The following is a 59,892-nucleotide window of genomic DNA, read 5'->3' on the forward strand; positions in this document are numbered from 1 at the left end:
ATAACATACTACTCTGTCAAAGGCCTCGTTTCTCAAATATATAGAGAACTGAGTCAAATTTATAAGAAAACAAAGCATGCCCAAATTGACAAAAAGTAAAAAGATAAGAAAAAGCAATTTTCAGATGAAGAAATTAAATCTCTCTTGTCATGAAAAAATGCTTCAGGAACAGTTAGATGGCTCAGTGGATAGAGAGCTGACCCAGAGACAGGTTTGTAGTGAGAAAACCTGATTTGGAATCCTATCACATTCACTAACTGTATGATTCAAGGCAAAGCCATTTAACCCCGCCTCAGTTTCCTCATCAGTAAAATGGGGATAATAGCCTCTATCTCCCACAGTTGTTGGCTCTAAAGGAATATTATATGTAAAAACTCACATTTATATTGCACTTAAGGTTTATTAAGCCTATTCCTCACAACACACCTGTAAGATTGGCCATATTATCACCATTTTATAGATAAGGAAACAGCCAGATAAGGAAGCAGCCAGTCGGTAAGACAACTAGCATTTATTAAGCCCAACTACCTATTATGTGACAGGATCTGAACTAAGTACTGGGTATACAAACAAAGGCAAAGAAAGTCTTTGATACCTGAGGAATCCAGTCTAAAGGAAAGAGACCCAGAAAAGTAGCCAGCAAGCATTAAAGCTTGGAGAATGGGTGCATAAAGCTAGTAAATACTGTAGCCAAGTATCTCTGTGGACATCAAAAACAGATTATCATATATCTCACATCTGCTTTTTATGCCTTTACTTGTTTTCCTACCAAACAATGTCTTGTAAAGAAGGCACAAGTTCTTCTTCAGTCCTTTGGGGCACTATAACTTAAGTCTGTGTGAGGTGAGGGAATCATGGAACAATGAATGTTTCATGTATAATTTGGAACATTTTTGTGGAGACAAAAATCAGTGGGTATATATGCACATGTAACAATATTCATAAACTTTTTGTGAAAGTAGGAGAAAAGTCCAAACACACTGCAAATAAAGATTTCCCAGAACCTTAATGAAGCTTATATCCAGATGGGACCTCATAGGCTATTCTATATCTGAATAAAACCAACCCAAACCTGAACAAAAATCTCTGTGTTGCATGTGTGTTTGAAAAAGCTCATTTCACTTTGGGATGGGTCTTGTTAGAAAATTTTTCCTGACATTGAACTCAAATTTCCTTTTTCTGGAACTTCTGTCTTTGGCTTAGTTCTTCCCTCAGGGACAAAGCAGAACAAAAGTGTTATAATCCCTCTTCTGGGGGTCAGCTAGCTCTTTTTGACAACCCAGCTCCATATTTTTAAATCACACTCACATCTCCTTTCCTTCCTGATTTTAAGAGAGTTCACAGTTTTCCTACTAATTTTCTAACTTACAAAATCTTCCATTTGCTCTGAGTAGCTTTTTGATTCCTGTTCAACATATTGTTAGGTAGGATTTAAGAATCTTATCCTATAAGGCGCAAAAAGGATCTCAGTGACCACTCAGTGTTACATGTAAGAATCCCCTCTCTGAAATAAGAGGTCTTCAGCCTTGCTTAAGATATCCAGTGAGATGGGAACCCACCCAACCATCCATTACTTCCTGAAGCAATCCAATTCACTTTTAAATACTTGTAGTTTTAAGGAAGTGTTAATTTACATAAAGGGTATATTTGCCTCTTTTCTCCTTGTACCTGGTTCTGCCCTCTAGGGTCAAACAGAACAAGTCTAGTTTTCATTAAGCATTTTTTGCCTCCCTTGATCCTTCTAGAACAATCTTATAGACTCTTCTTTTGGTTGCCTTTTTCTGAAAACTCTCCAGTTGTATCAGTGTCAGTCTAAAAATGTGACACTCAAAAAGCACACAATAGAATAGGTGGGAAGAGATTAAAGTGAGAAACTTAATTTCCCTAATCCTGGATACTGCCTCTCTTAAAGCAGTTTATGATTCTTTAAAAAATAATTTTCTTTTATTTTTTCAAATATTTTCCCATGTTTATATGATTCATTTTCTTTACCTTGCTCGTCCTAAAGCTGATAAGCAATTCCCCTGGGTTATACATGTATTATCACTTAGTTCCCATTTCTATATTATTCATTTTTGTAATACAGTAATCTTTTAAAACCAAAACCCCAAATCAGGCACCCATACAAACAAGTGATAAATTATATACTTTTCTTCTTGCATTTCTGCTCCCACAGTTCTTTCCCTCAATGTGGATAGCATTCTTTCTCATAAGCCCCTCAGGGTTGTCCTGGATCATTGCATTGCTATTAGTAGAAAAGTTGATTACATTTGATGGTTCCACAATGTTTCACTTTCTGTGTACAATGTTCTCTGGTTCTGCTCATTTATCTCTGCATCAGTTCATGAGTTCTTTCCAGTTCATTTGGAAATCCTCTATTTTATCATTTCTTACAGCACAATAGTATTCCATCACCATCACATACCACAATTTGTTCAGCCATTCCCCAGTCAAGGGACACCACAAAGAGCATGGCTATGAACATTTTTGTACAACTCTTTTTTTTATTATTTCTTTGGGGTACAAACCTAGCAGTGGTATATCTGGATCAAAGGGCAGGTATTCTTTTTTATTTTTTTTTAATCCTTACCTTCTGTCTTGTGTATTGGTTCCAAGGCAAAAGAGCAGTAAGGGCTAGGCAATGGGGGTTAAGTGACTTGCTCAGGGTCACACAGCTGGGAAGTGTCTGAGGCCAAATTTGAAGCTAGGGATCTCCTGTCTCTAGGCCTGACTCTCAATCTACTGAGCTACTCAGCTGCTCCCACAGGTATTCTTTTAAAGCCCTTTGGTCATAGTTCCAAATTGCCTTCCAGAATGGTTGGATCAATTCACAATTCCAACAGCAATGTAGTAGTGTCCCAATTTGGCCATACCCCCTCCAACATTTATTATTTGCCTTTACTGTTATACTGGCCAATCTGCTAGGTATGAGGAGGTACCTCAGAGTTGTTTTGATATGCATTTCTCTAATCAGGAAAGATTTAGAACACTTTTTCATGTGATTATTGATAGTTTTGATTTCTTCATCTGAAAACTGTCTATTCATGTCCCTTGACCATTTGTCAATTGGGGAATGGCTTGATTTCTTATACATTTGACTTAGTTCTTTATAAATTTTAAGAAATTAGAACTTTGTCAGAGATTTTTGTCATACAAAATTTTTTTTCCAGTTTGTTGCTTCCCTTCTAATTTTCATTGCATCGGTTTTGTTTGTACAAAAACTTTTTAATGCAATCAAAATTATTAATTTTACATTTTGGTACAGAGTGTGAGATGTTGATCTAAACCTAATTTTTCCCATATTGTTTTCTAATTTTCCCAGCAGTTCTTGTCAAAAGGGGGGTTCTTGTTCCAAAAGCTGGGATGTTTGGATTTATCAAACACTAGCTTGCTGAGGTCATTTATCCCATCTATTTCATTGATCCACCCTCCTATCTCAGCCAGTACCATATTCTTTTCATATTTTATTTTAAAAAAAAAATTTCCATGGTTACATGATTCATGTTTTCTCCCTCCCTTCTTCCCTCTCCACTCCCAGTGCTGACAAACAAATCCACAGTATTATACATGTATTATCCCTCAAAACTTATTTGCATATTCATTTTTTGTAATAGAATAATTTTTTAAATTAAAAACTCCAAACCATATACCCATATAAAAACATGACAAATCATATGTTTTTCTTCTGCATTTCTTCTCCAACCATTATTTATCTAAATGTGGATAGCATTCTTTCTCACAAATCTGTTGGGATAATATTAAATGCATATTCATTTTCATTGTATCCCTCCACAATAGGTCTAAGTTTCAGAGTAATCACAGTTGGCATTCTAACTGGAGTTGTGGCTAAGGTGGCTTTGATTGGGTCCCTCATTTGTGTCCTTTTAACATGTTTTCCCCAAGAGAGGACTGTGTCCTCCTCTCCTTGTTGGATTAGGGTTTCTGTTGTCTTTGAAGTGTGTTATAAATATTGGTTTGGAAGGATTATCAGAGAGAGATAAAGTTTTTGTTGCTTCTAAGTCACTATCTTGGCTCTATTCATTTCTCCTCCCACCAGGAAGGGAAGAAGGAAGGAAGCCATATTATTCATTTTTACCATAGAACCAAAACTCTAAATCATATATCCATATAAATGATAAATCGTAAGTCATAAGTTTTTCTTTTGCGTTTCTATTCCCACAGTTCTTTCTCTCAATGTGGATAGTGTTCTTTTTCATAAGTCCTTCAGGAATGTCTTGGATTACTGCATTACTACTAGTAATAAAGTCCATTACACTGGATAGTTCCACCATGTTTCACTTTCTGTGTACAATGTTCTCTTGACTTTGCTTGTTTCACTCTGCATCAGTTCTTGGAGATCTTTCCAATTCATACAGAAATCCTTCAATTCATCATTCCTTACAGTACAGTAGTATTCCATAGCCATCAGATACTACAATTTGTTCAGTCATTCCCCAATTGAGGGATACTCCAACATTTTCCAATTTTTTGCAGTCAGAAAGAGTGCAGCTTTGAGTAATTTTGTACAAACATTTTTCCTTATCTCTTTGGGTTACAAACCCAGTAGTGGTATGGCTGGATCAAAAGACATGCATTCTTTTAAAGCCCTTTGAGCATAATTCCAAATTGCCTTCCAGAATGGTTAGATTAATTTGCAATTCCATCAGTAATGCATTAGTGTCCCTTATAATACTTCTCTGAACATATCTCATTTCTGACTACTCATGGTGAGCTTTGCTGTCATCTGCTAGGGTCCCAGATCTTTTTCAAACTTGTGTATCTATTTTGAGAAGTACCTGATGAAATAAAAAGAGTAATGGTTTTGGGAATATGGCTTTTCCTTGCACTCCAATTCTACCTCTACATTCTGAGTGACTCTGAGTAAGTCATTTAACATTTGGCCTTGAAGTTTCCTATCTGTAAAATGGTGATCAATACCAATAGTATTTATAAGGTTGTTAGGAGGAATAACTAAGATAACATCCTTTGCAAGTCCTAAAGCACCAAGTAAATTTGTTAATATTTCTTGTGGCTTTGATTTTTTGAACCCAAATTTAATACTATATGCTCTCTTAAATTTCATCTTCTAAAAGTTCAAGCCTTTTATATTCTAATCTAATTATAACTATATCTAACAGATTTTTTTTCTTCCTATAACCTTTAGTATCATCTAATATGGTTGATTATCCCTCAGTATGTATATTTACGGAGATACTCTCCACCTTTATCCAATTTAACAATATTAAAACCAATCCTTGAACTTTTTACTATTTTTACTAGTTTTTACTAATTTAATCTAATTAATAAGCAACTACAATTGTACCATATTCTACCCTAGTGATTTACCTAAAAACTGCTCAAAAAACTTTTAAAAAGCAGGGGGTCCTTTAAAAAAATAGCCTCTTTCGTAAGAGTGGCAAGACCGGTTTCCTTCCCTCAGTGTGGGAACAGGTAACACACTAAAGGCATTTCTATCAGTGTAATGGCAAAGGCCTGGATATTTCCAAAGAAACTTGCAAGGATAATAATATTTGTAAAGTTTCGTTGTTACTGTCCTCATGTGGACATTTGTAGGCACAAAATAAATGTGTCCCCTTTCCCTTTTCCTGACCAAATTTTAACCTAGGGTAAATCACTTATTTTCAAAGGATGTGAGTTTTCTCAACTCATAAGTGAAGGACATTTGGATTCCATTGCCCCTTATTGGCTCCCGGTCCCCATTCAAATCCTAGCAGTGCCATTTATACCCATGATCTTCCAGTTCTCTTAGGTCACCTCTCTGGGTTTCAGTTTATCTTAAAATTTAGGTTAAGATCCAGGGAGGACTCTACATTTTTAATCCTTTGAAGTCTGGAATCAACAACAGGAGTCAGTTAAATCAGAAACTGGCGCACCCAAAAAGAAGTCACATAGGTGTGACTTAATACCTAGCCCTGGTTAAAAACAGTAACGAGTTAGGTCTTTATTGGTGAGCTCAGGATACTCAAGCCTTTCTTAGCGAGGGCTTTACAGGTCAGACTGCCTGGAGAAGCAGTAGGGATCTCAAGCTCATCAGCCCGTATCACGTGATGGTTTCATTTTTTTTTTCCTCCCAATCTTTCTTTTATCCTCCCTGCCCCTAAGAAGCAATAGCAGCCCTTCCTAGGTAAATGGTTCATTTCTGCCTTCTAAGGTCGCACTGAGCTTGGTTAGTAACCAGGGTAGGTTTCTCCCCTAGAAATCCTCTACCACCAAGTGGATTATACTTGACAGACACCAGGTTTTACCCAGGCCCGCCCCATTCCCCAAGCACACCAATAACACATGGGTGCCGGGAGCCCGCCCTCTCCCGGAGCGAGCCAATGAGCTTAGGCAGGGGCAGGTAGAACGGAAGAGGAGGGGCTCAGAGGGTGCCAAAGAAGCCGCTTGCGTTCGTCCTACTTTATCCGGTAACTGCGACTTTTCCGCTAGCGAACCCAAGGAACACGCTTTTTTCCGCCAGGCAACCCGCAAACCCTTCCCTGACCGTCCCCACGCCCCATTTTCCGCTCGTTTACTCCTTGATAGAGCAACGGTACAGTAAACAGTGCCCCACACCGGGCCGAGGAGCCACTTCCTCTACCGCTGACCTAACCCGCCGTCCCCTTTATATTCGCGCTACTCGACGTGCTGACGCTGGCGTCGGCGTGGTGACATCAGAAGCGCCTTAGTAGTCGGGTATCGAGATGGAAGCTCGCGAGCCACTTGCTTCTGTTTCTCCTTCCTTTTCCGCTCTCCGCGGTCCAGGAGGAAAATGCTGCAACGCTTTCATGAGGTCGCAGCCCTACCCTCGTGTTGTTTCCTTTTTTCTCCGTCTGCGTTGACCCCTAGGGTAGTCCCAAGCAGACCCATAGAGTCCCGAGGCGGTCTCATGCAGGAACCCCTGGGGCTGCGCTCGGCTCTCCTCGGTGGCACCGCGGCCGCCGCCATCTCTTCCCAGAATGTCCTGGCCTATGAAGCCATCCTCAGAATTGACTCGTGGACTAGGGTAGGGGCTCGGCGGGAGTGACCATGAGAAGCCACAGGGGCCAACTGCCCCAACTACCCCGGGAGAAACTGAGGCCCAGAGGGAGTGGCTATCAGAGCGAGGCAGCCCCTGCTTGAGGGCAAATCCAGCCTCAGATGTAGCTTTAGGCACATCACTTAGCCTCTGCTTCAGTTTACTCATCTGTGAAGTGAGCATAATTGTGCCCACCACCCCAAATCCTGACTTGTAAATGAAATAATTGTAAATTGCCCACACAGAGTTTTTAGCACTTTGTAGGAGCTTTGATAACATTGTTCTTGAACCTACTCTCCCAAGGTCAGTTTGGTATTTGGGACTGCTACAAATCTACCCATCCAGGGGAGGGGACGCATCTTAACATTACCATTATAACCCCGGAAGACACAAAGGGCCTGGATAGAGATTAATTTTGTTATCTCACTGGTATAGGAACTTCCAAGTGAGGAATCCTCACACTAATGCAAATTTCCACCTTTTCTTCATCTCAAAGTTGCATAGAACACTAGTTCATAGTCAACTAGATGGGAGTGTGGGTTCCTCCTCAGTCCAAGCCTTCCATTCCTTATGCTTCAGTAGGTTCAGTCGCAGAGATCACTGGAGTTGGATCTATTCTTTAGTATGAATAAAGGCGCCAATAAGAAAACACCCACCAAAGAGCTTTGGACTTCTAAAAAAAAATTTACTTGATTCCAATTCTTTTTCTCTAACTGGTATTTGAAGAAAAAAAGACATTTTCCTAGGTTATTCCTTCAATCAACAAAATATTTAGAGGCCAGGAACTGTGCTGAACACTTTCCAGATACTTTCGTTTGATTTAGATTTTTGATCCTTAAAGCATTGCTGTGTGCTGGGCATTGTGTTAAATAAACACTTGAAATTCAAAGAAAGGAGCATAGGCCATTCTCTCCAGGAGCCTAAGACAACATTCAAGTAATTATGAACATAGGGCATACCTACATGGTGCAATCTTGGGTTCACTACTCTAGGGATAGGAAGAAAGGTAAAATAATAGAAATAGGAGAATTCTTTGTCAGGTTTATTGGAGAGTAGACTTATGCAAAGGTAGATGAGTTGAACTAGATGATACTTAAGATTTTCCTGGCTGAGCTTGAGGTTTAGTATGACTTTGGTTTCATTGGTAGGAAATTCTTTCAGAAGAAAGTTCCTCTACTAATATAGATGGGCTGACAAGTCCTTGCCAAATTATCCACGGGTCCCCAAGTAGGGGCAAGGGAATTGAGAGAAAATAAGAACAAAGCAGGGATTGGAAGGGCCAAGAAAGCTGATGACTTTCAAGACAAGGTTTATTGATTATGGATTCTGTTTTATAGAGTCTGAAAGCTTAAATAAGCTTTCACATACACAATGAAAATGTAATGATTTACAGGGTGGTACATTCGATCTGGTTTACTTCATTGAATCTAGACAGTTTTCTATAGGCTGATATGTCAATATGTAACCATCTAACCCAAATTTCCAGAGCGCATACATCAGTGGTTCTTGGTTGGAACATCCAGTGTTAGCAAAGAAGGAGGAGAGGGAGGAGTTGAAGCCTCAGGTGAGAATGAGCTACATGTCTGACTTTAGCTGCACTATGGCTACCCCAGAGTCTGCTACTAAGGGATCTTTATAGGCTTTCCAGAGTTTTGCTTTATGGAAGCCCCTGCTGTTCTCACACTGTCCCCACAATGGGCAGCTGTTTTTCAACTTTTATTCCTTCAGAGTTGCCCAGGACACTTGTAAGTCAGATGACTTGTCCAGAGTTTCACATTGATTATCAGAAAATGACTTACTTGAACCCATGTGTTTTTGAATCCTTGGTCAGCTCCCTTATATCATGCTAGTAATAATTTAGTGGTTTTTTTTAAACCTGTTCTAGATTAGTATTTATCGCTCATAATGTACAATAAAATAATGGATTTAATCTTGATGTTTTAATTTGTATAGTCTAGAGTGCCAATGTGGTATAATGAGAGGAGCACTAATATTTTAATCAAACAATCCTGGCTTTGGACCTTTGCTTTCATGCTCAATGTCTATGGTCTGATCCATCTAACCTCTGAACATATTTCCTTATCTGTAGGATAAAGATAATGATGCACTATTTAACATCTTGGGTTGTTTTGAGGGTTGTAGGGTCATAGATTTAGGGATGGGACAGACCTTAAGAGTTCCTCTAGTCTACCCAACTCATGAACAGATAAAGAAATGTAGACCTAGACAAGTTAAATGATTTTCCAGAAGCCAAGCTAGGATTCAATCCTAGGTCTCCTCCCAGATTTCATTATGTAAACACTTCTTAACTAAAATGCCACATGAAGGAAAGATATTGTTATCAGCCAATCCCACGCAAAGTGTTTGTTGCCAATTCTGGATGTATAATACTTGCATCTTAAATCTATTGTCTTTGTGCCTTCCCTTACCACATTAATTAGAATTCTAAGAAACTAATAAGTTTTCTTGCTATTGTTGCTCACGGCTTCTAAGAGGCCTATGGTTAGGTAGAATGATGAGGAGTGGGGCACCTGATTGCTCCACGTACATTTATAGTAATAAGTAACAGCTCAGCAGATAAGCATTGGGAAAGCTTTACAAAGATGTAGTCTGGGGCCACTGAGTATATAGGCCTACAGTCTTCATTAAACCTCATGAGTCTCAATCCTCATAAAACTAAAATCTTATATTTGATTTGTTCCCCACAGTAACTCTTTCAAGCAAGTTTTCCTTATTTTATAGATAAAGAAATGGGCTCAGGAGGATAAGTAACTCGGCCATATTCTCTTGGTTGGTAATGTCTAAGCTGGAAACAAGCAGTTTTAATGCTTACTCTAGTGTTTTTTCTATTATACCACATTTGACTGAGCTATCAAGGAGAGGTTAAATTAGGGTAGGGAAAGTTATAGTATATTAAAAAAATTTCTATCCAGGAGTGTGAAATAGAGCTTTAATTTTGATGTTACCTTCTTCTGACATTCTCTGATTTCCTCATCTAGACTTTTTATGAGTGGTGCAAACAACATTAGTGAAGTTCCTTCCAAATTTTCTGCAGGAGGAAAGTATTGGAATGTCAGTACCTCTCTTTCAACCTGAGAAGAGTGATCCATCTTGTTCCAAAAATCAAAGACAGACATTTCATCCTGATTTCTTTCAGGTAAGTTTGTGAGTTGTTTATTTTTTTGAGAGGAAGAAGACTATTTAAAGTTTTATCAAGTTTAACCAGAATTTGGAAAATTTTAAAGTTGGAAAGGTTGTCAAGGCTTAATCTCTAGCTGGGCATCCTGTTGTGAAGCTGGACTGTTACATTCTAAATTGTTGATTTATCAATTCAAACAATGAATACTCACTATAGAATCAACAATGCAACAAATCATCAGAAATTTGTTAAATGTCTACTGTGTTCCAAGTACTTTGTACTATGAATAGAAGGACACAAACAAAATAATCTCTGCCCTTCAGGAACTTAGAGGTGGAGAAACAAGAATATTTAAATGGTTTAGTTGCTATAGTAATTATACAGTGTTTTGGTTATACCTTTCTCTGTTCATACTTGGAATCTGGTATCAGATGTAGTGTTCCAGATTCTAGTGAGGAAGTATCAGATGCATCAATCTCTCATTGGGTCACAGCTGTTTTTGCTTCACTATAGGAGAGGATGAAATTCCAGACAGAGAAAAAAAGTCATCAGGGTTTTTGTTTACATTTTTATTTATAACTTTTGTTTTTATGTCATCATTTCAAATATATTTCCCTAATATATCCCCCTCCCTGAACCATTTCTTAGAACAAAGACTAAAAAAGAAAGAAGGGGAAAAAAGCAGTTTAACAAAACTAACCAGTACATTAATGATGTCCAACCTTGTTCCATACTCATACAAAGAAGGGAGGGAGATACATTCTTATAAATCCTATTTGAGGCCAAACTTAGTCATAATTACAGAGTTCAGTTTTGATTTTGATATTTTAATTTACATTGTTGTAATCATAATGTATATTGTTTTCCTGCTTAAGTCCTTCTGCATCAGTCTATGTATATCTTACTCTGTTTCTATATTCTATAGTATAATAGTATTCTGATGCTTTTTTTTTAACATTTATTAATATTCATTTTTAACATGGTTACATGATTCATGCTCCACCTTTCCCCTTCAACCCCCCCTCCTGCACCCCCCCCCCCACCCATGGCCGATGCGCATTTCCACTAGTTTTGTCATGTGTCCTTGATCAAGACCAATTTCCAAATTGTTGATAGTTGCATTGGTGTGGTAGTTTCGAGTCCACACCCTCAATCATGTCCACCCCGACCCATGCTTTCAAGCAGTTGTTTTTCTTATATGTTTCCTCTCCTGCAGTCCTTCCTCTGAATGTGGGTAGCTTTCTTTACCATAAATCCCTCAGAATTGTCCTGGGTCATTGTATTGCTGCTGGTACAGAGGTCCATTACATTCAATTTTACCACAGTATATCAGTCTCTGTGTACAATGTTCTTCTGGCTCTGCTCCTTTCGCTCTGCATCAGTTTCCGGAGGTCTCTCCAGTTTGCCTGGAACTTCTCCAGTTTATTATTCCTTTTAGCACAATAGTATTCCATCACCCGCATATACCACAGTTTGTTCAGCCATTCCCCAATTGAAGGGCATCCCCTCATTTTCCAATTTGTTGCCACCACAAAAAGCGCCGCTATGAATATTTTCGTACAAGTCTGTTTATCTATGATCTCTTTGGGGTACAAACCCAGCAATAGTATGGCTGGATCAAAGGGCAGGCATTCTTTTATAGCCCTTTGAGCATGATTCCAAATTGCCAGCCAGAATGGCTGGATCAGTTCACAGCTCCACCAGCAATGCATTAATGTCCCAATTTTGCCACTATTCTGATGCTTTTAACCTCATTTTGGAAAGTATTTTTTAAAAATTCACTGTGCAGCTTTTAGCTGTATTTCAAACCTACTTAAAGTTATTGAATGTTGGACAGCAATAATGGAATACCTTAGTCACAAATCTGGAAGAGAAAGTACAAATATCTCAGTTTATAGATAAGCAAATTAAGGTATAGAAAAGATAAATGGCTTATACAAGCTTTCACAGCTAGTAAGTGTATCTGCTTCTCAATTCTCTTCTCTTTATGCTTTTCCACATTCCCATAAGGGGTTGCTTAGGATGATAATTGCTTTGATCTAATTAGGTTAGTGATAGAAGTCAAAAGTTCATCCAGAAATGCTGAGGAAAAGCTAAAATTAAAAAAAAAACAACTGTTTCCAAGTTTTCAGCTTGCCTGGAAAAGGAACTCCTAAAGCCAGATCCAGATTCTATTATTGGATTTATGGATAAGCCAGAAAAACATGAAAATCATTCTGAAGAATTGTCATCACATCATCCAAGTAAAACACAAGAAAATAATCAGCCATGGAGTGCAAGTGAAAATGAAGTGAACTGGTATGCTAATTAATAAGGAATTAATTTTAAATGTCTATAATTTAGATAAGTTATATAAATTATACATGTAAAGGTAATTTATATAACTTGTGTTTGAATAAAATTTTTACGATTTTTTCCTTCTACATTTCCAGTAAAGTATCTAATCATATTCTAGCAGTCATTGATTCATATCATCAGACTACACGTTTCATTTTTTCAAAATTGGATTAATCTTTGAGGAAACAATAATAAAAACCTTATATAAAATATTTACATAGCAAAGGCTTTTGGCCTTGGTAAATATAAGCATGAATACTTCAGATAAATGGAATTGTAGTTTATAAAGAATAATTGATTCCTTCTACTTAAGTCTTTTTCACATGGTTCATTTTTGGCAGGGAGATGACTTGTGATACTTAAAAGACGTACAAATTCTGGCTACTTCTTCCATGTTAAAGTGTCATCCGATGTGGAATGTAATCTCAGGACCAGCCTAATTAAGTTGAGAGACTTATCACCCAGGAATTGGATAGAATGGGATGAATTTTTTACATAGCAATTCAAAGGAACCTCTGAGGTTGATAGTATACATTATTTGAAGGAAAAACTATAATAATGAAATGATATATCCTGAAGGTTTGCAGTTATGTGGGATTCATTTGGATTCTTTTAGAAGGATGAATGTACATATTAATTAGGATATTGGACAAAAAATATTAAAATTGTAAGGCTTGGTTGACATTAGCTTCTTGGGTGATTTACTTTATTGTAAATCTGAGTTGAAAGGAATTGCTGAAGTGGAGGTGATGAAATCTAGCTGAAGAATTCCCTTTCCAGGACAATTAGTTGTCCAGCCCACTTGCTTGCCAAGGCAACCTGTTCCACTCTTCCAGAGCTCTAATTATCAGGCAGTGTTTATATCAAAAAGTTTTAAATCAGCTTCCTATTGTGTGAAACAAATTTGTGTGGTTTTCCCAGAGAATGCATTTGGTTTGTTTCAATGATGTTAAATTCACAAAGAACATTTGGTCATTTATCTAAAAAAAAATCTCAGAACCAGTCTAGAGGGAGGTGATTGATAACAGGACAAATAAGCCTGGGAAAAATACGGAGGCTCAATGAATGGCACAGCTCAATTTTTTAGCTTGGGCGTATGTAACTCTTGTTGGGGGGATGAAATTCTTTTGTATACTGAAACTTAGATCACATGTCCAAGATTGTATGTCATACCTCCCCTTCCCAACAAAGGGGACTAGACAGAAATGTGGGGGTGGGGTGGGGAGGAAGAGGTGTGCATGGGAATCTTGTGTCAGGATTACTATAAAAAATCTGTTCTTATACCCAGGCTTTGGCATTTCCCATTTAGGGCATTTGCCATTTATTGTACATTGTCATTGGGTAGTCTGCCACCCTTCTGAAAGGAGAATAAAAAACTGCTGCTTTATCAAGCCACCTCTTTCTCTGATTCCAGTTTGTTTAAAGTGGAACATTTTTGAACTGTTTTCATTTCATCCCACACACTATATTGTCTTCTACCAGTTGCTCCACCAGTATTGGTTCTGCAATACAAGCCTAATACTCCCAAGTGACAGATATTAATGGATTGATTATTAGGTTTCACTTTGATTAGTAGACATAAATTCATTGTAGCCAAATAGAAAAGATTCTTAGATAACATTCATTAGTTGGTATGATTGAGCAGCCAGGTGGTACAGTAGCTAGGACACCAGGCCTGGAGTTAGGAAGAATCCTCTTCATGAATTCAAATCTTTCCTAAGACTCTAGCTGTATGACCTGGAACAAGTCTCCTAATCCTGTTTGCCTCAGTCTCCTCATCTGTCAAATGAGCTAGAGAAAGAAAACTGCAAACTACTCTGGTATCTTTGCCAAGAAAACTCCAAATAGGGCCATTGAATTGCTCAACATGACTGAAATGATTAAAAGCAACAACCTAAGTTGGTGTGTTGGACAGAAATCCACCAGTCTTCTGAAGATGAGCTCTAGATAACCAGGCCAGTCCTCAGATAATGGATATAGCCATTGTTTATCTCTGGGCCCATACCCAGACTCTTTATAGCTTCTTTGTACCTTCTCTGATGGCTCATTCTTTTTCATTAGGAGGCAGTAATCCATGTTGGCCTGCAATTCTGCTATTCTTTAAAATAGCAATGGTTTGAGGACAGATGATTTCTTTACTCTGCCTGTTCCTAGTAGAGATCAAAAATGTATGGTGTAGTAATGAGGAAAAATATATTGCTTCAAGGCTTACAGAGCACTTTCCTTTTTCCAGGTTGGGGGGAGGGGAGAATTTCATTCTTATCTTCCTTTTCCATTTGAACAAATGGGTTTTGAGGAGATAAGGGATTCATCCTTGGTTACACCAGTAGTGATCAAGTGATCAAGACAGTGTTTGAATCCAGTCCTCTTCCAAGACCTGAGTTCTTGGGAATGTGCCATGCTGCCTCTGCTGAGTGCTGTGGCCAAAAATTTCACACTATGGATAACCTAGTAGATGAGCCTTTCAAGCTTATTCAGGTTGCTTCTTGGATGACAGACACACCCAGCTTATATGCAAACTTCTATTTGGAAAATGTGTTTCACTGACATAACCTTTGAAAATCCAGGATTACTCCATGTCCCAATGAGGTATTAAGGTAAGGCTTTATTTCTGTCCATTGAAAGCATGATGAGAAAAGCAGATTTAACTTCAAATCTTTTTTTTTTTTTTTTTGGTGTGTCTGTGGGGGTATAGGCTGAAACAAGATACCCTAAATGAAGAGACTGAACTTGAGAAAATACTTGAGGAAGCTGAGATTGCTGCTAATTCTGTAGTGTCACTGATACCATTATTTAAAGACTCCCTTGCTGGGTTTAATGAAAATGTGAGTAATTTGAATTGTATTTATAAAAGTTCAAATTCTTATGAATACTAACAACTTAAATAGAAATTGGCACAGATTTAGGGAATAATTTTGCAATGCATAAAGACTCTCTTTGGTCATTTAAGCTAGTTGCTGAAAAGCAAAAATGTAGTTATTTCCCATGTTACATGTGGGTAGACAGTCGGGGTTCATACATCCTCTTGATTTATACTAGCCATTAAAGTTCCTCATAGATAGAAATGAAAGAGAACTAAGGACATAGATCTTACATTTTATCTTACTCTTTTGTGTCTGGCTTGACTAACATTTGACATGTAACATTTGAAATTTTAAATTTCTTCTGGGGAAAACTTGATTTCCCAGAGGAGTGACATTTATTCATGCTTGGAATGTTTTTCATCCTTAGAATTATATATCCTCAAATTTTCTCAATATTTACTAAAGCTTGAGTTGGGGGGAAGGGGAGTTAAGATTTTAGTCTGTTATCTCTCTTTATTCTCTAACTTTAGCATTTCAACTCTTATATTGAATTATAAGGTTTATTTTTTTCCTTACGGTTGCTCCTTGATGACTTATACAGGGAAAAAGGGCTTTTCTGATAGAACTTCAACAAAGCAATGACTGTGGAAGAAACCCAACATAAATAGGCTCAGGTAGTAGTAGTAGTCGTAGTAATAGTAGTAATGTATTTGAGTAAAAGCTATCGTTAATTACACTATTTAAAATTCTATTTTGGTTTTATATTTTTTCAGCTAATAACCTTATCACATATAAACATGATGATTCCTAAACAGAAGCCTATATTGACAAATTATCCAGAACATTTTTAAAATGCAAAATGAATTTTAGACCACTTATTTAGAAAGACTCAGTATAAAAAAATAAGATAACTCCAAATATAGATGGCTAGTCCGAAGGTAAGGAATAATATAGGAGATTTTATTTTTGGTTTGTGTTTAAAGAGTAATATAAATTTTCATCATACTCATGACTGGGGGATTTCGAAGTGGAAACCAGAGATTTTTATACTTCAATTACATGGAACATGTGAAAATGATTATTAGCATGGTATCAAATATTTGAATTAGAGAGTATTGATTATTAAACTTTTAAATATCAAAGTGTATGAAAATAAAATGGGCTCTGAGAGAGTTATATTTAATAGAAATGTTGTCATTGTCATTTTCAAGTGAAAAGAGAATAAAGAACTAGTTTTTAACAACCTCAAAACCAATAGTTAGTGGCCATACTCTGAAATTATTCATTTTTTAAATTTTGGGATGATGATCACTTCCTATGAACTTCTGAGTAAAAGAACATTACAGAACTTAAAAGATAAAAATCAAAATTTCCAGTCCCAGTGAGAGTTCTTTAGAATTTTACATATTCTCTAAGTTTCTATGAAACATACTATAGTTATAAATTATATAGGAAAAGGGATCGTTACTAGACGTGTGATTTCACTTTTGCAGGTAGTTCCCAGAGGAGGAAACTTCCTCTAGCAATTGCTTATCTTGTATTTTCTCTGCAACCTAAAGTTTCCTGTGGTATAACTAGGATAATGTCTTGCCCAGAATCATTAGCCAATCTAGGCAGAATTTGAACCTCTGTCTTCTATGGATTCATACATATATGGATGTATATATCTTTGTACAGTACATTTGTGTATTTATGTTATGCTTATGCATTTACATATATACATACATGATTATGCTTAAGTGTATATAGAGATCCAGCTCTATATACTGACAGGGTTTTGAATGGCCTACAGTGGTATCAGATTGTTAAGGATGAAAAAGACTTGGAAACAGTGGCCATCCATTGCCCAGTGCTGATCCGAAGAACCATCTCTGAGCCTTCTTTATTTATATCATTTCCAAAAGAATCATTTCTCACAAAGCCTAAGTGGGTTTGCAGTTTTGCAGTCAAGCCGAAGTTACAGAATTGTGTCATGATGAGTATATGGTTTTACAAAGCACAATAAAGTTATAGTTTGTACAGTTACCTCATACAGATTAACTCAAGGTAAAAGTTACCTCATATAGATTAAGCCTGGAATAGAACAAGATTCAAGGTGGGAACCTCATTGTTATCTACCAATTATTTCTGGGAAAAGTCTCTATATTTCTAGAGATAATTTTGTGAATAGGTTTTTTTTTTTTTTAACATTATGTGTTGGAAAGCACCTGGCAAAATGTTGTAACTGTCTAACTTTGACCTTGTCTGTCTAGAAGCGGACTGGCAGCTTAAATTCTGCCTTTCTGTCTTGGAGAAAAACTGTTAATTCCTTGACTACTGGCTTACTAAGAACATAAAGCTTTCCTAGAAAATTAGATTATAATGCTTTCCAATAAGAAAAGGTGTGGATCATAAAAGGAATCAAAGAGAGGAGTCAAGATTTTTATCTTAGACAACCCTTCTGACTGCATCCTGACTTATAGGGAAGAAAGATCAAACACACAGTATTATCTGTCATTGATCTTATAATGGGGTCTAGATAAAATATCTATTATAGACTCTGTTTTTCTCAATGACTTCCAAAAAAGGAACCTCCAGGAGGGGTCAATTATTTTGGATTAACCAACTTGCTTGTAGCCCAGCCTTTCGGGCTTAGGCTACTAGAATCAATCACAAAGCTGTATTAGCCGTATTGATCATTATGGGAATCCAGATAAAAGGACCTATTAAAGATCCTATTTCTCTGATTGGCCTTTCACAAGTGTATGTATATTCTCTGATTGGCCTTTCACAAGTGTATGTGTGTGTGTGTGTATATATATACATATATATACTTATTAGTTAATATATTTACCATTCACGTGTATCTCATACACTTATCAGGTATATGATGGTGTCAGTTACATACTAGATATTTTAAAATATTAATATGTAAATATATCACATTTTGGATATAACAGGATGGTTTGGAAACAAGACATAACTATTTAGATAATTTAGGCAAAATAGATTTATTGATGAAGAAATATTTAAAAACAACCAAATTGTCCTAATAGATTTTATGATAATTCATTGAATTAATTATTTTTACAGTAATGCTTATATATGTTCTTCTTTATCTTTACTTATATTTGCCTTGAATTTGTAGATGAGCAGTTCAGTTGACATATTGATGGCCAAGTTAGCTGATAATGAATCTGAAAATAATGTAAGTTCTTTTAATTGTAAGTTCCCTATTATTTTTCTGCCTTGTTTATCATTAAATTTTATAAATGTATACAGTACTACCTCATTTGTGATATTTCTGATTTTCTAATTTTAATTGCTTTAGGCTCTTAGAAAGAAAGTCCTAGAAAAGGAGGACTATATCCAGGAGCTTTCTTCTTTTATTCAGAAAGAAAAAGTAAGTGCATTTTGGTATAAAACTCAAGCTATTTACAGATTTTTCTGGAAACCAATAAAAAAAATTCTCCCCTGCCTAAAATTGCTCTTTACATTGTAAGTGTTATAATGAATGCTTTGGCTAAATATATGAAAATTATAAATCTTTTATTTATAAAAGAGGTGGAAAGAGTGAAAGTAGAGAAATACTAAAGGGTAGAAAAGACATTAACCTATCTAACTAAATATTGTTCCAGTTCAGGACTTGTTAATCTTCAGTCAGAATTAAACTATCTCCAGAAGACAGGAAGGGAAAACCAGCTATCCACTCACCCAAGATAATGTCTGGAGCTGAAGGTGACTCCTAAGGCTGACTTTCTTCTTTGAGCTGACCTTCTTCTTGAAGCTGACTTCCTTCTTAGAGTTCACTCTCTCCTTCTTGGAGTTCACTCTCTACTAGCCTCCTTCACCAGACTGAAAGCTCAGGGATTTTCATGGCTTTTATGGTGGTTTCCTGTCCCTGCCTCTTTTCATGGGGGCCAATCACAGTTTCCAAATTGTTTGAGTTGTGTTATATTGAATGAGAATACTCATAACAGTTGTCACCTTTGAGTTCACACCTTTCTGAGTGTGTGAACTCTTAAGTTTCTGGCTGTTTGTGTTTGGGGAAAAAGGTGGAGCTCTCCAAGTATCTTGCTGGCTTCTCACCTAGCATCAAGTAAGGTGTGAACTCACTAAGTGGTTTTCAAGCTTCTCCCACCTAGTTCAAGCTACTGTTGATTCAAAGTTATTTGCCAACCAAAGTGTTAACTCCAGCTAGGCAAAAAGAACAAAGGATTCCCTTTTCACAAGTGTGAACTCAAAGAGCATACATATAAAATAATGTCACAACCCCCCACAGTTCAATCAATTATGCTCCATGTTTCGTTCTGGGTTTTCTCATGCTGTGGAGGTTTCCTTCAGGCATCTTCATGGTGCCTTCTTCAAATAATTCATCTTCTAGATTCAAAGAGTTATCGAGCTCTCTTTCCTGAAATGTTTCTTTCTCAAAAGATTTTTTTAGTTTCATGACAATTATACAATCCCTATGACATTTATACAATCCCCCTTGAATCCCCCCTGAGGAGGATGTTGACCAACATTTGGATCAACTTGGGATACATTAATTTTCATTTAGAAAACAGCTTTATATAAAACTTTTATAGCAGGAACTTCTCTTTTGTTCTCTACCTTTAAATTTCTCCTTCCTTTGGCATGAAACTGTAACAGCTCTAAAGGCATGTCTTTTATGTGTCCCATCTATTTTATTTTGGAGGCGAGGACTACAATAGTAAAAATCACTTCAGATTTTTCTTTCATTTGTCTCCAGTCCAGTCATATGGGGAGGTACAAAGACTGCAACAGAACACACAACCAATAGCCAAAACACAGTAATTTAACAAACAGAATTAGATCTTAAAACAATCAACCAATCAACAAATACAATATGTGTGACAGGATACAGGGACTGAATCTGAGTCTTTTTTTTTTTTTCCAATTCTAATGCTCCTTTACAGAGACTTGATTACAGATTTGAATTTCTAGGTTACTCAAGCTATCTGTCAATCTTCTCTTAAAGAGAGATAGATGGACTGCAACATATCCTGTTATAAGTATCCCCAGAAACAGTGCTAGATATATCCACTGTGATGTATTTTTTGGGATCACAAGCCATTTTAGATATACAAGAAATAGCATTTTCCCAATTTGGGTCATGCTGCTCAGTATCATGTTTGGTTGCCTATTTAATTTTAAAGTTTAGGAATTAGTTCAAAATAGCTGGCTGAGGGATAGTTTTAGAGTTAGTAGGAAGAAAAATATCAGAAGATTATGGGTACTTGTAATCCCTTCATGGTTGCCAAAACATAAAAACTCAAATAGTCTCAGAAAGAAATAAAGGTACATCTATTTTCAACTCTGGTTATTTGGAAATTTTAAGATATTATTAATACTATCTAGTTGCCATTGCCCCTAATTTTAGGGGGGAAATACTTTAGGTTCTATGTAAAAACAAAATTTTATAGTTTTCATATAAAATATAAATTATGAACCATAATTTTTCCCTCCACAAAATTGGAAGCTTAATTGAGCAATGAAATGATTTTGTAGTTTTCCAACTGTATGCTAGCCCAGGATTATATTCCAGATTTTGTACAGACAAGGTAAGTATTTGAAGTCAGACACTAAAGTCTTATAGCATCACATAGGGCACATGTAATTACTATGAATAAAAGATTATATAGTCTTACATTATGTTTTTACTACATTTTAAAAATATTATAGTTGAATAAAAGATCACAGGGAAAACATTGGGGTAAATTTTTGTGACTCATCAAAGACTAATGTGCTTAATGTTTTCCATTCTTTCTTAGGCAAATACCTTAAAGACAAGTCAGCTTTCACATTCAGTAAAATCGGTGCAATCTCACTTGCAGCTACAGATTCAAAAAAAAGAAGCTGAGAATGACCAGTTGAAATCACATATAAAGGTTAACACGTACTTATTTTTTAACTACTGCTGTAATCCAAGACATTCCTTCATATTGGCAGTTTTTACAGGAATTGAAATTGGGAAATTTAATTAAACAAGTATTGAGTAGTTTCAGTAATCAACACACTAAAATTTCTAACAAAATTTTCATTTGGGGATGGCCCTGTTCTGCAGTGTTTTCCATTAAGCATGCATTTATTAAGTCTAGTACTTTCCAGAACTGGGATATATATTGATAGCTATAGCACCATCCTTTTGTGAAGGAACTTACAGTCAATCCACCTCTGGTAGAGGGGAAGTCTGTATCTCACTCTCCTTTGTGTCAAATTTCAGTGTTACATAGAAGCTCAAACAAAATTCTATGAGAAATTTGGTGAAGGAGAGTTTACAGTAAAAAAAAAAAAGGAAAAAAGCAAAACAAAACAACCCTTGTGCAAGTAAGCATCATCAAGCAAAACAAACTTGATTTTTTTTCACATCCCAAATATGTGACTTTGAAAGACAGAAGAGTGCCTCTTGTTAATTATCAGCTAGTTAATATCTAGTCCTTTCCCTTACTGGTCCAAATGGATGGCTTTAGACTAGAAACATAGGTCTGACAACTCTGAGAAATCTGTAGTGTCTACTCATTGTAGCCTGCATAAAAGAGAAATGTCTTTGCTCACTATGAAAAACTCTCCTAAGTCTGGCTCCAGTCTCCTTCTTCCAACTTAATTTCATCCTTCTTGTACTTTCTGCTCCTACCATATTGACAAATCAAAGTACTCAGTTTTCAGTAATCTTGTGCAGCCCTCATCTACTTTTGTGTTTTTATCCGTTTTCCCTAATTTGGAATGACTGTTCTAGTCTTTTTTTTTTTTCCTTCTCCCTCTCACAATCCAACTCACTGTTCTATTCTTCATGGAGTTCCAAGGAAGAATTAATGGGAGATGGTAAAATGAAATATTTTTCATATAGAGATACTCTTCAATTTCTCTTTATATAATCAGTGTTTATTTAGCACAGTGCCTTACACATACTAAGAGTTTAGTTGATGCTTATTGATTGACAAACTATTTACCAAATCTTGGAATAAAACATTTTTTTTCTCATTTAAAACTTTAGCCTGAAGTTTAGAAAAAGCATATTGATTATTGATATGGAAGTCATGAAAGGTAGAAAACATACATTAGGTACAGATTTTGTGGTATTAAATGAATCTCTTTAAGCTTCTAACAAAAGGAAATGAAATGTACCGTAGGTAATTCTTTTACTTGAGTTCTGTAACTGCCATTATACATGGAGTAGTAGTGACATCCTGTGGTTTATTAAAGGAATAACAGTTTATATCCCATAGATTCTCGAAACAGCTACAAAATACATTGAATACATTAAACATATTTTTGTTTGGTTGTTTCTGACTCTTTGTGACCCCTTTTGGGGTTTTCTTGGCAAAGATTCTGGAGGAGTTCGCCATTGCATTTTCTAGCTCTTTTTACAGATGATGAAACTAAAACAAGGTTAAGTGAAACTTGCCCAGAGTCACATAGCTAGTGAGTATCTGAGGGCAAATTTGAAATCATATCTCCCAAATTCTAAGCCTGTGCTTTATTCATTGCACCACCTGTCTGCCCCATGTTAACATATGCTATGCTCATTTTTTATTTTTCCCGATTTCAGTTTTTTGAAGTGCTGGAGAGTATAGTGCAAAGCATTGCTAAAGGACAATTTAGTGGTTATTTGCTTCTACATGCTGGTCATGTAGATAAGTTGCAAATCTTGTTCAAGAGACCCTTTCCCAGAATTATTTACAATTTTAAATACATTTACATATAATGTGCAAGTTCAGAGCAAGTGCCATCCCCCTATCACATATAAATTCCATGAAGTTTGGAATTGCCTTAATTATCTCTCAATTTCCTCTAGCACCTTTATAGCCTTCCCTCCAATAAATAATTTATATTAAAGGGTTTGTTTTTTTATAATGGAGTAGTTGTGAATAATTTAAAACCAAAACCTTATTTGAAAAGAATTTAGAAACCACCTTAATAATATTATAGTTTGGCAGGAATTGTCCATGTTTTTGTATAACTTCTCTGGAGAATTATTCTAAAAGAATTATTTGAGAAATGAGATGTTAAAATTAATATTTTTAAGGTTTTTATATAAATTCTCTTCTACCATTTAAAGGAAAGACAAGGTCAGTGATAAGATGCTTCACTTTCATGCCTTAACAAGATGAGAACACATCTTGATTATGTCCTTCTGTAAACATGGCCTGGATGAGTCAATCAGCCAATCATATACTTTAGACCAAGCTTGAAATATATTTAATCAATTTAGATATCTTTGAAAGCCATTTGAACTGGAGTGATGGTTGCATAGGAAGGAAGTTGGCTCCTTTTGATTGAGGAACTTGGCCATGCCTTCCAGTGCCCTTCCCAAACCAGGAGGGATAGGAGATTAGTGCATCAGGAATCTTAGGGCTGAAGCCTTTGAGCATCTAACTGCTTGTGGAGGGAGGGAAGAATGGGGGGCAGCTGGCCCCAGCTTCCTTCTGCACTGTCTGTCCTTTGTTGGAGTATTCCATCAGTTTTGTAGCCTCTCCAGGGATAACAGCAACTCTTGGTAGTAGTGTCTGTTGAGGATAGCCTAGAATTGATAACGGAGGCGGGTTTAGGACTCTGGAAGGAGCCTTTTCCATTCCTAAAGGGAGCCACTTGAGGACTAAAAGACTGATAGGAACTGTTACTCCTTACTTCGTGTTCCCTCTAAGCTTAAGCTCTCTCCCTTGGACTCTGTGTAATGTTGGGAGATTAAAGCACAGCATTTGGGGGGGGGTATCTTTTATATGAACTATATAATATCCACTTCTAAAAGCTAATTAAGTCTACCTGACTGGCTCACCTGTTGGAACTCTTGAGTGATAGCACTAGAAAAAGTGCCCCTGAAACCAGCAGAGTGGCTTCTATAGCCCTGAAGGGAAATGTGGCAGGGACCCTATGTACTGGTCAAATGGGTTTGGAAGAGCAAGTTGAGAGCATGTGCTGTGTGCCCCTTATCAGATATAAACTCCACGAAGGTTGGAATTGCCTTAATTTTCTCTCAATTTCCCCTAGCACCTAGCTTAGTGCTCTCTCTCTCTCTACGTGGACTGGTTAAGTGTGGTATTAAATTAAACCAAATCTATAATGTACCTCCAGTTTTATGTTTTGTGTTTGACTACAACACTAAGGACTTTTGGTATAGAGCTCAGAGACTAAGGTTGAGCCTCTGAACACCTACATGCCTTAATGGTGCACTTTGAGTCTGACATTTGCTTAGACATTTTTTTGGTAATTAGTTATCTTTTCAGCATCTTCTTTGACCTAAACTTACCTTTTTCATGATACAAGAATCATAATAGCCTTACTACAGAAGGATTTGGTAACTAAGAGCATTTTTCAACCTGTTTTTGACCTTCAGAATTTCATAGACTTTTAATATTTTACATAGACAGCTTAAATCCTTGCATGTCATGGAAAGAACAGTGGTTTTAGAATCCTTAGAAGAGGCTTTGCCCCTTATATCTATGAGGCCTGGCAAGTTAAATTGCCTCACTAGATAGATTCCGTTTTCCTCATTGGGAAAATAAGCAGCTTTATCATTTTGTGTCCTTGCTCTGTATATGTGTTTTTAAATATGAATTTAATGAACAGCAAAAGAACATTTCCATATAGAAAGTAGATAGTATTAACCCTTACCATGTTATGTGTCATCCCTTCCCTCCATGGTCATCAATTGATATCAGTTGGCCAAATTTAATTAGCTGATACAAAACAACCCTTATATAGTATTCCTTTCTTTTTGTTTGTAGTGACCTAATTTTTTCCATTCAATGACCTGATTATTGATTTGTAGTTTGAGATGTGATACCAAAAGGCTCTATTCCTCCTACTTTTTAAAATTAGTTCCTTTGAGAATCATGACACTTTGTATCTACAAATTTTAATATCTTTTGGTTATTTTTTCTAGCTATAAATAATCATGTGTAGCTTGATATGACAATAAATAATATGGGTCTTTAGTTTAAATTAGATAGTATTGTTTATGTATTGTAAAATTATATTGGCCTAGACCAATTATAAGCAATTATTATTTCTTCAGTTTTTTAAGTATGTCTTTATTTCTGTATTCTGAGGTTTTCTTCATTAAATCCCTGCATTTATCCTGTTACGTGTACTCCTAAGTATATTATATATTCTGTAGTTATTTTGAATGTATTTTCTCTGTTTGTCTACATACTGGGTTTTGTTAGTAACATTTAGAAAGCTACTGATTTGTATAGGTTTATTTTATATCCCACAATTTTGCTGAAGTTACTATAGTTCCTTTTTACTTGACTCCAGGGTTTTCTGTGTTGACTAGCTGCAAAAAATTTTATTTTCACTTTGTCTATGCTCATTCTCTGGGTATATATATTTTTTGTTTTATTGCTATAACTACCATTTCTAGAATTTATGTTAAATAATAGTGGTGAAAATGGGTATCCTTGTTTTTCCCCTAAAAATTTTAGAAAGGCTTCTGGTTTACATATAATGTTGGCTCTTTTAAATATTGTTTATTATATTAAGGAAAAATTTGTTTATCTCTTTGCTTTTTACATTTTAGTGTTGATATCAGAAATAGGCATTGTGTCTCATCAAAAGCCATTTTTGTATCTGTTGATACTATTGTGATATTTTTGAGGGGAGGGATGTAATATGGTCTAATATTTTTTTGATATAGAACCAACCCTCTATTCCTGGTTTAAATTCCTGGTTGTAATGGATAATTTTTTTCAGTGGTTGCTTTATCCCCTTTGCAAATATTTTATTTAAAATTTATTGTGTCCATATTGATTAGGAATATGGGTCTTTAGTTTTATTTCTCTGATTTATCTCTCTATCGTTTAGATATCAAGACTACATTTGAACCATAAAGAGAATTTATTGTTGTGGTTCACTCATTTCAGTTGTGTTCCACTCTTGTCCCCATTTGGAATTTTCTTTTTCTTTTTTTTTTTTTTTGATTAATTTTTTTATATTTAGAAAAATTTTCCATGGTTACTTAATTCATGTTTTTACTTTACCCTTACCCCCTACCCCCCATAGCTAACTCGCATTTCCACTGGTTTTAACATGTGTGGTCAGTCAAGACTTATTTACATATTATTGATAGTTGCATTAGTGTGGTCCTTTCGGGTCTACATCCCCAATCATGTCCGCCTCAACCCAAGTGTTCAAGTAGTTGTTTTTCTTCTGTGTTTCCTCTCCTGTAGTTCTACCTCTGAATGTGGGCAGCGTTCTTTACCATAAATCCCTCAGAATTGTCTTGGGTCATTGCATTGTTGCTAGTTTATTTTAGCACAATAATATTCCATCACCAACATATACCACAATTTGTTCAGCCATTCCCCAATTGAAGGGCATCCCCTCGTTTTCCAGTTTTTTGCCACCACAAAGAGCTCAGGTATAAATATTTTTGTATAAGTCTTTTTCCCTATGATCTCTTTGGGGTACAAACCCAGCAATGGTGTGGCTGGATCAAAGGGTAGGCATTCTTTTATCGCTCTTTGGGCATAATTCCAAATTGCCTTCCAGAATGGTTGTATCAGTTCACAACTCCACCAACAGTGCATTAATGTCCCAATTTTACCACTCCCCTCCAAAATTCATTACTCTCCCCTGCTATCATTTTAGCCAATCTGCTAGGTGTGAGGTGGTACCTCAGAGTTGTTTTGATTTTCACTTCTCTAATTATTAGAGATTTAGAACACTTTCTCAGGTGCTTATTGATACTTTTAATTTCTTTATCTGAAAATTGCCTATTCATGTCCCTTGTCCATTTATCAATTGGGGAATGGCTTGATTTTTTATACCATTGATTTAGCTCCTTGTATATTTGAGTAATTAGACCTCTGTCAGAATTTTTTGTTATAAAGATTTTTTCCCAGTTTGTTGTTTCCCTTCTGATTTTGGTTGCATTGTTTTTGTTTGTACAAAACCTTTTTAATTTAATATAATCAAAATTATTTATTTTACATTTTGTAATTTTTTCTAACTCCTGCTTGGTTTTTAAAATCTTTCCTTTCCCAGAGATCTGACAAGTATACTATTCTGTGTTCACTTAATTTACTTACAGTTTCCTTCTTTATATTCAAGTCTTTCACCCATTCTGAATTTATCTTGGTGTAGGGTGTGAGATGTTGATCTAAACCTAATCTCTCCCATACTGTTCTCCAATTTTCCTAGCAGTTTTTGTCAAATAGTTTATTCTTCTCCCAAAAGTTGGGCTCTTTGGGTTCATCATACACTGTCTTGTTGACGTCACTTACCCCAAGTCTATTCCACTGATCCTCCCTTCTATCTCTTAGCCAGTACCATATTGTTTTGATGACTGCTGCTTTATAGTATAGCTTAATATCTGGTACTGTTAAGCCACCTTCCTTCATGTTTTTTTTTTTCATTATTTCCCTTGATATTCTTGATCTTTTGTTCTTCCAAATAAACTTTGTTATAGTTTCTTCTAATTCAGTAAAAAAAGTTTTTTGGTAGTTTGATAGATATGGCACTAAATAAGTAAATTTGGGTAGAATGGTCATTTTTATTATGTTAGATTGTCCTACCCATGAGCACTCAATGTTTTTCTAATTGTTTAGATTTAGTTTTAATTGTTTGGAAAGTGTTTTGTAGTTGTGTTCGTATAATTCCTGTGTTTATTTTGGTAGATAGATTCCTAAGTATTTTATATTGTTTATGGTGATTTTAAATGGTGTTTCTCTTTCTACCTCTTGCTGTTGTGACGTGTTGGAAATATATAGAAATGCTGATGATTTATGTGCATTTATTTTGTATCCTGCAATTTTGCTAAAGTTGTTGATTATTTCTACTACTTTTTAGTTGATTCTCTAGGATTTTTTAAGTAGACCATCATATCATCTGCAAAGAGTGATAGCTTAGTCTTCTCATTGCCTATTTTAATACCTTCAATTTCTTTTTCTTCTCTAATTGCTACTGCTAGTGTTTCTAGTACAGTGTTAATTAATAGAGGTGATAATGGGCATCTTTGTTTCACTCCTGATCTTATTGGAAAGGCTTCTAATTTATCCCCATTGCATATGGTGCTTATTGATGGTTTAAGATATATACTGTTTATTATTTTTAGGAAAGGTCCTTCTATTCCTATACTTTCTAGTGTTTTCAGTAGGAATGGATGCTGTATTTTGTCAAAGGCTTTTTCAGCATCTATTGAGATAACCATGTGGTTTTTGTTGGTTTGCTTCTTGCTATGGTCAATTATGTGGATGGTTTTACTAATGTTGAACCATCCTTGCATTACTGGTACAAATCCCACCTGATCCTGATGGATAACCCTTGTGATCACTTGCTGGAGTCTTTTTGCTAGTATTCTATTTAAGATTTCAAAGATTGGTTTTGAAGGGTTGTCAGAGTGGATTCAGCTTTTGCTGCTGCTAAGCTTCCATTTTAACTCCTCCACACACTGCCATTTTTTTTTTTTTTGTGCAATACTGGAATTAATTGTCTATGAATATTTGATAGAATTCTCTTGTAAATCCTTCTGTACCCATTTTTTTTTTCTTTTTTTCTTTGGGAAAGACCAGAACTTGAGGACTTAGGTTCTCAAAGGAACAAGAAAATTTTGACAGATTATTGACATTACCTGACTTTTATAGCATTAACAGCCTTTTGAATTTATCTTTTTAAGACTCAGTTATTTAACTTGACTATTTTTTCTGTTAACCTGGGTATTTTATATTTTATTCACTATTTACCCACTTAAATTGTTAGTGTTGTTGGTTTCTTTTTGGTTAAATAAGTTTCTAATAACTTTCTTTTTTCCTCTTAGTTTTCATGATTTCTCCCTTTTCACTTTTGATTCTGGCAGTTTGGTTTTCCTCTTTTTATCAGAATAGGTAATGGTTTATTTAATTATTTTTAATGAGTCCATCTTCTAAGTTTATTTAAAAATTTAATATATTTTTTCTTTTAATTTTACTAGTCTAATTTTGAGAATTTCTATATTTATAGTAATTTTCATATGTTGTTTTTCTAAGATTTTATTTGGTTGCATAAGCACATTGATCTTATATTTTATATTTATTTTTAATTTTTATTGATATGTGTTGTTTGGAAATATATTTTCCCATTTGGTGCAACTCAAAAGTTTTAGTATATTGTCTCTTTGCTGACATTTTCTTCAGTTAAATTTTCTATTATTTTTATGACTTTTTGCCACACATTCTTAAACAGTGTTATTTAGTCTCTAATATTAATCTTTTCTTTAAAGGTTCTTTATTAAATATAATTATTATCATGAAGTAGCTAGTAAAAGATATGTTTAATATTTCCACTTTCCTACATTTTATAAAGGTTTGTTGGTAGTTTGTGAAGGTTTATACCTTGGTATGTGGTCAATTTTTACAAACGTGGCATGTAGAGCTGAGAAATACTTAAACTCTTTTCTTTTCCCATTCAGTAATTGCCAGTGATCTAACATTTATAAAACTTTGTTAAGCTCTTTCTCTTGTTTATCTTTTGCTTAGACTGAAAGCGGTATGTTGAGGTTCACCATTCTAGTAGTTTTACTCTTTCTGCTTGTAATTCTGTTAACTTTCCCTTTTGTATTTAAGTATTGTGCTATTCACTTCATATATTTTAAGTATTGCTGTTTGTTCATAGTCCACTACTCCTTTAAGTATAATGAAGTTTTCAGGCTTATCTTTTAAAATCAAGTATATTTTCATTGCTGCTTTTTCTGAGATCATATTTTCTACCCTTGTTTTTTAAAAAAATTCATCTGAAGTATAATATATTTTGTTCCAATCTCTTAATTCTTTCTATGATCTTTGAAGACATTAGGGTTCTGTAGAAACATTTGCTTTTATGCCTAATAATCATTTAGTTCTTTCCAAATCACTTTAATGCATTACTTTTCTAAATTTCTCCTGACTTTTGTGTTTGCTATTCAAAGTATCTACTCAGCTTTGGTTTTTTCAACAGGAGTGCTTTGAATTTCTATAGTTTGTTAAAGGTCCATTTTTCCCCCATAAGAATTTTACTCAGCTTTACTGGGTAGATTATTTGTAAGTCTTACTTTTGTCTTTTATTATATTGTATTTCTGTCTCTCTCTACCTCTTTATTGTGCTAGCTGCCAAATCTTATGTAATCCTTCTTTTGGCAATGATAGTATTCTTTGACCTGCAAATTCTGGGGTAGATATATCTTTTGGAGTCTTTTGGAGTTGCTATCTGAGATTTTTTTTAAACTCCTATCTTCCAGTTTAGAATCAATACTGTGTATTGGATCCAAGGCAGAAGAGCAATAAGGGCTAGTCAATGGGGGTTAAGTGACTTGCCCAGCATCACACAGCTAGAAAGTGTCTGAGGCCAAATTTGAACCTAGGACCTCCTGTTTCTAGGCCTGGCTCTCAATCCACTGAGCCACCTAGGTACCCCCTAGGATTTCTTTTAGGGAGGTGCCTGTTAAATTCTATTTTTGTTTCGCCCTCTGGTCCAAATATTTGGACAGTTTTCTTTCATGATGAAAATGATATTTTCATGGTCAAGGTTTTCAGGTTGTCTAATGATTCTTAGATTCTTTTTGATCTGTTTCCTGGGTCATTTGTTTTTGATAGCAGATATCTTACATTTTCTAGGTTTTTTCCTTCACTCTTGATTTTATTCTGTTATTTCTTGTTTCCTGGACTCTGTAATTTCAGTTGCATGTTTTAAATTTTTAGTGAGTTTTTTTTACGAGCTTATATCAGATGACATTTAGAAAAGCAACCTTTTCTATATTTCTTATAAGATTTCCAAGTAGATCTTGTGGCAAATTAATGGCTTTCTTTGGGGCTTTTCTTATAAGTGGTGTGGAGATATTTTTTTTCTTATAGGCTTTTGTCATGATTATCCTTAGTTCTCTAAAATTTCATTATCATTAATATTTTCTTAAGTTTAAAATTTTTCCAGTCTTTCTTTCTGAATTGGGGCACTTCTAGAACAAGTAAAGCCTACTTTGCTAATGATTTGTGTTATTTGGGGCCTCAGTAATGAGTGCTGTGTTCAAGTATCTCAGGAATGGCTTTAGTCAGCAGGCTGCACATAGCTCATCACTTCAGGTCCTTGTGGGGATGCAGATGTCATGTTGCACTTTCTGCTTATACTATTTGGTGTTTTGGAGCAGTCTGAGGGAAGTTTGTGTACCCTGGGATAGTCTGATCCAGGACCCGCTGTAATCTTTGCTTTCCCAGACCCAGCCTTGTAAGTTTTGTAATCCTGGCTTGGGGTTAGTTGACTCCTCTTCTTCCTCACAGCTTCAGGATAAAGGCTTCCTTGTGAGAAAAGAAGACTCAGGATGGACCTGGGGTGGGGGGCACCCATTGTTAGTAGGAGTTAAAAGGATAAAGATCCAGCAAAGGAGATGGAGGAGGATCTGTCAAAGTAGAAGAAACCAGGAGAGGGCAATAACACGAGAACCTAGAGAAGAGTATCAAGGTCAGGAGAGTGTCAAGTGTTAGGCTGCAGAGAGGTTAAGAAGGATGACCATTGGGAAAAGGCCATTAGATTTGACTATTAGGACATAGTAACTTTGGAGTGATAACAGGTTCCTTTGTTAATATATACTTGATTGATCCACTGATTATCAGTATAAAGTAAAGCAATAAAGTAGTGCTTGCAAGAGGCAGATCTCTCCGTCATGAAAGATTTCCAGCCCAGGGCCCAAATGGAATAGGGAGTCCCTAAAGATGGAGAAATTCTCCAGGATAATTTTGTTTGCAGATGATATTGTACTGTTCCTGTCATATCCCATAATTCTGCAGAGCTCCTACATGAGATCCATAATTATTTAAAAGATTTTAGCCTATTTGTCTACATAGTAGAAAACAAGTAACTGAAGAATGCCTGTTGCCCAGACCACTTTTTGCAGATGGATACACTGTAAGACTCATTCATCAGAATTGTTGGACGACCACACAAATGGAAGTGGAAGAAGACATGCTAGATTGCTTTTGGGAAATCTCTCTTTTTTTTAGCATCTCCATTAAACAGAAGGTATTCTTTTAGCGTTCTCTGTCACATCATGATGTAAGCCTGAAGTCATGGAATGCCACAATTTCCTACCATTGAAAGTTCTGGGTTACCTCACACATAATATAGTAGGCATTTAACAGATGCCTGTTGATTGATAATGGACACGAGCATGTAGTCATATTCTACAAGCAAAGCACATAGCAGAAAAATTACCTGAAGCATGGTACTCAAAATGAGGTGCTCCAGACTTCGAATATAAGAAAGGATTGACACATGGATTGCTTCTTGCTATGCTGGTATAGACCAAGAATCTAGAGAACTAGTTGTTGGGGAACATGCATGAAAGACACACTGAGAAAGCATGGATCAAGTGCCATCTTCATTCTTGGTTGAAAACACCAATATTGGTGAACTCAGAGACTATTCATAGTATTAGAATGCTGTGCATTATTTTCTCCATCTTTTTAATCTTCTTTGCTTTTGCTTATCTTAAACTTCAGTCTCCAAGTGCCTTTAAAATTCCCTTTCTTCCTGTACACATTTCTTATACTGACTTCTGATAAGCTTAGTTTTTCAACTTAATCTTTATAGGATTTTAAGATTTAAAGTGGGAAAGGAACTTAGTGGTCACGTTAGTCAAGCCCCCTCATTTTGTAGATGAAGAAATTAAGGCTCAGAGACATGAAATTTCCTGCCCAAGGTTATACAGAGAGTGACAGAACCAGGATCTGAACTCAGTTCTTTGAATGCCAAACCTAATGCCTTTTTTTTTTTTTTTTTACCTCCCCTGACTGGATTCGGCTTCTTTCACTTGGGATATCTTACCTTTCTCCCCATTTCAAAGAGAACAGAAATTAACCAAGAGTTCCTCAGAAAGATCCCCCAGCCTCATGAAGAAATGAGTGATGAAGTTCTGGCTTTGTGGTTTTGGCCAATGATGGCTCACTGTCTTATCTACACAGTCTTGATACTCTCCCTAATGTAGGGAATACTATTCAGGCCCTTAAACCCTAAGGTTCTAGTAGCCCACAAGCCAAGGCGTTTCCTGGACTGCCATCTGTTTTCACAAGTAGCTTTTATTATACAATTGTGCCAGGAGTAAAATGTGAAAAATGAAAGGACATGCTAGAAATAAAGAAGACAAAGACCCTACCTTGGGAGTCAGTCCCCTCTCAGCTGAGGAGACTACACTGAACACCATTAAACATTGGCTCCCATGTAAGTGCAAGACTTAGAACTGATGACTGTTGTAGTTGGAACTGTAGTATTGGCTCTTCTGGGTCTTTGAGTAGTTCTCTCCTGAAGGAGAGGGGAAACCATGATTGTGAAAAATTCAGGTAGGGAACCATTTTTTCAACACACATTAAGGTCTTGGTATTGTCAGGAATAAAAGACACCTTTGAGATACAAACCAAGACCACAATGTTATTGTTAGGAAGGACACCATTTGTGGAATATTTTAATTATAGGGCTGAGACTTGGTGGGAAAAAGCAGCAAGGTGTAGTGAGAGAATAGGCACCATCGCCATTATCTCCCTTCACACATCAGGGCTTAAGGTGAGAGAATCCAAATTTAGTAATCCAACTGTTGTTACGGGGAGTAGATTGTTAATGAAATGCTAGCAGATTTGTCCCAACTGATATCGCATATTATTCTTCTCCTTCAAGTTTAACCAACAAATAATTCTGGTACTCTGCAACGTTATGAAGCATCTTTTATCTTTTGTTGTTAAATTTTTTTGCAATTTAAAATTTATTTCACCTGCCTTAATTATCTGGCTTTAAACCTTCTGCTTCCTATTTGAACAATAAAAATAAAATAAAAACAAAACCTTCATGATATTCACAGTACAGCAAAACAGATTTTCACATTGTACATTTCCTAAAATATTTATCTTATTCTACATTTTAAGCACTAATATTAATATTTTCCTCTAAAAAATTTGCAATTTATTGTTACTTTTATAATTGCCAATGATGTCACTATAAAGTCATTAACATTTGTTAACTTTATGTAGAGTTGTTTCTATAAGCTAATTTATAAATATAAGTAAAATCAGATTCCATTTAAAGAGACTTGTGAAACTTTTAAATTAAAATATGCACATATTTTTCCTCATACCTTAATTATTCAGTTGCAAAATATTTGCATTTTGTATATTAATTATTGATCAACTATTTTTGCAGAGTTTAAAAGCTAAGATAGTTGAGTGGAAGCTACAATTGAAAACATATGAGCAACAAGTTGTTACACTGAAGCAAACAAATGAGCAAAAGAAAATAGCCCTGAAAAAAGCCAATAAAGTTTGCAAAGAAAGAGCTGACTCTTTTATGGCAAGTATTGAAGGCCTAACTTCTCAAATTACAGATCGGGTGAGTGACAGCAATTTGTAAAAAACTTCAGTTTTACTTCTTTAATAGACTATGTTGAAATTTCTTTGAGGTGATACTTCATTTTTTATAAGCTGGTTGGATTTGGTCATCTTCAAGCCTGGAACAGTTTGCATTTATGGAAACACAAACCGTCATCTGACTTTTATTTCACCATTTTTTAACAATGTGAAAAAACATAGTACTTGAGTATTTTCCTTCAAATGTTCTTAGTCTTTTTTCTTTTTAAAACTTGCATAAAATGATAATACATGTAAGATCTAGATGAGATTGCTTATCAGCTCAGGGAAGGGGGTGGGAAGAGAGAGTCAATTTGGATCATATAACTTTAGAAAACTTGTGTGAAAAATTATTACATGTAATTGGTAAAATAATATATCTTTACAAACAAAAATACTTGCATAAAAATCCAAGCCAATTATCAAGCAAGCTCTTATTTCACATTGTGTAGTAATTCACTTAAGTTAATCTCTGGCTTACCATAATATTATGCAGACATTAAAAACACCAGAATAAGAAAGGTGTTTGAAAAAATGAACTTGGTGCTGGGCAATTTTTTTTTGTTATTTTGTTAGTTTAAAAGTATCAATTTCTTACTTAATATTACTAGAGATGTACTCAACTTTTGTTTAAAGTGATTAGTGTTAAAATCAAATTTCATGAAAATTTGATATAGTAGGAAAAACCCTAGGACTTAAGCCAGTAAATGTGAATTCTAATGATTCTATTTGCCAAGTGTGTGAACTTAAGAAAGTCCTTTTACCTCCTTGGTACTCAGTTTTCTCCATCTATAAAACAAAGCAAATTGATGATCTCATAGGTCCATTACATGCACTTACATTTCTGGTAAGGATATAAGAATAATGAGATAAATCATGACAATCCTAATCAGTGTCATTCTTTATATTATGGTGAACCCAAGGGATAAACCACCTCCTCTGAAGTGTACAAAGTCCCTGGCTGTGTTCAGCATTGGTTGGCTTTTAATTGAGAATTCCTTTTATTACCACAACAAACCAGAAGGGAAGCCCATGGCCTGGGCTACTGCCTGGCCTATGAGAAATGCAGTCATGGAACTTCATTGGTATAGTGTCAGGAATCAGATGAGAGATAAGTCCACAAATGGTTCCAACCACCATTTTTTTCCATAGGTGGCAGCATTAGCAGTTGTTAACTATTAGGATAGGTAGACAAGGTGCCGCTAAGGACGAAGGGTGAAAAAGAAAAGCTAGAGAATATAATGCCATCAGATGGACAGAATTCTCTTCTGCCCCATTTTTCCCTTAGTGGGTTCCTGATAATGAAAAAAAAAGAGATCTACTTAATTATTATTTATTGTAAAACATAACATTTCTATAGTTCTTTAAGGTTTGCAAAGTGCTTTACATTTATCATCTCAGTTGATCCTTATAACTATTTATTATCCCTATTTTACAGAGGAGGAGCCTGAAAATAGGAGAGCCTCAGGGTCAGTTGGCTATTAAATGTCTGAGTCTAACATATTTTAAAATGGTGATTTATTATTTGTATTATAGTATTAATATAAATAAAGCTTGTGACTTCTTAAATGCGAGGTCTACACTCAGAGGAGAATTCCAGGGTAAAATAACTGTGTATTTGGTGTTTCTGTTAAAGTTAATTTTAAAACTTGCTTCCAAAGGTGATATATGCTAAAATGGATATTTTTTCATTCTAAAGTTTGATACTTCATAGAATGAATTTATTTCCTTAAATTATAGGAACCTGAACAAAACACATAGTTCTTAAGTTACATAATGAGTACTTTGTGCATTTTTTAGGAAGCCAGATTGTCTGAAGCACTTTCAGCTTCCCTAGCCTGGAAAAGTCATTATGAGAAAGCTGTAGAAGAAAAGACAGATTTGGAGGTCCAGGTTGAGACTCTGAAAAAGTATGAAAAATGTACTACTTAATGAGAAATATTTTCAGTTCTTAGCCATTTTTGACGATTTGTAACTGATTTTGTGGGGTTGCATGGGATAAAGATTTTTAAAAAATCTTTTCCCTGAATCATGTATTAACCTGAGAAAATTCAACAAATGATTAAGTGAATTAGCAATTGCATTTGTTTTCATACTTTCAGTTTAAATAGTATTTACATTTGGATATTATAATTGTAAATAAATGTATTTGTGTTGATATTTTGTTTTATAGGACTGGAATAATTTTTCCCTTCATACAACAATATCAGCATGTCATAATTTTTAAAAAACAAAGCACATTTCTCTTCATATAAAAATGAATCACATTTAAAATACTTTAAATAGTAAATGAAAAGACAACGTAAAATGCATAATGGATATTTTATAACTTTGAAGGGTTATTAAAATTAATAAACCAATAGAAATTAAGAGTAAACATTAGATTTTTCATTTAAAATTTTCTTCTCTATGTTGCCCTTTTGTTGTATCACTAAATTTAATACCATGTTTTTTTATGGACTGTGTTGATCAGTTGTTATATCATCATTTTATAGATTTAAATTAATCAAATAGTGTCCGGGGGAAAAAACCCCAAAACTTTATTTTATGTATAAAGATTAGTGCATTCAGGTATGGAGGCTATCTAGATACTTTTTATCAAATAGAAAAGGGAGTGTAGCATATATAAATTTTGAAATCATTTAGGATTTGTATTCTCTAATTCCAAAGGGACACTAGTTGGGTTAATCTACATTTTGAGGGATTTTTGATGAGTTTTATGGCATAGTCAGGAGAGAAGGAAGAAGGAAGGAAGCTAGAAAAAGGAGAATGGAAGAAAAGTAGTATTTAAGGTAGATAAAAGAGGTACATATGGTTGGGTATAATCACACATTGTCAGAATTTATTTTAGGTGACTCATTGATCCTTATGGTAGTCATTTTTTATATTTCCTATTTACTCCTTTCTGTTTTGGCTATCTTGGCACAGAGGCTGAAGAACCCTATAGGCCAAGGGTTGGCAACCTTTTTGGCTGTGAGAGCCATAAATGCCACATTTTTTAAAATGTAATTTCGTGAGAGCCGTACAGTGTTCACAGTGCCGCTCCTGTAACAGATTTTATGGCTCCTGCAGAAAGAGCCATATCTGGCCCTCAAAAGAGACAGATATGGCTCGAGAGCCTTAAGTTGCCGACCCCTGCTATAGGCAGTGGGAGGTGGAGGGGTGGAGGGAGAGAACTGGGGGTGGAGTTGGAAAGCCTTAAAGCTCAGCCTGGCAGTCAGTCAAGCTGGGCGACCCTTTACAGATCACTTAATCTTTTGTGCCATAGCTCACTCTGTAAGACTTGGAAGTTTCAGGGCTTGTGCCAATCTGTTTTTGTGAAGAGAGTTTCCATACTAAGAGTTCCCTACAATAATAAAACTACCCTGATTAAAATATGATCTTTTTTCTTTTAAAAACTGTTACCTTCCATCTTAGAAATTATACTGTGTATTGGTTCCAAGGCAGAAGAGCAGTAAGGGCTAGGCAATGGGGATTAAGTGACTTGCCCAGGGTCACACAGCTAGGAAGTGCCTGAGACCAGATTTGAACCTAGGACCTCCTGTCTCTAGGTCTGGCTCTCAATCCACTGAGCCACCCAGCTGCCCCCTTTTAGACTCTTAATATTTTCACCTTTTTAAAAAAACACAATTTATTGAATTGATTTTAATTAGCTAATTTAAACCTTTGTTTTCTAAATGCCTCTAATAATTTGTACAAAATCGATCATTTTATGAAGGAAAATCATAAATCTTTTGGAAGAACAAAACAAGAAGGAAGATCCTGGAAGAAACTCAAATAAAGATTTTCTTAAAAAACTTCACTCCAGTGAATTGGAAAATGAAAACATTCTTCTTGAGAATGAAAAACTAAAGGTACAGTACCATCCTCATCTACAGCCAGCTTACATATAGATAAATACTCTTATCACCTTTTTCCTTTCTGAGTGCACATCAACAAAAGAACTGATAAATGAAATGCTTTTTTGGTTTAAGAAACATGAATGTAGTTTTATACATGTTTACTGTGGTGTAGTGGAAAGACACTAATTTGTAACCAGAAGAGAACTGAGTTTGAGTCTTGTTTATGTCATTATTTGTGTGACCTCGGGTGGGTCAGCCTTCCTGCACCCATATATTCTCATTTATAAAATGGGATAATAGGATTTACAGTGTCTCATGACTTATTGTGAGGATCAGATAAAATAATGCATGTAAAGTTCTTTGCAACCCATTAAGCACAATATAAAGTTCATTCTTGGAGCTCCTCAAGAGAGATCTGTCATTGTTTATGTACAACAACCTACTTACATCTACATGTTTTTCTATTGCCCTCTGGACTGCTTGCAATTCAGAATTTTCAAGAGCCTATTTCCTTATTTATAACAACATAATATTATTGAGAAAAAAGAAATTACACATGGTGCTAGAAAAATCCTAATAAAAACACTTTAAATATGTTTTGAAGGTCACTTTTTAGAGTAGTTTTCTTTTGATTAATGATGTCTTTTTGTTGTTGTTCTAAAAGAAAATAGTAACACCTAACTTTATTGAGAAATTCAAATAATATTTTTTTTAACCCTTTCTGCCTTAGAATTAATACTAAGTATTGGCTCAATGTAGAAGAGTGGTAAGGGCTAGGCAATGGGAGTTAAGTGACTTGCCCAGGGTCACACAGCTAGGAAGTGTTTGAGGTCAGATTTGAACTTTTTAGAAAGCCCTTCATTAATGAATGTTATCCTTTTATTTTATATTATTTCACATTATACCAGTAGAAGCCTTCTTAGTCACTCATAAGACACATATTTGTATTCTTTGGTAGATCACGCTTGCTGCTTTGGAGGAAAAAGTTATTTTAGTTGAAAATGAACGCTTGGAATTACAAGATGTGGAGAAAAAGCAGAAAGCCCTTGTTGAAGTATATAAAGCTCAGGTATATAAAACACATATTCTGTGTATTTTAATGTTGTTAAAATTGTCTCTCTGATATGTCAGTTTACACTAAATAGCCAGGTCTTTCTATCATTAAGAAATGAAAAAAAGATGAGAATATTTTATTAGTTACCTATTTCATTTAAATATTTTCCCAAATGAATATTAACTTTCCTATTCCCTAACACTCAAGATAATCATCTAAATTAATCTAACAACACTCAAAGCCCAAATAAGAAAGAGATAATAAAGATATAGATTTAGAATTTATCAGCATAGAGATCAGAGTTAAAGACATGGGAACTGGTGGGCTTTCCTGAGGGAAATCATAGTGGGTCAAGAGCTTAATGTCAAAGGAGGAGGAGGAGTCTGCTATTTGGTGTTGGCATAGAAGATAGGTTTCCATAGAGAAGTCCAAGGAAGATTATGAAGGAAAGATGATTTATCACATGACTAAAATTAGGATTTATGATGATAATTCTGATATTATTCTGATTATCAGGTAATTACCAGAATTATGATTCAGAAAAGAGGGAATAATGCTGGTGGCATAACTAATATAGTGTGTCTTTAGGTACAAAAGTTACAAAAAGCAGTTGAAGACGTGAAAAACAGATATGAAAAACTAGTTTCTGAAAAAAAGCTAATAACGCAAACCAAAAAGTCAACATTGGAGGAGGTAAGCTTACCCCTCTTAAATAAAAACACTGCATTTGTGGGTGGCTTGTGGATCAGTGGCATATAAAATCACCTCTTCACTTATTAGCCTTTTCTTCAACTCATATTAGAAATGATCTATTACTAAAATTTGTGGAAAGAGACTTTCTCCTTGAATGAATGCTTAAATCTTAAATCCATCATTGATTATTTTTTCCTTTGGTATTCATCTTGCCAGGGGCATTTTGTATGTATGGTATGGAGAGCTGTTATTTGATGACTGGCCTGGTTAGGTTGAGGACAGATGCTTGTCACCAGATTTGCCACTCCTGTGTGTGAGCTACCATGTGCCCTTGGGAGGATAAATACCAAAGGAAAATAGTCACCCGTGGGACTTACGGTGTGGCTACCCAGGAGGAATCCGAGACCTCTGAAGTGCAAAAACCATCAAGTCTAATTTTAAGCTTTTTTTGCTAATGAGACCACAAAAATGAGAGTTAATGATTTGAGGAAAACAGCATTTTTTGGTCCCTTGAGACATCAGATCCAAAGTAAGAATTTTTAAATGACTTTTTGTTCATGTCAGTTAGACTAGTTAGTAATGAATTGATGTTTGGCTTATTCAGCACCTCTGAGATGGCCGGCATTATGTAAGATAATGTTGCACTAGAGGCATTTTCCCATTCTTTAGCTCTGTGACTGAAACACTAGTAATGAAAGCCAGTGAACCCGCCTGGACTTCTTATAGAGGAAGAATGCTATGAAGCAGCCTTCTAGCCATACAGCAGCAGAGCCCTGCAGTCTCCTAGGAGACCTGAGAGTGGGAAGGACCTGGGTTTGGGTTTAAATATGACCTCAGACACTGGCATGGGACGCTAAGCAAATTGCTTGAAGACTCAGTGTCCTAATCTGCAAAATGGGGTGAGAAAAGTAGATGGGACCAGTCCCTGCGACTCTGGACGTGTGAGCCTGTGGTCCTGTGCAGCCAGAGAAGGAACTACAGGACAGAGTGATTTGGGGGAGGGCAATGGGGAAGGCCCCCTTGTGGGAGGTGACCGACCACCGGCTGTAAGGAGAGCCAGGCAGGCCTGTTGGTGTAGCCTCAGTGAGGTGGAACGAGAGGCAGAGGCCAGAGGGAGGCCCTGAGGATGCTGGGAGAGGAGGGTCTGCTTCTGACTCCTTGTGGCCTCTGCCTCCCCGGTCTCACCAGGTTCCTCCCTGATCTGGGGCTGTGGCAGAGGAGGGAGGGTGCTGAGAGAGGGGAGGCAGGGACACACTGCCAGGCACAGACCAGGATGAGCGGGGAGAGGAAGGCTGTGGAGCTAGAACTGACTCCAGGTTTGTGGACCGCAGGGCCTGGGGGGACGGAACCTTGAAAGAAACAAGGGAGTCCAGAGCACATCAAGCCAGAAGGAAAGTGCCGAGTTCTGTTGGACTTGTTGTTTGTGTGTCATCCAGAGGGACTTGTCCAACCACAGCTTGGGATGTGGGGTGGCCTGGGGGCATATGGAAGTCCAGGGCAGAGCCTGGAGGCGCAGGGCAGGAGCTGGACAGCGGTCATAGCAGACTGACCAGAGGGCCCTGCCAGCCCAGAGACCTTGGGGGAGACCTTGGGGTAGATGGGACATTGGAGGGCTCAAGCCAGGGAGGGCTGAGAAAATTGATAAGAGAACAATTGGTGGCTCCAGAGTGAACTGTTTCAGTTGTTAGTGATGTTGGAAGCCAGAGAAATGGGCTCAAGGGGAGAAGGTAACTGGTTAAGGAGGCTTTTCCATGAGTTTAGGTGACAGAGAGAGGCATGAGGGGTGCGGGACATGTAGAGATCTGGGAAGATTTATAGTCACCCAGGAGAGGCGGGAGCTCCTGGGGTCAAGGGGTCTGGGGCAAGAAGCTGGTGCTCTCTGGGGCCTTTAGGACCAGATCCCAGAGCTTGTACTGGCAGGGAGGCCCTTGCTGTATTCCATGTCCCTGTTCTGTGCCTTTGTCCCAGCTCCCCCAGGGTAGGAATGCTGGCCCCACTGCCCTCTGCTCTGTATGGACACACACTCCCCCTGGCCCTTGGACAGATTCCCCCCTCACTCTCCCACCCCCGCCTTACTGTCGATTTTAGATTTAGATATTGATGTCACTGAGGATCGTAGCCTGCCGTCCCAGGTGGATGGAAGCTCTTTCCCTAGTGCCCACCCCGATGCCAGCTCATCCATGCTATTGATTGATGGCCTTGGTTTCTTCAGGAAGTTGCCAGGAGCAGGGCCTTTTCCGAGGGGGTGAAGAAGGTTAGGAAACATGCTTGAGAACACAGGAGGGAGTGAAAGGCTTGGAGAATCCCTTCTGGCAAGTACTTCCTCATGGAGGACTCGTCCACATCCCGAGAAGAGAGAAGAGGGTTCAGGAGTGCCAGGAGGCAGCGCTTGCAGGGAGCTTCCACGTTAGAAATCACTGTTTAGTTACCTTCGGACTGTGTCGTGTGGGCAGGAGGGCCTATAGAAACCCCACGTGATCTCCTGAGCTGCTGCCCCTTCTGTCCCTGCCAGCTTGGAATCTCAGACCCTCACCATGGACTTCTCCTACATGGTTTGAGCACAAAGGCCTTTGCCAGTCATCTAGATTTCCTGAGCCTTGGGAGCCCAGATATGTGATAATACACCTTTAACCAATATTAATGAGCATTTGTTGTACTGATTCCAGCCTTATTCTTCGATGAAGACTGCTCCATGTGTTATAGTGATCATGTGTATTGCAGAAATATCTTATCCTTAGATCAATGATGTGTGTTAGAGAAAAGAACCCCAACCCACCCCTCGTCCTTTTTGCTCTAGTTCTATGAGAATGCCACTGAATATCCCTGTATCTTGGTTTGATTTCTAAAATGTGAGTAGTAATATCAACATCACAAAGTAGCCTATAAAAGGCTCTATTAAGTTTAAAATCTACATAACTCTATCATTATTATTGTTAAAAGCACTTTATAAACATGAAGACCACGTAGAAACATGGGAATGAATGGGAATAAGATGGAAGAACCTGCTCTAAGTATTTAAAACAGTATTGTTGAGGTCAAATGAGATAATATATTTGAGGGTATATTGTAAAACTATACAGCATTATACCAATTCTTATTTAATGGAGTTAAGATTAATAAGTTCATTGAATTTGTATTTATATGCTTGTTTCTTTTAAAAATGAAATATTATAACAAAAATTATATAAGTGTTTATTATCTACATTTTGAGGAAGACAGTAAAAATATTAATGCTCAAGGTGTTTTCTTGCACTTACTTTTCTCACTGCTACTGCCTAGGTGAGGGACCAGATGGAGTCACATTCGAAAGAATTAGAACATGTTCACAGTTTACTGGAGGGAGCCGAGCTGGAGCTGCAGGACTGTCAGGAGAGGCTCAACTACTGCAAAGGGAAATTCACAGACCAGTCCCAAACTGTCCAAGATCTCCAGAGTCAGGTGCTTAGTGAAATCCTCTTGTCTGAGAACACGGATAAAGAAAGTTTGGGAACGATTTCACCAGTTGAGGGCACTCACATCAGGACTTTTGAACTTGTCACCCTCTAAGAATTGTTCTGTAAAGAAATTCTGCTGTGGGCTCTTTACTTAGAATACTCTTTTGAATAAGGAAACAAATTGGTATCATTTAGTCATTATAGCTCTTAAGATGTTTTAACTAGTAAATTGACAGGTTTGGGAAAGTTGTGAGGGTATAGGAGTAGAACTTTGATCCTGATCTAAAATTTTATTAGAACTACTAAAGTATTTATTAGTCTAAATTGCTTCAGCAATTAATTATTACTATATATTTCTTAAAGTATGTCTCAAAGATGGGCTGTAGCAAAAGCCCATCTTTACTAAGTGTTAACGACATTATTTGAAAATTATATAATTTAAAATTCTCAGCTGCTGCTTTAAAAACACACTCTCACAAACTTGTTTGTTTATTTGAATTAAAATTTTAAAAATAAATTTTTAAAAGTAAATTACATTATCCAAAAGTAATGGTAGGAATATGTCAGACAAATAATTGTAAGCACAGCCCTAACTATTTAAATTTGCTTTGGTAAATAATTGGAGAAGTATAGAATATTGCTGTTATTGTTTTCCAGAGAATGTGAAGAAGGGTCGGAAGTTTGAGGGTTGGTTAATCTTGGTAATGTTGTTGAGTTGTTTTCAGTTATGTCTGACTCTGTGGCCTCATTTGGGTTTTCTTGGCAAATGTACTGGAATGGTTGGCTGGTTCCTTCTCCATCTCATGTTACAGAGGAGGAAACTGAGACAAAAAGGTTAAGTGACTTGCCTAGGGTCTCATTAAGTGTTTTAAGGTCAAATTTGAACTCAGGTCTTCTTTATTCCAGGCTCAGCACCACCTAGCTGTCCTACAGTAATATTGACTAATAATTGAATTGTTGGGAGTTTATCCTTTTAACCATAAGAAAAATAGGGTGATAGAATTAGAAGTGTCAGTTTAAAACAATAAAATATCTTTAGTTCCTTATTCTAATGAAGCACCAGAAAGTCAGTGTGACATAGCAGACAGAGCACTGGGCTGGAGCTGGGAAAGATCTGATTCTGGGCACCAAGCTTCCTCCTTTGTCATAAGGAGTGTTTACAGTTTCACTGCCTGCCTCACAAGGTGCCCATGAGGAGAGTGTCCTGGAGACTGTGAGGCACGATACACAGAAGCTGTCATTCCCTGGCTGAGGCACGGAAGTGGGGAAGGGAAGCAGCTTTTAGAGAGCGTCTGCTGTGCACCAGGCGGTGCCCTAAGCCCGTTACAAATGTCCTTTCATTTGATCCCTACCGGGGTTGGGGGGGGGGGGGAGGCGGGCAGGTACCACCCCTGTTTGTAGCTGAGGAATCTGAGGCTGAGAGATGAGGGCCATCGCTATGAGGGATCTCAGGCTCCACATGTGGCCTCCTGACGGCAAAGGATGGGGGCTCATCGTGCCTCCCTTTGTGGACAACGTTCAGCCAGTACAGCCCCCGCATTAGCGTTTTGGGCAGCCACGTCACCCAGCTCACAGAGGGCACTTGCAGGCCTGCCTCAGGCTCCGCACTGTCCCCACTGCACTATCAGTGGCCTCTGAGAGCCGAATTGGAGAGCAGAAATTTCACAAACTGTACCATCTTTTTCTCAGAAGGGTCAGGTTTCCTGATCTGTGGAGGTGGGATAATACCATCTACATATAGATATTTTGAAACTTTTATTGTGAAATGTGTTGAATTCATAAAAAGTTGATGAGAAAAGCAAACAAAGGTTAATAGTAGGTTCCCTTTTTTGTAGATTGATGATAATCAGTGCCTTTTGAAAACATTCTCTCTGGAAGAGGAAAATAGCCCCAAATCGAAATGTGAAAACCTTAAAAAGTAAGTATGTGGGGGCAGCTGGGTGGCTCAGTGGATGAGAGCCAGGCCTAGAGATTGGCGGTCCTAGGTTCAAATCTGGCCTCAGACACTTCCCAGCTGTGTGGCCCTGGGAAAGTCACTTGACCCCCATTGCCCACCCTTACCACTCCTCCATCTAGAAGCCAATACGCAGAAGTTAAGGGTTTAAAAAAATATTTAAAAAAAAAATAAAAAAAAGTAAGTATGGAATTGATTTGTAATCAGTTTTCATTTTTAATCAATTTTATTTATACTGCAATTTCATAAATCTATGTTTCCTAAAAAAGAAAATTAGAACTGATGGATGCAGAAAATGAAAAGCTTGAAAGGAAGGTGGCAAGCCAAGAAGAGTACCTGAAGAAGAATAAATTCAAATTTAAAGAGAAATCTGCAGAGTACAATGCCTTGGCCCGGCAGCTGGAGGTTGCTTTAGAAGAAGGAAAACAAAAGGTACAGAAGAAACTTCTTCCCGTTTCTGCATGTTCTTGTCTTGTCCTAATGCCCATGACAAGATGATGGACACATTCCATTTCGGCATTTTACCTCCCGCACAAGCTGGCCACTTGGGATTTAGGCCGGGCTTGTAGCTGGAGAAGCAATAGTGGGGCTGCGGGCACGAGAAGGTGAAGAGAAGAAGCCAGCATCTGGGCCTCCCTCAGGGGAGCCTCCTCCCAGAACCAGGCCCAGCACCCACTGGGGAACGAACCAGGGAGAGCCTCACTTCTCTGGTGAGGCAGCCCAGGGCCGTTAGCTCTTGGGGCATCCGTATCACCCCCGAACTCCTTATGAGCTGTCTTAGTGACAGATTATGCTCAGATGCTTCTTAAAAAAGCTTTGTGAGTGATTAAAGACTGTGTAGCTAGTTATCTAGTCATCTGGCCTCTAAAAAGAATGTTGCCCAACACCTGGCGTGCCAGCATTGCCATCTGGTGGTAGCCTGCCTACTTACAATCATAAACCTCACGTGGAATGCAGTCTCCTATTGGGATTAGCTGATTCAATAATAATAACTACCTGCATTTATAGAATACTTGAAGGTTTTGACAGCACTTTTCAAATGTTATTTAATTTTATCCTTAAAACAATTCTGGTAGGTAGGTGCTATTATTATTACCATTTAAGTGACTTGCTCAAGAGAGTAGATCTGAGAAGCTAAAGTAGAATTTGAACTCAAGTCTTCCTGACTCCAGATCCAGTGCTCCATCCTCTGTGCCACCTCACTAACTCTTAACTCTTCATGAACAGATGTCACAACATGAGCACTAAAAAGCAACTGCGACTTCCAGTATCAAATTAACTTGGTAGTATTAGAGCTGTGTTTCCATTTTAATTTTTTAAATTTATTATTTTAACACTCATTAAAAAATTTTTTTGAGTTCTGAATTCCCTCCCCCTCAATGAGAAGGCAATGTGGTATCAATTATACTTGTGAAATCATGCAAAACAAATTTCCATGTTAGCCACCCTACTCTAGTGATGCCCTGATTTCATTGATTCAGGAATTCTTTCTAGCAGTGCCAATCACAGCTCATCCACAGCTGTATCCATGTTCTCTCAAAAGTTCTGCACCGTTTGTCCCCACAGTGAGCCAGAGGCCCCTCTTGATTTCTCCTGACATCCAGAGGGTACTATTGTCACCTGCCTCATCAGCTCATCTTTTCTTTCTGGCATTCAGTTCCTAGATGAAAGGTCCCAGTTAGTACAAATGAAGAATCCTATGAAGTGGTCACATTATTCAGACTTAACTTGTGTACTTCCAATAGCATGGAACCAATCACCATATTTCATAGTGTGATTTTGAGTAATGCAAACACTTCTTGGGCTTTGTTATTTGTACTAACCAGACATTATAAAATGCCCAAAAATGTCAGAAAATTAACATTGGAACATGTAGTTCATAATATTCAGAAAACAGTTGTTAGTAGAAAACCATATCATAGGAACTGATTAGATTTACTTGATTATAAAAGTTCATCTATTCCCCACAAGTTCAGCTTTATCAAATTGTGTAAGTAAACAAGTTTCCTTGAATAGAGTAGATGTTTAAAAAAAATTATTGAAGGGAAACAAAGTATTTATTTAGTACCTATTATGAATCTTGTTTTTAAAAAATATTTTAGGGTACAGAAATTATATGACATGTCCTAACCCACAGGTAGGTTAAAAATCTCAAAGTAATACAAATACACATTTAAATCATAACTCAAGGAAAATTAATACATTTATCTGACTGGTTAGCTAATACTGCTTTATATTTATGCAATGATGTTTTCCCCTCCAAGATAAATTATTTAACTTCAGTATAATGTTGGAGTCTAATGAATAGCAATTAAAGCAACAAGATTTTTAAATTGTTAGTAAATAAACATAAATATATGTATATATAGGGGCAGCTGGGTGGCTCAGTGGATTGAGAGTCAGGCCTAGAGACTGGAGGTCCTAGGTTCAAGTCCGGCCTCGGACACTTCCAGCTGTGTGACCTTGGGCAAGTCACTTGACCCCTATTGCCCACCCTTACCACTCCTGGGCCAAGGACGGTCCCTAGCCTGGATGAAAAAGGAGGAGGGTTGGGCGTGGGGCTAGCAGCCCCATCCTGTAAAAACTACATCTGCTAAAGAAACTGCAACCTAAAGTAGGGGCAGCTGGGCTAGCTTAGTGGATTGAGAGCCAGGCCTAGAGACGAAAGGTCCTAGGTTCAAATCCGGCCTCAGACACTTCCCAGCTGGGTGACCCTGAGTGACTGTGTGACCCATTGCCTACTGGTTGTGGCCCTATGCTCCTAGAATGGAGTCCCAGGATAAAAAAAAAATATGTATATATACATATATATATAGTTATCTTGTTATCAAAATTTCAGGTTTCAGAAGAAATAGAGAAAATGACATCCAGAGAACAGGCTTTACAAATAAAAATATTAGATCTGGAAAGTGAACTTAGGAAAAAAAATGAAGAACAAAACCAACTTGTTTCCATATTCAATACTGTGAGTATAGCATGTTTTGTTTTATTATAGAAAATCAATAAGCTTTTCAAATATCTTTGTACAGTTTACTTAAACATTTAGCAAAATAATATATTTCTAAGTAATGAAAAGATTACAGGCTAACAATATAATTTAAAACAATATATTAAATCCTCTAATAAAGAAGCATGGACTGTCAAGGTTTTGCCTAAATGACTATGCTGCATTTTCTTCTATTCTGCTTTCTCAATAATACCAAATATACTTTTTACATTGCTGTTCTAGACTTTCCCCAGATAATGCTTTTTTTATCATAGCCACTTCATGGTATTTATAAGCTTAATATAATTAATTTCATATTATTAGCTTTTTAGAAACAATGCTAAGTTGAGAATATTTAATTACTATATGAACAAAATAGTGCAAAATACTTCTAGGATGCATGTTGCATTTTGGACATTTTTTTCTTGTTTTTATTTCAAGTAGCTATCTAGATTATATAACCACATGAGTTGCCTCAGCTTTGCAATGGAACAATAATATCATAGTATTTTTGACCAATCAGTCCTTTTTTGCCCCTTTGAAATAATGTTGAAACAGTTATAAGAATTAATTAGTTCATGTGAGACTTTTTTTATACCTAGCATTTTACATGATTAACTTAACTAATAGCAAGTTATTTAGGGATGACATAGAGAATGCTGTTGCATTATTTTTTTTCTAGGAACCAGGGAATTTATGAAGTAACAATTTTAGACGTGGAAAGTACCTCATCAGCTATCTAGTCCAATCAATACCCAAAAAGGAATCATCACAATGTGCCTAACAAGTCATTATCCAGTCTCTGCTTGAAGACTTTGAATGGTGGAATCCCACAGTCTCTTAAATGCAATCTAGACATCTAGATCACTTTTGAATGACTAATCATTAGCTAGTTTTTTTGTTTTGTTTTGTTTTCTGACAGTAAGCCAAAATGTATCTCTTTTCAATAACTTCTCCTTGATTCTGCCTTCTGGAGCTAACCAGAAGAAGTCTGTTCCCTCTTCCATATGATAACCCTTCAAACACTTGAAAATATGTCATGTTTCTCCTTTGATTTCTCTAGGCTAAATATCCCATTTCCTCCAACTGATCCTCTTGTGGTTGCTCTCTTCTAGGCACTTTATGACTTCTCATTGTCCCTCCCACACTGGGATATTTATATTTAAACATAGTACTCTGTATGTAGTCTGACCAGAGTTCAGAGAGATCAGCTCTACTGGCTGTCATATCACATTATTAACTCATATTGAGCTTGTAGACCTCTTTAACTACCAGAACTTTTTTAGATAAACTACTGTAGCACTTCCTTCCCATTTTATATGCTTTTTTAGTTGAAACCAAATGTGAGATTTCACACTTATCCCTATGTAATTGCATCTTCTTCAATTCATTTCAGTAGATCACGACTCTGTCTATGTTGTCTGCAGATTTGTTTAGCATGTCCTCTCTGTCTTTATACAAGACACTGATAAATAAAAGTGTTAAATAGTATTGAGCCAGATGCAAAATGGAACTATCAGTGAGTTTTTTTGGGGTCAGGTCATTCAACCAGCTTGGCATCCATCTAATTTTGTTACCATCTAGCTTGCTACTTTCCATCTTTCACACAAGAAGTTCTTTGCTAAGATCAAGGGAAATAATATCTACAGCATATAGTAGGCATTTAGTAAATGTGTATTGATTAATTTCCATGATCCTCCTGTTTTGCAGCCTGTGAAAAAAGAAAATAATAGTCTATCATAACCTGCTCTTGATGAAGATATGCTGGTTTTTATAATAATCATTGCCTTTCCTAGATGATTACTAAATATCTGTTTAATGAACTATTCTAGAACTTTATTAGAAATAAAGTCAAAATTCTTTGGCTTACATTTTGTAGACTCTAGCAGATGCTCTTTTTTGAAAACTGAGATATTCATCCTTCTCCGTCCGGTCCCATGATGCTCACATATCACTGGCAGTGTTTTCTACACAGTTATACCTGAGGATGTGTTTAAACTGGGCCACTTTTATTTGGCTTATCTTCAATACCAACTCTTTGTATTTTATTTTTGTTTGGACATTTATTCCTCTAGGCCAGTGGTGGTGAACCTTCTAGAAAGACGGGTGATGTGAGGAATGACCTCAGGCATGTGGAGATGGGGAGGGGAGCAGCCGGGCCATGCATCCCTCTGGCTTTCTAATAACGAACTCTGTGCTGGAGCAACAGCTCATAGCCACCGAGAGGGCTCCAAGTTCCCCCCCTCCCCCCGGCACACATGCCATAAGTTTGCCACCATGGCTCTAGACCAATCAAACACCAAATGATAGTTGGGCTGCTTCGCCTTCTTACTATCTACCCTTCAAGGGACAGTCTGGTCCCTTCTTTAATTGTCCTACACATCCCTTTTGTCATTGTTTTTGTCTTCAACTCCTCTTTCTTATTCTGAACCATACCTAATATTGGAAGAATAATATTGTTCCTTCCCTTCCCCTTTCCCTGCAGAGTGAAGAGATGAAAAGTTGAAAAGTTCAGAAGTTAAATGCTTTTTCCCATTACTTGTATCAAATTATCAATAAAAATATTAACATTTTTATCATGAATAAGCTTATATCATTTTTGATCATTTTGAAATTGTTCTTCTAAATTTTTTAACTTAAAATTGCTGTTAATTTCATTTTCCAGTTACTATAAAATAAAAATGATTATAGTTTTGTTATCAGTTTTGTATAAATGACAAATTATTATTAATTTTGTATAAATAAAGTTACTAAATAAAGCAGAATATATACAAAGATTAACATTTTTTCTAGACTAGTTGACATCTTATGTTTATTTCATCATTTGATATGTTTAAAATTTGTTGAAAATATTATCTGTGTCTCTTATTTCTTGCTCTAAGAAGCACCTAGTAGACAATCAATAATTACTTATTTGACATTTTCACATATATTTCCTATCTCAAAACTCCATGAAGGTAGATTCGTCCTTATACTTATCCATGTAGCTATCACCTGTTCACAGTGCTTTGCACACAGTAGGTCACCATGTATGTATTAAGATTTGATCATTACTACATTAAAGTAGTGAAGTATCCTTGATGATAACCAAAGTTATGAACACAGAGCAATAGAGCTGTGAGGGTCAGAAGATGGCAGTCTCTTCTCGTAGCACTAACAAGGCCATGAGCCTTCTTTGAGCCTTCTTGCAGTCAGGAGATTATAGCAGATGAGCCCAGGACCTCTTGGCCTGGTGTTCCTAACTGGCCATTCTTTTACTGGGACCACAGAACTGTCTGCCCAGGAAAGATCCCTGGAACCAAGGGAGACTCTGGGCACATGAATGGCCTTCTTTTTTGTCTTACGTGGAAAGGATTGTTCCCTTAGCTGTGCTAAGGACCCAGGCAAGGAGGCCACCTAAAGGGGAAGACAATGACCACTCTTATCCATTGACCACCAACAGACGAGTCCTTGATGATCTGACCTGCGACCTGCCCAGTATTTGTGACTGTGCTAAGGTCAGGTGGCTGGACACTGGTAATCCCCAGGATCCTGACACTCTCCTTTATGGGGCTGAAGGTTTTGTGAATGGAGTATTTTACTTAGGAGAAGTTACTTCATTAAATATGAGATTGCCTCATTAAAAATTAGAATTATTACCATTCTTTTAACCTTCCTGTGACTTATGATGGAATACAAGCAGTTAGGCTATGGAGAAGCCTCTTAATAAAACCCAAGTAAATGGTACTTGATTTCATAAACATTTGTGGCATTTATGTTCCCACTGTCATAGCTAGCCCTTGAAGTTTGGTAGCTTCTCCTATCACCCTCATTTCACAGATGAGGAGGCTGAGTCTGGGAGAAGTTAGAAGTGACTTACCCAGGGTCACACAGCTTATGAGCTCCTAAGTGTCAGAGTAGATTTTGAGCATAGAAACTTAAGATCTCCTTGAATCTTGTTCTCGCTCTGAAGTATGTTCTATAGTTACCCCTAGTAAATCTGTGGTCTAATCTGCTCAGGAAGGAAGGTTAACTTTCGTTTTCAATTTTCTCTAATAATAGGCTATTAAAAAGAAAATAGTCTTATTGTTGAGAATAGGTAACTAGATCACTCTATTGCAAATATGAATAACGTGGAAATAGGCTTTGAACAATGATACATGTATAATCCAGTGGAATTACTTGTCAGCTCAGGCAGGGGGGAGGGGACAGAGGAGGGAAAGAACATGAATCATGTAACCATGGAACGATATTCTAAATAAATAAATTTTAAAAAAGAATAGATAAGTAACAAATATATAGTTTTATTATACACTAATTTGTTCTTGTAAAAAATACAGGCTTTGATGTAAAAGCAAATAGACAAGTTTTGAAAATGTATAAACTGTGTTAAATGTTAATAATGCAGTGACAGTACTTAGTGGGCCACATTTATGATGCCAGTGTCAAGACAGCAGGAATTAAACCATTTCTTGACATTCACATGATATCCAATCTCTGTCTAATTTCATTTGAGAATGTAACTATAACCCAGATATAACTGAATCTTTATTATAATGAATCCTGTTACAGTGAGATTCTATATATATGAGTACAAACTATATTAAGTTTAATAGAAAATAAGGCAGATTTGAAGGTGTCTTCTCTCCCTTTCTACCCCACCAAAAATGTTACATGTTGCTCATGTAAACCTTGTTACCTTGTGTTTTTGGTATAAGTTACATCACTAATGCATCTTTCACTTTTTTATTTAGAGGGAACAGCACCAGGAAATATGTTTGAAAGAAATACAGCATAGCCTTGAAAAGACAGAGACTCAGAATGACAGTATACTGAATTATGTACAGTTTCTTAAAAACTCTTACGTAAGCATATTTGGATGAAATAATTTCTATTTTATTCTGTTCTAATATATCTTTTAATTTTTACCATAGATCCAAAAAGTGATGGGGTTAAAAAAATTTCTGTCATGCACCAATAACATTAGTATGTTATGAGTTTGTGTGGTGAGACTCTGAATATAGTATTGAAGGATAATTGATCGTTGACCTAAAAATGAATAAAATGAGATTAATTTGTTGTCATTCTTCATTATTGGAGAATACCTGTTGAGGTACTTGTGGCTTCAGCTGTCTTGGTTATATTAGAAAAGAAACCTCAATCATTATTTCATGAGTATATAGCCTCATTATTTTTCTGGCTATTTAAAAAAAATTAATGATTCTAGGCCTAATGTGTTCAGATATGTTGAAAATACTTAAGTGTTATACATTATATTGATAAATATATTGATAAAAAAGCAAACATTTTTGTTTGATTTTTAGTTTTCAGTAGTTGTTATACAGTACACTTTTCAGATAATTGAAAATGCCTGAACCAGTTTGGTTTAATTCTTTGTTTTGTACATGTGCTAAAAATATCATTATATTTTATATAAAAACTTTGAATTGTCATTAAATAGCAAGCAGTGGTAACAAATGACACATTTTGCATTGGAGTCAGTTCTTTTTTGAAGATTAGACATTAGTGCAGGCGTCATCATACTTGTTTTTCAGGTGAAGAAGAAAACCTCCCCATGAGAGAGGTCAAATGGGCTAGCTGGGATGTGGCCAAAGCAGAATGTGAGGCTAGGTCTTCTAATTTGAAAATCCAGTGTTCTTTTTGCTAGAGAATGCTATCTTCTATTTAGCAAGTGTCTATACACCAGGATATACACGAGAACTTGTTTTTCTCATAATTGCTTGATTCCCTTTCCCACTGTGAATAGCAGAACTCTCAGAGTCTAGCTCATTGGAACTAGTGTTGCTCTTTGTTATAGTGGGAACAGTTCACTTATTCAGTTGAGGGATTAAACCCATAGTAGTAGTTTTAATCCTTTGGGTAAAAAGAAATCTGAATTCTTGAGTATGTAAGGTGGAATGAGGATACTTTAACTTAGACCATCAAGATAGTGGATTCAGACCTATTTCCTCTCTGCCAAAATAGATTCATGATCCACCACAGAATTGTGGAGATGCTCCTAAGTCCATCATGATTAATGACTGAGACCTGACTAAACCCAACTTTCTCCAAGTGGCTTTCCCTATGTTTATATAAGATTTTTGGCCTAATTTTTTCTCATGGCCCAAGAACTTATGGACTATGCAAAGATATGTTGCTTGAAGCAAATTTGTCACAGAGCATCCTTGCAAAAGTGAAGAAGATAATCTTCAGTCCCAATCTTAGTACTCCTTTATTGGGTAAACAGAAAACCTAAATCTTTTTTGTACACAGGAAAAAAAAGTGATTTCTTACTTCTGCTTGTTTCAGATTATCCAAAAAACCCAACAGACTTTAATGAAAATCATTTCTTAGAAAAAAATTAACTAAAATTCCATGTGTCTATTTGGAATAAGAAATATTCTCCTTTTAGGCCATTCTTGCTGAGAAAATAGAAATTTCTATCCAAAATGTAACTTAATATTTCTAGCTCATTATCCAAACTAGCTGTGGTGATTTCAAATGACAGTGCCAGAAAGAAAAAAAAAATAAGTTATTAAAAAGCCTTGCATATTTTTTCCTTAGGACTTCAACAAATATATTATTTGTAACATTTGAAAACAAGTTTGTTCTTTGTTTTGAGAATACTATTGGTGTGAGTTTAGTCCAAATCCATGCCAAAGTCAGCATTGTGGAATAAGCCCTGCATTTAGACTCCAAATAAGGTATGGGTTTGTGCCCTATCATGGACATTTACTAGCTGTGTGACTTTGGGCAAGTCACTAAACTCTGAAGTCTGTTTCCTCATATTATATTATGTACTTCAGCATTTTTATAAGAAAAGTATTCTATAAACCGTAAAAGGTAAAAATTGTGAATTATTCGTATATGCCTCTCATCATTTATCTTTGGAAAATAGAAAAAGATACTTTGGTAGTCCTCTATTAAAATTTCATGAGCACTGTGATAATATAGATTATCCTCTCTATTGTGGCTGTTATCACTTACTTTTGCTTCATGACCAACTGACCTTTTTTCCTCCAATCCATAATGTCCTGCCTGCAAGTTTGTGCTTCATTTATGCTTATGATAAATTATGCCTATGATAAATTATAATTCTAAGCAAACTACAGCAAAGTTTAGTAGATCAAGGTGGAAGGATGAAATTAAAACTCCTCAATCTCTACTCTGGAGCCACCAATTGGTGCCCAATGAAAGTTAGGCTTGTTAGTCTGAGGGAGTGAAAGGCCCAGAATTTTATTTTAAATGTTTACTTTTGGTAGTTTATAACTAGCTAAAACACTGGAAAAATGATTCACATGCCCCTAGAGGCAGATCTCTAACAATAGATCAGAGATTGGGATGTGTGTCACAGTCCTGAGGAAGAAAAATCTCTGTTGGTGTCCTCCCAAGTGGCTAAAATGACCAGGGCTCGTCTGGCACTCAGACAGTGAACAAAACACAAGAAAATGTGCATCTAAATTGATCAGAGAAACTGAGGAACAAAGCTCAGTAAAAAATATATCTCATAACAGAGTAAAGGCACAAATTCAGTAACAAACACCCAGCAGAAATGGGACGAGTAGGAGAATAAGGAATAAATTCCTCTGTGTTCCCTGCTTTTTTCTAGCATCCCTGGGACATGCAAGTGAATAGCCATAATAATAATAATAATAAAAAAAACAAAAACAAAAACAGCCCCTGATACTTGTTCCCTTGGTTTTCATTTCTCTTCCTGAGCCTGAGAGGGGAACCTATATCTTAGACTCTTTTCATTGGCTCTGCTACTACCACCACCTGTTTCATATTCTTACCCTGAGTCCATTCAGTCCTATCACCTTGTCTTGGGGAATAAGTGGAAAGCCAAAGTTTCAAAAGTCTATGCAAGTCCAGACTTCCCACTCAGAGAGGAGGCAGAATCAGCCTTATTTCCGAAGAAAACTGTGGATAAATGTTTCTGTTGCCCTTTGGGTCATTCACAGTTTGACTTCTTCAAAGAGTGTACCATGCTTTTTTTTAGTAAAAATAAGATATTCTTACCTGAAATTTCATGATTCACAGTTATATACGTATTTGTTTCTATCATTTTTTCTCTGTTTCTTCTCTCCAGAAGGATATCTTGATACTATGATGGATCCTTGATTTTGTCCTGACAGGTGCTTCTTCCCAGTAAGGGAAAAATCAAGCCCTTCAAACTGTCCCCATCATCCTGTGCATCTCTCTTCCAGGTCCTCTCAAAATATTTTCACAGAGGGTCTATCTCCATGTTGGCAAAACTATGGCATGCATGCCGGAGAGTGCTGCTCCCTTCCCCCTCTCCACACACACCTACAGACATTTCTCCCATGACCCAGCCCTCTGCACAGCAGCCCAATAGGAGAGCTTCCTCCCTCCCCTGACTGGGGAAAGGTGGGTGACTCACATGCAGTGTGAGGGTGCACTTTGGGCACTTGGTCTCCGAAAGGTTCTCCATCACTGGTCTGCCATATGTGGAAAAGGTCCTTTGCTAGACCTCTTGACAGTGCATGCAGCATGCCTGTTATTTATTCCTTTTTGTTATATGATCGACCCACATTGATTTGGGGTGCTGATGACATCCTGTACTCTCTTTTGTTAGTAATACTTTGGGGTTCCCTGTGTCCACTGTTCACCTTTCTGTTTGTCTTCCCCATAATGACAGCAACTTTTAATTCTTCAGAGATGGTTGTGTCCCATGGCATAGCCATAAGATTTGAGATAATATTTGTAAAATGCTTATCACAGTGCCTGGCACATCATTGGTTTTTAATAAATGCCTATTTTTTTCTCCTTTCCCTTCTCATACAACATCACCAGAAGAATTTTGAGATTTAAAAAAATTAGTTTTTGTTTTAAGGAAAAGTGTAGTTACCATGTGGCTTCTAGAAGATAATCCAATCTGCTTTTTTCTTTCTATTCAATTCAGGTCTAGCCTTTGTCTTCATCTTCCTCTTCCTCCTCTTCCCACCAGAACTATGGACCCTTCCCTTCCACTTCCCCTAGACTCTAATTAGAATTTGTCTTATCTTGCTGGGAATCAGTCTTTGACATCACTTCATGTCCATTTCCAATCCGCAAACCAACATGTTTTTGAAGTGTTGGTCAGGGAACTCCAGGGTATCCTCAAAATTATTTTCATAATAATACAAATACATTTTAATTTCTAACATAGTATCAATAGATATAATTCACATAAATCAGGGGACTTTCTCTGCAATTTATTTCAGTCACACAGCCAATGTGTCACAGACAACATTTTGAACCTAGGTCTTCCTGACTTTGAGGCCAGCTCTCTCTCCATCAAGCACATCTTTTCTCTGATAGCCTCTCATAGCTCCACATAAAAAAGGAAAACATAAGATTATAAAATGAGTGCTCCTACCATAAATCTAAGATTATCATCCCAAACCAAATAAGAAGGACCTCAGAAGACAATAAAATATTGGGTACTGAGAGGGCAGCTTTCCCAATCTACTTTTTAGTCCAGAGACCCAGCTTTGGGGTCCCCCTCTTAGGAAGAGGTCCTTAATAATTTTTAAGAGTGTAGAAGATACAGGGACAGCTAGGTGGCTCAGTAAGTAAAAGAACCTAGTCTCAAGACTAGGTTCAAATGTAGCCTCAGACACTTCCTAGCTATGTGACCCCCATTGTCTAGCCCTCACCACTCTTCTGCCTTGGAACTGAAACTTAGGATCCATTATAAGATTGAAAGTAAGTTTTTAGGGAAAAATAAGTGTAGCAGGTTCGTGAGACCAAAAAACATGAGAATCACTGTCATACACATAAACCCTTCTATTCCTCATTTTAAAGCTTTTCTTTTTTGGTTTGAATTCCCCTCAGAATGTGTGCTTCTTAAGGGTAGTGGCTGTCTAGCTTTCTCATATTTGTATATCCTGAGCTTAGCATAATGCCTGACACATAGTAAATGTTTAATAAATGCTTTATCATTAATTCACATAGTGCCTTTGCCACCATATATAAAACAATAGACCAATTCTATGGGTGATCCATTCAAATGCATGTCATAATCTGGGTCACAGGAATTATTTATATTCTTTATTTTTCCTGTAAGGATAATTTTACCAAACTTTAAGATGATTTTGAACTTCATTTAGGTGGCTCAAGATCTCATTCACAAACAGGATGATCTGGTGGATCTTGCCATCTAAAGGAAATCTCAATTTCATTTGTACTTGTTTGGCATGTGTCTCCTTATTTTCCGAGTGAAAGATATTTATAAACAGAGGGTTGTCAGTTATCTCTGCTAATAAATCTTTCAAGGAATCTCATAAACATAATCATAGAAGATAAGGCAGATTCCTACTGAATCAAATAATTTTTAAATTATAAACACTAATAAGAACAGTGAGATCTTATATTCTCCATATTTTGCAGTCAGTTCTTTCAATTGATAAAATCCCCTATTAAGAATTGTTTGTGAAAGACTTAATGTTCCCTTCTCATTTTTTCCTCTGGATACCCTCTATGTATATGTAGAACATTCACATGATAGTTTTGTAGAGATGAGAAAGTACATATTTTTTAAAAGATGAGAAAGTAGATAAATAGGTCAATAATAGTTGATATTCTCTTTGTTATCTTTTTCTGCAGTAATAATATTCTTGATTTTTTCCTATACATCCTTCTTTTTCCCTCTTTCAGCTATCTTGAAAATTGATGCATCACTACCCTCAAAATTATGTGACCTTCAGAAGAAGCCTTTGTATCAGGCACAGTTGTTCTTCTTGCTATATATATTTTTTGAACTCTTACTATCTGTCTTTGTATCAGTTCTAAGACAGAAGCGCAGTATGGCCTGGGAGATGGGAGTTAAGTGACTTGCTAGGGTTACACCTCAAGGAAGTAAGGTCAGATTTGAATGCAGGTCTTCCAATTCCAAGCCTGTTGCTCTATCCACTGTGTTACCTAGCTGCCTCCCTCCCTGCCATATTTTATTTTTTTTCTCAATTTAGCTTCTGCTTCCTCATGCAATACATCAAGGACTCAGTTGTTTGATTCTAACTGTGGTGGCTCTATTGCCATTTTTTTTCAAGTATCTCAATCATATTTATTGACAGTAACAGTTAAATCATTCTGTTCTTTTCTGGAAGTTACTTTCAACTTTCTTTTTTTTTTAACATTTATTAATATTCATTTTTAACATGGTTACATGATTCATGCTCCTCCTTTCCCCTTCAACCCCCCCCCGGGCCCCCCCTACCCATGGCCGATGCGCATTTCCACTAGTTTTGTCATGTGTCCTTGATCAAGACCAATTTCCAAATTGTTGGTAGTTGCATTGGTGTGGTAGTTTCGAGTCCACA

The 59,892-nt window shown here is 36.5% G+C and overlaps 1 protein-coding gene across 3 annotated transcripts; it reads left to right on the forward strand.

The window, feature by feature from the left end:
* The first annotated feature begins 6,711 nt into the window (after positions 1–6,711).
* Positions 6,712–53,454, forward strand: ODF2L (outer dense fiber of sperm tails 2 like). 3 transcript variants are annotated; one of them, XM_044673619.1, is made up of 17 exons: positions 6,712–7,006; positions 10,074–10,175; positions 12,283–12,455; positions 15,190–15,319; positions 18,426–18,485; positions 18,609–18,680; positions 21,070–21,186; positions 34,427–34,612; positions 36,430–36,539; positions 38,348–38,483; positions 39,430–39,540; positions 40,114–40,218; positions 43,498–43,656; positions 45,488–45,570; positions 45,876–46,038; positions 48,446–48,571; positions 53,326–53,454. In XM_044673619.1, the coding sequence occupies exons 1-17, from the start codon at positions 6,773–6,775 to the stop codon at positions 53,452–53,454; spliced, it is 2,196 nt and encodes a 731-aa protein (XP_044529554.1). In that variant the 5' UTR covers positions 6,712–6,772. The 3 variants fall into 3 exon arrangements, with proteins under 3 accessions (XP_044529554.1, XP_044529555.1, XP_044529556.1); XM_044673620.1 differs by lacking the exons at positions 6,712–7,006; positions 10,074–10,175; positions 53,326–53,454 and adding an exon at positions 50,668–51,178 and having other exon boundaries at positions 12,239–12,455; XM_044673621.1 differs by lacking the exons at positions 6,712–7,006; positions 10,074–10,175; positions 53,326–53,454 and adding an exon at positions 49,275–50,294 and having other exon boundaries at positions 12,240–12,455.
* The last annotated feature ends 6,438 nt before the right edge of the window (positions 53,455–59,892 follow it).

This window comes from Gracilinanus agilis, chromosome 4 (genome assembly GCF_016433145.1).
Source record: "Gracilinanus agilis isolate LMUSP501 chromosome 4, AgileGrace, whole genome shotgun sequence".
In the NCBI taxonomy this organism is placed as follows: Eukaryota; Metazoa; Chordata; class Mammalia; order Didelphimorphia; family Didelphidae; genus Gracilinanus; species Gracilinanus agilis.

Excerpts from the sequence above, each read along its gene's own strand:
- ODF2L (XM_044673619.1), top strand. The coding sequence starts at position 6,773 with ATGCTGCAACGCTTTCATGAGGTCGCAGCCCTACCCTCGTGTTGTTTC. Across the intron at positions 12,456-15,189 it reads AGTGAAAATGAAGTGAACTG|GCTGAAACAAGATACCCTAA; the intron begins GTATGCTAATTA and ends GTGGGGGTATAG. Across the intron at positions 40,219-43,497 it reads AAAAGTCAACATTGGAGGAG|GTGAGGGACCAGATGGAGTC; the intron begins GTAAGCTTACCC and ends GCTACTGCCTAG.